General features: G+C 46.0%; 2 protein-coding genes across 3 annotated transcripts; one reads left to right on the forward strand and one right to left on the reverse strand.

The window, feature by feature from the left end:
- Positions 1–10,805: 10,805 nt before the first annotated feature.
- LOC306781831 (prostaglandin reductase 3-like) lies at positions 10,806–15,469 on the reverse strand. The gene is made up of 2 exons (XM_079274874.1): positions 14,915–15,469; positions 10,806–13,275 (listed from the first exon to the last, which is right to left on the reverse strand). The coding sequence occupies exons 1-2, from the start codon at positions 15,172–15,174 to the stop codon at positions 12,348–12,350; spliced, it is 1,188 nt and encodes a 395-aa protein (XP_079131000.1). The 5' UTR covers positions 15,175–15,469; the 3' UTR covers positions 10,806–12,347.
- A 1,902-nt stretch (positions 15,470–17,371) lies between these two features.
- LOC306782378 (teashirt homolog 1-like) lies at positions 17,372–50,507 on the forward strand. Of its 2 annotated transcripts, none has more exons than XM_079275710.1 (2): positions 17,372–17,480; positions 45,662–50,507. In XM_079275710.1, the coding sequence occupies exons 1-2, from the start codon at positions 17,441–17,443 to the stop codon at positions 49,192–49,194; spliced, it is 3,573 nt and encodes a 1,190-aa protein (XP_079131836.1). In that variant the 5' UTR covers positions 17,372–17,440; the 3' UTR covers positions 49,195–50,507. The 2 variants fall into 2 exon arrangements, with proteins under 2 accessions (XP_079131836.1, XP_079131837.1); XM_079275711.1 differs by lacking the exon at positions 17,372–17,480 and adding an exon at positions 45,182–45,239.
- Positions 50,508–72,089: the final 21,582 nt, after the last annotated feature.

Consider the following 72,089-nt stretch of genomic DNA (forward strand, 5'->3'; position numbering starts at 1 on the left):
GTTCCCCACAGTACGTTAAAGAACTTTATTACTTTGTGAGGCTTTTGACACGGCAGCAAAATAGTTTCACTGCTTTTTCCTCAACTTCCTCAAAATAATGATCTAATTATCTACTAGTCAGTAAATGTGTAATCATTCAAACTGCTTCACGTACATCACATCAGAGTTGTCATACCGGCCCACTTAACCTGTCAATTCCCCTGTGTGTGTGTGTGTGTGTGTGTGAGAGAGAGTGAGAGTGAGAGTCTTCATGTGAGATGTCATTGTTTAATGTGAGAATGTATGTTGGGTGTTGATGTCGGAGCTGTAGGGATCTCTGATGGGTTGTGAGTGTGTGTGTGTGTGTGTTCCCTGGCGGTGATGAGACCCTGTCTCTGACACAATGCTGCTCTGTTAAGGTCAAGCCCTACAGAATGTCAGGGATGATGACACGCACTGAAAGGTTTCATCTAATCCCTCCATTTCCTCTCTTCCCCTCAGTCCCTTCCAATCGCCCCCCCCCCCCCCCCCCCCACACCACCTCCCCTGTCTCTGGCCCGCTCACTCACCAGACAAGACAGACATATACCGGCCTTCACCTAGAGTCTGCATCAAGACTCTTTGTGGGTGTGTTTGTCACTGTGTGCGTGCGCGTGTGTGTCTGTGTGTAAATAGCATCAAGCCACGCCATCCCACTAGTAAGGCCAATTCAGAAGCGCCTGAGGCCGCCGTCTCTGAATCTGCATGGTCGGCCTGGTCTTTGCAACCCGCTGTCAAACATCCTCGCTTCACTCCACAGTGGCTGAACATTTACTGATACTTCATTTATACTCCGTACAGTTTTAATGCAGTGGGACCTTCAGTGGATGCAGCGGTAGAATAACCATGTCAGTCATGAGGGTGCCCAGCATGCATGAGTTCTAATGATGTGGAGGAGATCTATATTACAGAGATTACTACAGCTTTAAAAAGAAACGTTTTAAAATGATTCAAGAAAACATGTTTAAGTCCGGATGCCAGCTTTCATATTCATATTAGTTGACATTGTCAATTTATGTCGTCTTTGGTGTATTAAGACATTCAGCTGAAGTTTTCATCAAGTGACTCTCTCAGTTCTACATCACAATTACATAAAGGACTTGAGTGCAGCTCTTGTGCAAAGTGCAGGAATAAGAGCTCTGCAGGAAGGCACGAGGAATCTATGTTTTTCATGTTCATTTTCAATTACTCCGATATCTGATCCCTTCACATCCGTTTGAATTACGAGTTTTAATTCCTCTCTTTTTCCCTCACCTTTACAAAGACTCTCACCTCTCGACAATCTTTGGTTGAAAGCAAATCTAATTCTGCTAGTTCTAAATAGCGTCAAATTAATTCAATTAAGCTGCCACGAAAAAGAATGTTATTTACACCTTATGAGATTACCTGGACTTAATTTCCTGGGGTTTTAAATAATTGACAAACAGCATGTGCGTACTTAACTAAGCCTCATATTATGCGCACAGTTGAACATGTCATCAGTTAATCTTAATGCTTTTTACTCCTACATTTCCCCTCATTTTTCCCTCTCCCCCCTCGCTCGGCTGCTCCACAGTTAACACTTATTAAATTAGCAGTCAACCGGTGATCAAACAACAACCCTTTTCCATCGAGCCGACTGACTGACTGCGGAGGTCTCCTCGGCATCTGGTGAGATGCGTAGTTTGGTGCAGACGAGCACAGACGCCCTGCTAATTATGATATTACAATTCCAGTAAACGGTTTTCTGAAAGCGCCGCGCTTTGGATTTGTTTTAAAGCAAAGAAACAATGGACGCAAGATGCTCGGCTTCTACCTCCTCAAGCTGTCATTTATCCTCTCACCTCTGCGGATCGGGTGTGAAACAGGAGAGGAATGGCGGCAATGGAGTGAGCAGAGGGAAGCGGGGTGAATGAAGGATTCTATAAAGAAGAAGCAGTACTTGACGGTAACTGGTTGAGATTAGTGCCTTAGGGGTACAGCAGTGGCTGTGATTTTGATACTGCGCCCCCAGCTAAACGCTGAAGGCCGCCTCGCCTAGAGGAGTCTGCCTTCACCCACAGGCAGTCAAAGATTGTTTTCTTACCAGCATCTCCCCCCCCCCCCCCCACTCCTCCTTCTCCTCCACCCCACAGACACCTGTCATCTCCAATGTCAAAACTCCACACAGAAAGGAAAAGACAACGCAAGGAATAAACAAAAGAAACATGCCTTTTTAAAGGAACACTCTGCATACAGATCTGTGAGGGTGAGGCCGGGGCTCCACCTGCAGCAGCCTGAGCTCATGACAAACCGAGCTTTGCTGGCTATTTGGATGAAGTGTGAAGAATACAACAACTATATTATTCCTGTAAAGTTACAGGCGAGGGTTATCAATTCAGTAAGGCCCAACAATAACATGTTTCTTTTTCCTCACGAGTCTTGATTGCCAACACTTATAAATCGGAATTTGCTACACGTAATGTTTTTGATGAAACACAATGATTATTTGCAACAAATTAAATAATTTACATAAAGAAAATGGTAAAGCAAATGAATTAAATTCTAAGCAAAGCTGTCATTTCAAATCTTAAGCCATGACAACATTCCTACATCAGCACCCTCACAACACAACACAATACAAATAATGCTGAGGTCAGCTTTAAGGATCAAGTTTGTTGCCCTCCCCACTGGACCCGGTAAGTGTGCGGCGCCTTATTTTCTCCATATTTCTCCATATTCCTGCATCTTTAAAAAATGACCAAATCCAAAATGAGGCAGTGACAATAGATCATTATTTGGTTTTTGGGATGAATTAAGAAAAAGGTCACCAGACATCATCAGTTTAGAGAGAACATTGGGGATGCTCCAATTAGCCGGATAATCAAACTGAATTGCCATTTCATTAAAAAGAAGAAGTCAGAGAAGTGGTAATGAGTCTGGAACCAGGCTATGATGAATACTTTTTGTGGGGATTTTAGTTTTTACTTTTTTTTTTAAGATGATATAAAAGATCTCATTTGAACTCAGAAAAAGATTTTTTTTATCAAATCGAGTGTGAAGGACCTTTGAGGAAGCCCAGCTGCTGGAGAAGTAAGAAGCGGTGCAGCGATCCGCTAAGCAGACGCATGAGATGACGTGACACTGGCAGCCCTGCCAGGCGGTGTTGTTGCAGCCAATGGGGGGCAGAGGACACAACGGAGAGTAATGGCTGCTACATGCAATCAGCCTCACAGCGATAAAAACACTCTGCCACATTTCACCTGCTCTGCTTTTCCTCTGGATTAATTCCTTCTGTTTGTTTGTTTGTTTGTTTGTCGACCTTGCCGTGTCAGCTGACCTTCCTCCATCCGAGACCCTGAGGAGAGGGGAAGGAGGAGAAAAAAAAACAATGAGGAGGACGCTGACATTTCTGCACAGAGAAAGAACAAACAGCACACACACACACACACACACTCCCCACAGACAAATTTACTCAACAATACGTGTGTGTCCTGAACGTCCGAGGCTGTCCGGTTTGCGGCCACCATTGCCAAGGAAGTGTCACGGTCTCGTGACAACTTCAGCGACTGCGGTGCGATGGGTGACCCTCGGCCGGCGGAGGGGGGGCGCTGAATCCTCCACCCACCCCGGATCCTGACAGATGTCATATACCTCCTCCATGGGCACCTTCTGTTTCCTGTTCACCTTTCTCCATCCTGCAGCGTTAGGGCTCCTGTCTGCACCTCGTCAAAGCGCACACACACACACACACACACACACACACACACACACACACACACACACACACACACACACACACACACACACACAGAGCGAGAGAAATTAACTGAGGACATTAACTTGACCAATTTATAGATTTTTAACCACCAATATTGTTATTGGCCGCGCTGATGATCAGTCGATTATACCAACATGAATGCAAAGATTTTCCACCCAAATGAAATCCTTCGTAGAGCATTTACACCGTCACGTCCCACAACAGCCAGCAGTTTCATATACAAAAGCCCAGCATTAGCCTGATGCTCTCTCATTCTCTCTCATTGTCTGTTTGTGCTGACTATTTGTGCCTTTTGTTTAAATACGGCCTGATTTCACTTAAAAGGCAAACGTGCATCCTCTGCTCCCCGGCATTCACACGGTTTCCTGTTATTCACCAAAGGCTCTTCTCTGAGAACAGTTGGTATTTTAGTCTAGGCACACCCCACTCAAAACCTGTTTGCGCAGATTTTCCCAATCATCCTTCAGACCTCGGTTTGACAGAAACACTTCAACAAAATGAGATTCTGCCTCGTTACGTTGTCTTATACTGTTACATCAAAAGTGTCACCAGCCCACTCCGTGAAAAACAAGTCGAACAAACCAAAAAAGCCTTATGATATTAGATTTCCATAAACCTTCTGCTGGCTGCCTCCTCGTAGGGATCGTGTATCATCCACTCAAAAAAAAAAAAATGCTCCTCTAGATGGAAATGCGCGGACTAAATCTGATCATGGCGCTAGATAATGTTCACTTCTCACTCCTGAAACACAGACTTGGGTAGGAAACGGAGGGGATCCTGTGACTAACCCATCAATCACGCTGACGTTGTGCTCGAGTGATGGATATTCTAATTTCCCCTTTATATACAGGTGCACAGGATGGATGGATGACGATTAATGGACGGGCGAGGCTGGTTCCACAAAACAAAGAAAGGCGCAGCGCGGCCTGCGGCGTCACTTTAGAGGGCAGGGAGCTGCGTCTGAAGAGGATCCGTCACGTGTGGGACCTGATTTCCCTGTAAACACGTGAACACAAAGTATGCATCCAGAGGTGACAAAGGTGTTGCTAACACAACAATTGTCTTCCCTCTGCGGGGACCTACAAGCGAGCTCCGCAGTCACTTTTATGACAGCCCTCGACACCCTCTCCTCACCTCATTTTCACACAACCTGTTTTCTCGCATTCTGTCATTGCTATCACCTCCATAATTATTCCTTAACTTTTACGCCGCCTCAGACTGCGTATACCGTGATTTATTTTAAAGGGAAAAACAAACACCCTCCTCCCCCTCCGACGCGGCACGCTCATCTATCAAACTCTTCAAAGTCGGACTTGTGCCCAACATCCTTTTGAAATCTTCTGACATATCGGCGCTGCAGGCTCCAAATCTCTGAAGATAATCTCTTACCCTTTCTTTTCAAGCAAAACTGTCTCTGGATGTTTGGCTTTCAAGCCAAACGCCTCTTTCATATCGGCCCCTCTGTGTAATTAACCGCTTGTGCCACGCTGGAGGTTAAATGGTTTCCCCTTACTAATTGGCCAAAGTCATCACTGACATGGAGGCGAACAAACTTGAGAAAGTAGGAAAAGGTCTTGACTAAATTGAGAAATAAATGCTTATTTTTCTCAATGCTTGAACAATCTTTTTTCGTGTTTTCAACAAAATGTCTTGTTGAAAGGTATCATGCAGCTAAGAGGCCAGAGTCGCAGGACAAAATATTTAGCAGCCATTTCCTCATATCAGCTGATTTACAGGGGCTATTTTGCACCGACTACACTTGTTCTTTTTGTTGGACATCCGTTGCAAACTGTTTCCCCTGTGATCTCCAGTTCCTCCCTTCACAGCTGACATTGAACGTGGGCATTCATAAAGCATCCGGCGCTCGAGACGATCCACGAGACTCAACAATCCAGCCTGAGATCTCTCTTCCACCTCCGTCCCTCTCCCTCTCCCTCTCTCTCTCTCCGTCTCACTTTATCGCTCGCTCTCCATCCCTCCCTCCCTGTCCAAAGCTGTCCTCCCAGCCATCTGTCATGCGATGTTTATAGGCCCTTTTGCTTTTGTGTCCTGATGACCACTGTCACAGAGAGCTACCCATTACCGATGCGGCCTGATGAACGATGTTACCCAGACGCATTGCTGACACCCCGGTGTCCTTGGCCGCAGAGACGCTGCCTCGCTCGCCAGCTCAGGCCAGTAAAGAATAAGGACAGGGGGGACCTGGGGGAGCTGGACTGAGGACCTGTCCGTCATCCTGCCGACAGGATGCTCATACCTTCCCCCCCCCCCCCCCCCCCCCCCTCCTCCTCCTCCCGCCACCTCTTTATCCAGCCAATGGAAATATGGGGCTGGTCAGCATGGCAATGGCGATGATGTTGTCATTAATCCTGAGGTAGTGAATAGTGCCCTTGCCTTTCACCTGAATATATATCTACATCTGAACAGACACAGTGAGGGACCCTCGCTCCCCCTCCAGAGGCTACAGAAGGTGCCCTAAAGGGTTAATGTAGGTAGAAGGAGATGATGAATGCTGTTGAGTGAGATTTTATCTGTCAAATAGAAATGGCGGTGCTTGTTTTGATCTTTTATTCAATGCGTTTGCAGGCGGTGCAGCGAGCTAGAATAAACTTTTATTATACTGTGTTGATAGTGGCCAATGTAAACTGTTCAATATGGTTTCTTTTTTTTAGGATGCTGTCAAATCATGCTTTTAAATCGGTGTGCACATTTGGGTTGCCCTTGAACTTGGCCACATATAGCTGCAGATTATCATCTGTCAAATATTGCCGGTTGCAATGGTTTGATCAACATGGTTTCTATTGCACGGTGTCTGTGCTCTGCGGGTCGGAAGGTGTCCCGATGTCTCGGTTAAGATCAGGGCTAGGTTACGTACAACCATTGTTTGAATAGCATCTAAACGACTATTTTCTCTTTTTTTAACACATACTGATGCAAATGCTGTTGAAACAACTGCAACATGCAATCCCAGACTCCAGACCCCACTGAGGAACACCAAAACCCCACTCGTGAGATTATTGACGAAGAGTAAAAGAAAAGGAATGTTCGAAGAAATGACTTCTTGTATGTTAACTGTCAAATTTCTTTTTTTCCCCCCGACCTTTCTCTAAACTTTGCCCTTTATTGTAAAAAGCCTCTGAAGATGATCTCAATGACATGTGCAGCCTGTGACGACAGACACCATGCTTCCTTCTAAAGGGCCGCATGTCAAAAGGGTCGGGAACCTCTGAACTAGAAGTCAGTCTTCACCCACATTCAGCCCGTTTTTTAACGTGCGTCTCTGTGCTTCAGCGCTGACTGAGTGCTCCTGGTTCGGACTGAGATGAGGTGCATGATGGGGAACAACACAGGTGATTCTAGCAGAGGAAACAACAGAGAAGACAATCTCCTCACCATCGTGTAACATAATGGGAACAATCTGCTGGACTAAATAAAAATCCCATTTAATCAGTGAGGCCTTCTCTCCCCCTTGTGTCTCCCTCCCTCCCCCCCTCTGTCTCCGTCTCTCTGCCAACGTCTTAACTGGCCGGTGAAGCCGCTGATGAATTCTTAAGCAGATCACACTGATAATTGTATTTCATAACTGTCAGTTGTGCGAAGGCTGCCAGTGTGCCCAGGAGCTATTTGTGTCTCAGTATGTCCTCCACACACCTTCCTCCCCCACTCTGTCCACCGCCCCCCCCCTATCACCGGGGATGTGCTTTCTGTCTCCGGCCCCAAATTACTCAATCAGGAGGACACATTTACGGATGACACCTTTATTACAATTAATCAGGGGAACTTGATTAAGAAAGTTATTCCTCCCCTTCATTGAGACTTACACAAGTGGCTCAGCTGCATATTGTAATTTATGTCCCACTGAGCTCTCGCGCCGCTGATCGACAGAAGAGCCGACAGATAGCCAGTCTTACTGAGACACGTGTGTGTGTGTGCGCACAACCCCCACGCACATCGACACATGCACAGCCACAAACAAACACATTCCCCTATCATTCTGTCATGCACAACTCTGGTTTCGCAAAGAGTTTAATAAATGACTTTAATTGGCTGTAGAGATGTGTTCGCAAAAGGAGGTTTGAATATTCCATTTCCCTTTCTTCTTGTCTCTGTCTTTAACACACACACACACACACACACAAGCTCCTGAATGAAGCCATCTCTTTACCTTTACTCACAGTTCCTGGGTCTGCTGTGGCTAATTAGTCGAGTGGGGTTTTAGGTTTGGTAATTAGGCGGAGGTAGGAGTGACGGGGGCTCGGGGAGTTGGGGAGTTGAGGGGGTCTGACTGACTTGCAGGGAAAGAAACTGGACTGTCTGGATCCTGGCAGCACCAAGCAGCCAGCCAGTGTCCCTTAGGCGCCCGGAGGTAGACTACCGTCCCGCAATACGAGGGTGATGTCTTTGTTATGTGCCACATGTTCCGGCGATGGGAACACTGTGGAAAGAGAGGGTTTTAGCGAAAAGAGACAGAGAGACCTTTGAGAGTTTCACATCCCTTGAATGTCAACGTGCAACAATAAGATCCAGCTCCGTGCTCTGGACTGAATAGTGAAATGGATCGGAAGCTACGGAAAGTTGTGATTTCAAGAGCCGTGATTGTGTTGTTTTTGTGCTTTTAAAAAAAACAGCAATATATAGTCTGAAAGAAAAGATTTTCATTTTAAAGCAAGACTTTGTAACCCGTTGCTGAGCAGCGTCCGCAAGTCACAATTACGGCATAATTGTAAATGCTAAAACATAGTGTAACCGTGGCAGAAATATAGAAGAGTCATGAAGTCAGACTCACGAAGCAAAGTCACTTAGACAACAACACACATTCTAACATTCGCCAGCTGCTGGTCAAACCATGTGTCGACAAGGATATGATCTCATTCTTTTCATTTGTGTGAGGATGAATTCATGTCTCCTTTCAAAAAGTTAGTCTCACTTTCAGCAATATGAGCAAATGTCACACAACTGTCACTAACCATACAGTTGCATTGACTATATATATATATATATATATATATATATATATATATATATATATATATATATATATATATATATATCAGCCATTCACAAAGCAATGAAAACTGTAATCACAAAAAAAGGAGAAAAGGCTCATCCGCAATTTTTCCCTCTTCCTAATCCTTTACATTAACATCAGTTCAAAAAGGGTTGATTTAGTGTACCCTCCATTCTGAGGAGAAATACCACAGTAACCCTTGACTAAAATGAGAGACACTTAGAATAATTCCTCAAATGAAAAAAAATGTTCATAAAGTTTCACCATCACACTGAAGTCTGCGACTGCTTCTCCAGAAGACCTCCTCCGTCTTTAACGTCTTGTTTACGCGCCGCAGTCGCTTCGACACGTTGCCAGTTAGCAGCCTCCGACTTCAACACAATCCAATTAAATAAAGAGTGTTTGTCTCTCCAGGTTCCTGTGTTCTCTAATTGGGGCTGTGACTGCTCACTAATCAGCGGAGGTACAGGTAGGCCCTGGAGGACGCCGAGACGAGGCCTCTCCCGTTAATTGAAGAGATGCTAAACCTGGCCTCCTCTTCGCCGCACAACAAGGATGCACACAGCGCTTCGAGCGCGCCAAACTATCATCTAAACATCCTCGTGCATCATCACCGCCCCTCGCCTTTTCACACGCGAGCTCTTGCTTTAGCTTTTGCATAACGCCTGACCCAAACGGCGGTGTGACAGAGGTGAGTGCGATGATTTAACGATTAGCGCTTGTGCTGCCGGTGAGACAAACTCTGCGTTGGTTTCATTTCTTCTTTAATTGTGATATTCGTTAAATTCACAGCAAGTCACTCCAACTCAAAGTCATCTGCAGGCATGACTTTTGAATATCGTGCGTCGGGCTAAAGGTCATGGTTATGTGCTAAAATGTACCAAACCTCTTATCGCAGTGAGTCCACTTTTTGTTATTGTAGCTTTTGATGAGACTGAGCTAAGACAAGGAGCCCTAGCTGAAGAACAGACGTGACCTGTGGGAGGATTCAGTACCCAGTGTTGTCATTTTAATGATCTACAAAAATGACTATAATATTAACAAAACCATTCTTACAAACACACATTTAGTGAAAGCAAACATGAGACATGTGAAAGGAAAATGGATTTAAATATATAGAAGAATTAATGTCCTGGGGTACTTTTATAAATGGATCATTTTAATGTTTAAGTTATAATCTAAAAAGTGATTGTTACTCTTCATCGTGGGTAATTAATACAGCTCACGGCTTTTTCTATTTGGATAACAACCCTAATATAAAACCCCGTGTGTATGTGAAACATCTTTTGACTTAAACATCAGTCATCACTGTGACTACATCTGAACGTGGCCGCTGTCTTTCACGGACTTCCTACGCTGTGGCTGCACGCCGGCCTTGGCGCGTTCCTGATTTCCTGCGCCGTCTGTTGAAGGGAGCAGCTTTGCATGCTGGGGTCACACCTGTAGCGCATTTCACACTGGGTTATATTTCGAGTGGCCACCTGGATGAGGAAATAACGTGTTCACAGTGCATGCACGCTGCCAGGTAGGAACAGGCGTTTGTTTTAGGCTACGTTCAGCGCATTCATACAACGCAGCTCTTTTCTGATCCTGTCTTTTTAAGAAATCTTGGAAACTGTTCACCGATTGAGGCTTTTACTGTTGAAGTTACCCCCCCCCCCCCATTAATTATTTTGTTACATGGTGAAAATCTTTGGGTTTTATGTAAAGATCCATCATGTGACTAAACTTCCAAACATATGTTGTGCTGCTTTGTTTCTTCTATCCAAAACTAAATTAAAAACAAAAAATAAATGGAAATGAAAAAAAATAAATGTCAAAGGGCATTCCACAATGCATTCACTAGAAGTGATTTTTCTTTACTTGCGGTGTGGAAACCTAATGGCATTTTCAAGTGCAACTCCTGGTTAGTTGAACTTTTTTGTTTTTTTTAATTATGTGCAGCTTCGGGACATGTGAATGAAAAGATTGATTGTGTGAATGCTGTTTCTGTCAGCCACAAACAGGCGACGAAATAGCAAGCACACCTGGAGCAGCACTCACTCTTGACAAGCACACACCAACGTAAGCCCCTATTAGAAAAACAATGAAGTCTATCATAAAACATTTATGGTAGATAAAGTGCCTGAGAGTGCTAAAAGCAAGCCCATTATGGCAGCTGGTCTAAATTAATTTTGGAGGTGGACTTGTACCAGACGGTGAACACACAATTTAAGAAACACTGTAAAAAATATTTTCTGGGATAGCGTGCCGTGTCAGATTTTTTTTAATCCGAATATTTGTCAATTTGATCATTAATACATTGTCATTAGTACATTTTCTGATTTGTTTGAGACTAATTTAAGTCTTGACACAAACTGCTGAAAGCTCCCCTAAATAAGAATAACACCTTCTTGTAGTTTCCAAAATAGCAGAAAATAAAAGTTGCTCATTATGTTTATTTGTGAAAGCATTAGATTAATTGGGGGTTATAGCAATCTTCGTACAAAAATAAAGAAATTAATCTATTCAAAAATGAAAGCCCTATATTTTCCCGTTTTCACTCATTTGATCATCATGTATGATTTGAGTTAAATCTAGGGCTGCAACTAAGGATTATTTTAATAATTGATTCATCGGGTGATTATTATTTCGATTAATCGGATTAAAAAAAACAAAATAATTTATTTCCAGCCCTTTATTCAAAAACAGAACTGATCTTCAGAAAGTGCACAAACAGGTTGCTTCTTGAACATCCCTGAGCTGTTAAAGTAATCATTAAAAAACAAAAAAAACAAATGGACCAACACAAAAAACATACATGTGCACAAAAATATGTATATTTTTGTTTAAAGGGCCCTGAGCTGTCGGAACAATAAATCATTTATAAAAAATAAAGAAAAATACAAATCAGAAAACTTAACAGGATTTGTTTGAACGTCAGAACTTGTTCTCTACACTACACGCACAAACTGAATCATCTCCGTGGTGCTCCCGTGCCATATCATGTCGCTTTTGCATATCTTGCAATGAACACACTTTTTCAATTTATTAAGTGTGAAATGCTCCCACACCTTGGCCGACTTAGGTCGTACTGATTCCTCTGCCTCCGCCATGTTTCAGAACAACGTTACGGTCCGATGGTCTTTCCTCTGTTGTAAATTGTTTGATCGCATATTTACTTTTATTGTGAAGAGCATGAAAACGGAAGTGATTTTACTGTGAAGAGACAGGAAGTAGCATGATGCATGCAATGTGCTATGATACGACAACAATGATAACGACAAGTGAAAACCTAACGTATATGTCGGGTGCAAGAGCGCGGTCTGTTCACTGTAACAGTTGTTAAACTGCAGTTTTCAGGAAGTGTTCCATTCAAAACCAGACGTGTCTTGGTCGTCATTAGAAGCTCCTCACACAACAACTGCTGTGCTCCGCTCTTTTTTTTTTCCCAAACGTCTCCGCGACTTATTGACGTAATAATGGCGTAATAATCGCGCGACACAAAGAATCGACAATGAAATTTGATAATCAATAATGAAAACTATTTTAATAATCGATTATTATCGATTTTATCGATTCGTTGTTGCAGCCCCAGTTCAATCAGAGCTTATTGCTAACAGGGGGCGGGAACACTTCCACCACCACCTTGCCCAGGTTTTTCCCAGCATACATGTAGTCGACAGCCCGGAAGACTGACTCCAGGCCTACGAACCTCCCCTCCTGTGCCAAATCCCCATGATCCACCTCACACACTAGCTTCCCCTGGGCAAACATCTGCATCATGCTACCCAGAGCCTCCCTGTAGTCACTGACAAAGTGAAGCAGCATGAAGCCCCGAATGCTGGCCGACTTCTGCAGCAGCTTCACCGGCAGTGTTGACCCTCTGAAATCCGGGATCCCCGATGCCGTCTGGTACCCCGAAATGAAGCCGATGACGATCAGCCGGCCCTTATTGGCCAAACTGTTCACGGCGACTTCTAAGACGCTGCCTCCGACGGACTCGTACACCACGTCTACGCCTTGTGGGTACTCCTTCTTCAGCGTCTTGGCCAGGTCCTCCGTGGTGTAGTTGATCGGCCTGTCGCAGCCGATGGATTTCAGGAAGCCGGCTTTCTCGTCGGACGAACACGTCCCGATCACGTGACAACCGGCCTGTTTAGCGAACTGCACGGCAAACTGTCCCGTTCCTCCTGCTGCCGCCGTGACCAGGACCGTCTCCCCTTTGGCCAGGTCGCCCAGGCGCTTCAGGGCGATGTAGGCCGTGGCGCCGCTGACCAGCAGGGTGAGGAACTCCGGCCTCACCGCGGGGATGGGCACGCTTTCCTTGGCCGGCACCACCGTGTACTCGGCGAACGCGCCGCTGCCAAAGTAGGCCACGGCGTCGCCCACGGTGTAGCGGGAGCTGGCGCTGAGGCCGAGGCCGACGACCTCGCCGATGCCCTCGAAGCCGATGTCAAAGGGGGGCTTCACCGAGGGGTCGTAGCGGCCTGCCGAGTAATTAATATCGGAGGCGTTGACTCCTGCAAAACTGCAATACAAACAAAGAAAAACAACAATAATCGTGGATTCAAGAGAATGAAAGTTAGGCGGTCATTAGTGCGCTATTTTCCTAAATTCTGTCCGAAGGTCAAGACTTCAGCTTCCTTCTCTCGACATTTCTGCACAGGGCACGAACACTCTGCTTTGTTTTGGCAATGACTCACTTTTCTCTGGAAGAGAGCGGCCCGGCACCGACAGGGAAAGGCTTGTATCACAAAACACATTGCATGATGTCATGATTCATTGTCTTCAGAGACACCCAAAACAAACTGCACTTTAAAAAAAATCTTAGATAGTCTTGCCTCAACACGGAGACGGCCGTTTTTCATCTTACTTTGGAAACGTGTTGGAAACATATGTGTGAAAGGAATGTATAAATAAATCATTTACTGCCTTTTAGAGCGGCGCATGCTGTGCCTCATTACTGTGCATGTCACACGTGTACTTTGAGCTCGCAGATAATGCTTCTGTGGTTTATAGATGGGCCACAGTGACACAAGACTCCTCGATTTGACTACTTTTTATCTTTAGAATCCGTTTCCTTTCAGGGAAATGGTTTTCATCAAAAAGGTACAACTCGTTCAACGTACGCAGATCTCATTTAAAATACACGAGTTTAAACAAATTCAAATAAAATGAGATTTGCGGGAATAAAGTGTGTTCACACATAAACCTCTGAAAAACCTTTAAATGTAGTAATGCTGATAAAATTATATAAAGCACAAAAAATGATGTTATTGACACACACTAAATGAATTGTTCAGGCTCCATGGCCTCTATTCTGGATTTATAGCAAAACTGACAACGAAGCTTCTGGAAATTATTTGTTTTCATATGAAAAATAATTAAAAGACTGTTATTGTGGACTCCAGTCCGAACAATGTCATAAAAAGCTCCCCATGCAATCTGATGAGTCCTCGTGTCTTTCCTGTGCAGCCCGTGCATCTGTGTGCATTTCTCTGAGTACATTTAAAGTTGTATTCCTCGGGAATCTAGGGACTTGAGGATCCACTGTATGTTGCAAAGACGCCGTTCAATGATGCAGTCGGTAAAGTTTCATTTCTTACTTGTGATTTAATCCGCCTCTTTCGCTGCAGCCAAGATCGTTTCAATGATCAATTTCTCACTCTGAAATTCGTCATTCAACACTTTCGTATGTAACATTTCTTAAGCCTGCACTGATGCTGCGCAATGCGGGGTAAGTGTCTCCATTTGCACAAGTCCACAAACAGAAATATTTATTTTCCGTTCGTTAAATCATCTCCACCGTTCCCATGACGGCGGCGCCTCAGTATTACAGACAACGGTCAAAGGCCTTAGTTCACACACAACCGATCTCTGTCTTGCAAGGCAGTAAGACACTAATTATGTATTTATTTCATTGGCAGTAAAATACCACAATAAAGCCTGAGGGGCATTTGTATGAGACTAACACAACATCTAACAGGTTAGGCATACAAACAGTCTGTAATGTAGTGGCAAATCAAAATTAGGGGAAGATATTACATCCGGCTGGAATTAGAAAAAAAAACTAAAAAACAAATGCTGCTATTTTCAGAAAAAGAGAAGTAATGTCGGGCTCTGCTGCTAATCGGAGAAATGATGCTGCAATACCCGCGCCATGTAACACTGCATCTCCTGCTCCATCATCTCCATCTCCTCTTGATGCCAGTCGGAAATTAGGACTGAGCTTGTTCACGACCAGCTTTTTCATGCTGCTCGGTATGGAGGATCCCTTGAAATCCATGAAGTGTGCCGAGTAGGACATGTCTATGACGAAGCGCCGCGCGACCGGCCGAACTCCAGAAAGTGCGTTGGTGCCTCCGCTTCCGCCACCGAGCACCGATATTGCCCTCCGGACGTTTCTCACGAGCAGCAGGCTGGACATGCCTTCACAATGGTACAAAGTTCACGGACGAACTTGACGTCGGCTACGTTCGTGGCAGCGATAAAGCCCGGCTACCATTAGCCCCCACCCCCCTCGCTGCACGTGCACAGCGCACAGCGTGCAGGCCGGGCTGAGCCGTGCTAAAAGACGCGCTTTCAGACAAAAAGAGAAGCCGCTGCGCTTTGTGGCATCGCTCTCTGGTTCTTCAGCCAAACTAAACAACAACAACACGCAGTATTTAGGACATACAACGTTGTGCTGGCGCAGCCTTGTTAGGTAGCGCCGCAGACTTGTTGTCGGGAGTCCCTCCCCTTCCCGGACAGGGCGCTCACTTCCTAGTAAGGTGAAACAAATCAATCCTCTCCTCCGAACGTGTCCCCCTTAACCGCTTTTTTCCTCCCACCAAACCGACACCGACCCCGCCGAATCTCCCCAAAACGGCACGAATAGGCTTTACTAAACATAATCACACGAGGTGCTGCGCAGCTGCGCTTTTTTTTAATATTCGAGGGGGGGGGGGGGGCTGCTGCTGGAACATGTGTGTGCCCTCATGTGCACCTGTAACCAAAGCCAGTAGCAGCGACCTGGGAGAGGGTGTTGTTTGCATCCCCTTGTCTGTACGTTTCACGCAGACGCGTTGCCACCTATTGTCATCTGTCATTTTGGGGTAAAAAATAATCCATTCAAAGCATGTTACTATTACGCTGCCACAACATATGGGAGCATTGAACCTTCGTCCTGCCCCCCCCCCCCCCAGTGGGAGACGAACTCGTGTCATTGCCATAACATATGACACTTAAGTCGTAGCAGCCTCATATACGAGTGGATAACTTGTGGTTTGCGATGCGTGTTCCTATAAGTTTGGTTTTAGTCCCCCCCCCCCCTGCCTGATAAGTTCCGGAAGGATCCGTTCTTTTGTCGGAGGTTTCTTTCTTTTTTTTTAAAGCAAAGGGAGAAGGAGAGAGAGAGAGAGAGAGAGAGAGAGAGAGAGAGAGAGAGAGAGAGAGAGGGGGGAAAACAAGACAATTAAAAAGATTGACAGGTAGGCTCCTCTGTCAGGGGTGACGCTTGTGGAGAGGGGAGGAGTAAAAATGTAGCAGGAAAAGCCACTCGATGCGTCTGTCTATCAGTTGAGACTGTCTGAAACAGCTTCTGGATCCACCGCGTTTCCATTTTTTTCTTATTTCTTTTCGGGAGACCTCGGATCACTGACTGGAGTTCCCCCCACCACCACCACCACCACCACCCTACCACTCTCCTTTTTTTTTGCTCTTTTAAGAGACAAGTATTTGAGTCCATGTCGATCTGATCTGCTGTTGGCGAAGCTTGGATGCGCCTGCGTCTTGTTTGTTTCCCCTCTCGCTCTCTCTCGCGCTCTCTCTCAAGTGATATCCTTCTCCACCGCATCAGCCACCCCTCCAAAAAAAATAATAATTCTGTCCAAGATGCGATGAGATGAGCGGTGGAAATTATTTCCACGACTCCTGAAACGTAAGTAATACATACACGCGGGTCGTCTCATTTAGAATTGTTATTTCAATGGGAGAGAAAGAGGGGAGGAGGAAAAAGTCTCCGCCGGACTGGTGAGGCTGGATCCGGGCTGAGGTGGCGTGGTGGTGACGGACTGACATTAACCCATCTAATGCCTGTTTGTCTATTCCCCCCCTCCCTCCCTCCCTCTCTCCCCCTTTTCTCTCTTTCAGGTCTCTGGCGAGAGAAGAGAAGGAAACACAAGGATACATTACTTGTCAGAGCTGTGCGCTGCGCTCACACGGGACGTATTTGTTTTGTTACCGCCAGAGTTTATTTATTTTTTAGTTTTGGTGTGCGTAAAAGGCGCAGCAAACTATCGTCCCCCTCCAAACAGCACTGGAGATTAGCGAGATTTTTTTTTCCAGGGGGAGTGAACTGAAAACTTGGGTTTCAAGGTGCTTTCTCGCTGCCGATTTTTTTTTTTTTGTAAACCCGTGCCACGAGAGACATGACGGAAGATGATCTTTGATGGACATGAAGGTGTCAGGAGCTGGCCGAATCCCTTCGTAATTTTTCTGCTCATTACTCGAAGCCGAACAAGCTGTTGAGTCCAAAAGAGAGCAGGCACTTTGAAAAGAAGACATTTTTTTCCAGCTCCGAGATCAAAACCCTATTCCCCCCCCCCCCCACCCCCCACGAAAAAAAAGAGAGAACGGGATGATTTTTCAAAACTGACAGACTCGATTTGTTTGTAATCCCTGCATGAGAAGCACTGTGGAGAGCGACGGTCACTATGCCGAGGAGAAAGCAGCAAGAGCCGCGGCGATCAGCAGGTATAACCCGCCCCTTCATAACGACCATTTCCCACCACGGTAGCCAACTCGCTTTTATTCACAAGTGCCAAATGTCTCCTTCCACACCGCATTGTTTGGTTGCGCTGCATGCTGAGATGTATTTCACTGTTTTGAATTATATTTGTTGTGTTATTAACACAGCGCGCGACTCAACGCATGACCCACAGTTGTGTTTAAAATGTGTCTTAATCTGGCGGAAAAAAAGGGGACGCACAAATCTGCGCAATGCCACTTTGGTTTTTTTCTTCTTCTCTTATTCATCGTCCTTTGCCAGGAAAGTTCTCTTAAGAATGGTGAGATAAACTAAATGGCATGTTATGGAGATAAAAGGGATCTTTTGAGGTTCAAGAGTGAGTAATGATGAATAATTGACTGGGAAAGAAGGGGAGACAACTGGTGAGAGCCGCTTTTTTTCTCCCCTCTTTCTTTCTGTTTTATTAGAGGATTGCCATCCTTGATTTGATGCGTGATTGATCGCCTGTCACGTGGCAGTCTTTGATCTATTCATCCCTGATAAACATCAATAAATCCTTCCACCAAGACAAGCATGCCTCTGGTAGGTTTAGCCATTCGTACACACAACCCCCAGCCAGAAACTAAAAGAAGCATTCAAAAAGTTGCACATTATGGTGGAAAATCACCTCGTTTTATTTTGTTAAGGACGGTACTAAAAGCAGATGAAAAAGGACGGTGTGTATGTTGAACAGATCACAGGAAAAATCGACCCAAACACTCTTTTTAAAAAAAATTATAAAAATAATCAGGTTTGAGCATGCCCTTTCCTTAATGGATATAAATGTTGAGGGTTTTTTTTGCACGTTCCCATCCCAAATTCACCCCACACTCGCTGTAAGAATCAGCTCAGTGATGAAATCAATATCCACTGCTGGAGGGGAGTATATAATGTTTGCAATGTGACCAGCTGATAAAACCGGGTCTTGGCAGAGGACCGACAAGGTTGACTTCTAGTGGTTTGGATTTGGACTCCCCCTTTTCTCCCCTCGTCTCCCTGCAGCCTTTAAACAAATGTAAATGAGTGACAGGGGTTTCTACCTCTGTGCTAATGAGGCCGAGCCTTTGAAGTTAGGCATTAACAACTGCAGTGAACAAAAGACAGTTACAGAATTTTAAAGAGATTTTGAAATATGAGGTGCAAAGCGGGTCGAACAGGAGGGCCAGCCGACGAAGACTTTGAACTCGGCAGGTTTTTTATCATCTTAAGCAGGGAGCTGGTGGTGAGGATGAGGAGGAGGAGGCTGAGAAGGGAGCGTATAGGACGGAGAACATTCAACCGGTGCTCGCTGTCGACTTCTTTCTTTCTCGCTTGCCTTTCCAGTGAAGCACTTTTCACACAATGTCGGGCCTGCACCGCGAAAAAGAGGATGTAGATATCGAGCCTTGCTTTACTTTTCTGAGTGTGTGTGTGTGTGTGTGTGTGTGTGTGATTTTCGTTTGTCGTTTTGGCGAGATAGCCCACTGTAAATGGTCGGCCATGGTGGCAGCAAAGCGACTCCTGTTAGGTTTCTGCATGTAGATGGAGGCATGAAAACATGACATCGCTGTGACCCCTCCCTTTACTCACCACACACACACACACACACACACACACCATTGATCCATTAGACTGTCCACTGAGTGTCATGCGCATCATGGGTTGTAATGGTCAATCACAGCTTGGCAGACGGGATGTTTTCCATTCTCCCATGAACATGACAGTTGGTCAGAGATAACGCCCCCCACCCCACGCTCCCAGTAGCAACAAATAACGAACACACACACACACACACACACACACGCGCTAGGCTAGCCTGATGCTCCACTGGGAGCTGGTACTGACCTGTGGCTTCAGAGAGGAAAATTGCTCATGGTGGGACTGAGCATGGAAATCAAAGCTCAGACAATTAAAACAACAGCAAACTTGTCTTGACAGGTTTCTCTCTCTCTCTCTCTCACCTACCTATCTTGGAGAACATTGTTTATTATGTAATGTCTATTTTAGTGTTTCAAGGCCAAATCTGGCATTAAATATTCCACAGCATCAGAAATGGTGAAAGGCATAATTGTGGGGGTTTTTTGTCAAGTTTTACCATCAGTTGTATTTTATTTTCCTATAATGCAGGCAGCTTATAATTAAATGTCTTGCAAGGTCTTGAAGCAACAACTAGATTATTGTTTTCCTTATTCTCCCCTAAATGTACAATTTAGAGGTATATTTTTAGGGCAAGTGATTCAGATTTTGACACATAATTTAATTTCAAACACAATTCCCTCCAGTACTATTGTGAAGCTTGTGTGTATGTGGTGTTAAGAGCCACAGAAAATGGCCAAGACACAAGGATTTTTTTTTTTTTTTACAAAACATGTAGCTGTCATTACACTTTATAAAAATACACAATAGTTTTTATTCAAGAATCTATGTTCAGAAATCCAAGTGGTGAAGCTGAGATGGAAAGAAACCAGAGAGTGAGTTTAAAGTACACGTACATTTCTCTCTTTCCTCTGTGCATTTTTATTGTGCACAGATGCATGTTCCTGTGTGTGTTATTACACTTGTAGCCTCACCTCATCATTAAACGACTCGATTTAAGAGGGGGGGGGGGGGGGCAGGAAGGCAGCGACAATAAAAAAGACAGAACAGAGTGACGTCGTCTTTCATCCGAGGCAGGCTCAGATAGCCTTACAGGAGGAAGACGAGGAGGAAGAGCAGATAAGATAGTCGCTCTTATTTCTGTGGAGCACGATGGTTAATTATAAGAAAAGACGTGTGTGTGTGTGTGTGTGCGGGTGGGGGGGGGGGGGGGGGGGTTAGGTTGCTTCCCGTTGGCTTCATTAGAGAGGGCCCTAATTATCTGTGCAGCTGATGGATTTGTGACAGGCCCAAACGATTAATGCTGACAAATTCAGTAAGGTGTCAAGTCCGCAGCTGCCTTGATGTAATCAAGTTGATATTATACAGTCCCTATAGCCCCTAGTGCAGCACCAACTCAATTTGCCTGTGCAGGTGACAAATGGACTTTGCTACCTGACTAATCACGTCAGGAGACAATGCCAGTTAATGACCTCAGTAAGCCCCCGCCAACCCCTGCCCCCGCCCTCGCCCCCACCACTCTTCTCACCTTGTAATAAGGCCGGCCAGACCAGCGGCAGCGCACCGCAACCTTTCCCTCTGTTCTCTCGTTCCTTCAATTACAGAGGTTTTCTCTTTGCGTCGAGCTAGCAGTGCATCCTCTTTAACTTTTTCTCTTTTTTTGCGGCTGGAATGTGAGGCTGGAAATGTTTCGTCTGTTGCGAGAGATTTATTTATTTTCGTATTAATGACGCGGCTCGGTCCTGTTCTAACCACTTGATGTGTCAGCACTCCGAAGTAATCCCAGGGAGCGTTTAAAAAAAAAAATGTGGACGTTCAAGTTGAAGTTTTTACACTTTTACATGTGTTGCCGCCCTGCTAGTAAATCACCGCCACATCATAACACCGTCTCGTCGTACTTTGGCCGAACGTCCTCCCAACTCGGTAGGACTGAAGGCCTGCAGTTGATATCCGAGCTGGAGAATCACTGCCCGGGGATTAATGATTTTGCATGCCCGGAGTGGCTAAGATTACACAGCGACCTTTGTGCTCTTACTTGACGATGCTGTTATGTGATATTCTCCCCTCAAAATAATCAGTATGCTGAGATGTATGTGCGCGCCCCCCACTACCACCACCACCCTTCTGTCTACAGCAGCGTCCTGAGCGGTGCAGCAGTGTATACCCAGTGTATACCCCCCCCCTCTCCTTCCTGAGAATTACAACAGTCTTGTTTTGATCTTGTTTTGATCAACAAAAAAAGGAGTTGATTTTCAGTGAAGGAACTCGTGTCTTGTGGCCTGAAAGTTGGAGCGGGCTTATAACTTCCGATGGCTTAAAGGCTCCACGGCTTCTGAGAAATGAGAAGTTTATGTTAGAAGTCAGTGTGTGTGTGTGTGTGTGTGTGTGTGTGAGTTGGAGAGAGGGTGGGGGGGTAGAGACAGAGGCGAAAAGAGCGTGTGTGTGTGTGTGTGTGTGTGTGTGTAGTTTAGCACTGACCAGTGTTAGCTTTCCTGGAATGAATAACTTGAACGAGTGTAACGTAACCGCGGCACGTTAGTCATCCTCCTTAGCAAGGCCCGCCTTCAGATCCCCTCCTCGGAGCGCCAAAAACAACCTCCAGCAGCAGCTCCACATATCTCTCACTTCTGACCGTCATATCTGTTCCGCTCTCCCGGTCTAAACGAGGGGTAGCAGACAGAGCAGGGACACGTATTGATCCGCAGCGGCCACTTTTATCCCCCTCCTTCAGTTGTGCGCTGTGTTTCCTGGGCATTTCCCTCTAGCGTGTGTGTGTTTGGCGGTCGGACTCGGCTAGAGGTTACGCTAATTGGAGCGGTGGTGTCGTTAGCAGGTGGCATCGATCGACCTCGTCGATAGCCACTTTTGCTCCTGCGCCACCCTCTGAAACTATTAGTTAAATTGACATCAGGGATTTGAGGCAGTCAAAGGTCAAACATGCTCAGCTCGCTCCTCTAATGCCTCGAGTCACCACAAGTGCCCCTGTGTTTGTGTGCGTGTGCTGTTAGTTTCTCAGTTACTTGCATTCGCTACGTTTATTATCCTGGCAAATCCTCACGTTCACATTTGATAAAACAGCTTCAAGATCCACATGAGATGTTTTTTCTTAGTATTGATAATCGGTCAATACGTAAAATGGAAGGTATTAGCAAGGTTTAAACACGCGTTAAGCTTTAAGCTTTTTCTGTTCACGTAGATAAGGATATATTTCACACCATAACGATATTACTCTGCTTGTGTCTTTCTCTTTCTTTCTTTGTGATTCTTTCCGGGACATTCTCAACTAAAGCTGCCCTCAGGGCACGCTGCTACCATCACTAGCAGTGTTTTGCCCTCGCTGCTCTTTACACACACACACACACACACACACCGTCAACCTCTAAACACAGACAGTCAGACTGACAGACAGACAGATACACACACACACACATGCACACCTAATGCTTAAGTGCAGCCAGCATGTCTCTGTGGGAGGTCATAATGGAGGTGGCTTAGTATGATGGGAAATCATATCATTAAAGCAGCCAGATGTGCTTTGTTGCCTGCCTTGCAGCACATAAAAACAGCAGCAAGTCATGGGATCCAAAAAAAGAAGAAAAAAAAAAAAATCCAAGTCTGAGAAAATCAAGTCTGAAACAGAGAGAAAGCAGCCCTCTGGGACTGGGCTGACAAGCAGTCTTACTCCTGACTGCCACAGAAAAACAATTTCCCCAAATACATCATTTTCTTTCTCATTTTTCAATGTTCCAGCAGCATAACAAACTGTTATCTTTTTCGTTTTTTTACTTTGGTGTAATTCAGATTGGACTCAAAGCTTTGATGAACGGCGGTTATCAGCTCTTTGTTGAGTGTGCTTAATTACTATGTAATATGTGTGTTGTGCTGAGTAATTACATTTTGTTCAGGCTCCAGAGTGGAGAGCTCATTAATGAGAAATTGTTCATATGTTGTTTTATTTATTTTTTCTTCTTCTATTTTTTTGTTGCTCCGGCTCATAATTTGAGACATGAGGAAGATAAGAGGGGAAGCGTTCAAGAGAAGTAGTCGTGCAACATTTAGGCTGCAAAAATTGACATCTCAAATTTTCTTAAGTAAAGTATTACATTTGTCGAGGGTAAATTTGCTCTCTTGATCAGTGCCGTGCCTCCTCGAGAGGCTATGGGAAAGTCTGCGAGAGCCAAATTTAACATGTTACTTCTATCAATAAAAGATGAGCAATTACAGAATATTTTGTCTAATAAGTATTTGAATTCCTCGGCGCAGGGAAAAAAAACCATGTAGCTTACCCACTCATTACATCAGTTAGCAGGGGGAGTGAGAGGCAGCTCTTTGATGCCAACAAACAAACAAGACAAATGAGATGGGCCCACTACAGAAGAGCAAAAAGCCCTATCCAGGGACACCCAACCCCTGCTCACTCCTCCCTCTCCTCCTCTTTACTTCTTTACCTCCCTCGCTCTCCGTCTCTTTCACGTACCTCTCATCTCTCTCCTCTCTCATTTCTTGCTCATTTCCCCTCTCCAGCATGTTTCTCATCTCACTTCTTCTTCTTCTCTCTCCTCTGGATAAATAACTGTTCTTTGCCACTCAAAAGACAAAGACAAAAGAGAGAGAAGTGTTGGTGGTAGAGGAGGGAGGGAGGGAGGGAGGGAGGGAGGGGGATGAAAGAAGAAGAAGCTTTTTATTTTTAAGTCTGTGCTCCTTTCTTTCCCCAGCCGGTTGTACCTCATCGGACAAAGTTAGGTGGTGATCGTCGGGGAAATGAAAATCTGAAAGGGAAACAAATGAGGGAACGGGTGAAAGACTTTAAGTGTGCATTCTCTTTTTTTTTGAGCCAAATACTTAATCATTTCAACATGGTTTGAATGCGCAGAGCAATGTAATGAAATAGGTCTGTTTTGGCTTTGGCCATGAAGGAAGACAGGAAGAGGAGATGCTCGATGATGGCAGCGGGCGCCAATGTTTAGTCCAACAGCAGCATCGAAGAAGATGGTGTTAGTAGGTGGGGGTCTATGTGGGTGGACGGATGGCAACGTAGTGGGATGATTTTGGGGTGGGGGCAGCTTTTAGGACGGGTATTAGAGCTGACAGATGAACGGGACGATGGACAAATTCTCCTGCAACAGCTGTGACTGCCGGCATTATGCTGACAGGTGTCAATTAAGAATTACTGCCCGGCCGGCCGAATGCCCCTCCCAACTCACACACACGTCCCTGCATCCATACCCCCCCAACCCCCAACCCTCCCACCCGCTTGTCCAGCTGTCGGCGTACCAGCGAAATAACACTTTACCCTTGCCAGTGTTGGCAGAGGCCCTGCAGCCGGTTCTCTTCCCCCTTTCGAAGCGGCAGCGTAGCGGCTCGCTCATCGATAGCTCGGCGTGTTAGCGATCACGGTGACGTGTCCGTAGCTGGACGGGTGGGGGTTGTCCAACTTTGTCCATTTGTAGCGTCACAAACTGTGATCTACTGTTTGAATCTGTCTCTCCGGAGAGATGCGATGACGCACACGCATTGGTAAAAATGCTGATTTAACTTCAGTGTGCGACGCTTCCATTGGATTGTTTCTGCCTTTTAAGTAACCCTCAGTTCTGAAGATTTAGATCAGCCAGCAATGTGGTGTTTTGCTCCACTTTACAGGTTAAAAAAAGCCCCTTCGTCACATCCCTAGTCCGGGTGCATTGGTGCACAGTGTGTGGTGTTGTGTTCACTTTTTGCAAAACAGCGGCTGCAGAGTGATTCTGACTCCCTGGATCCTCTGTTACTCATGCTGTTGGCTAATAGAGGGCCACTTTTAGTCCACATCGTAAAGTGGGGAGTCAAGGTCAATGAGTGAGAAAATGAACAGTTGCCATTGCCCATCTCCAAGGCTCCCTTCCAGTAAACCCGCTGGCTGACAAACACATTTTGGGGTCGGCAGGCTTCTGGCTTTGCAGCGAGGAGAAAAAAAAAGAAAGAAGGAAATTCATGCGTGTGTGTTCTCCATTTGACATATTTTCTCAATTTTTCGGGGTTTAAATCAGTGCAGTGGCATGCAGTTTAATTTCCCCTTTTAATTATTAGAATGTAATAGAAAGCATCATGTGTATGAGACCATGATTCAGTTGGCCAAAGTGTGTGAGTAATAAAGCGGGAGACATACTGTAAAGATTAGTGCTACATACCTTTTATTTGTACTTATACACCATATCATTTACCCTTACATGCACATGAGTTTCTATGAATTTTAAAGTTATTACATGCTCATGCGCTACGCTGTTGACACTGTAGTTATTACTCGGTTTCCGTAATAAATGCCGCTTTCTGTGGCGGTGCAGGATAAACACGAGCGGCTTCAATCGGCAGAGAGGAGGACGCAAAAACAGCAACGCGGAGAAAGCAACATGAGAGCGAGCGCAGAAGGCTCCGCAGGAATACACAGATGGATTTGCATGTTCACTTGGGAGTTACAGTTTTGGATTTCCTCCCTAGAAATCGTTTGCCACAGAAAATAACCGCGGAAGATAATATCACTGTTATTTGGCTCCTCCTGCTTTATTTGCATTCCTCTTGTTTTAAATAAGGCAACCCCTCCGAGTGCAATTCGTTTTCATTCCGCATCACCTTTCTTTTTTTCTGTTCTTTTACTTCTCAACCTCTTCTCCCTCTTTCTCTATTCAAGTCTTTCTTCTTCGTCTTCTGTCTCGCACTGGCACTCGACCGCTCCGAGCGATTATCAAACCCGAGAATATTTTCCATCCACATGCAAATCACCCACCGTGCTCTCTTATCACCCCCTACTCCCTCCCCCCCCCCCCCCCCCAGCCAGCCAGCCCAAACGGTTGTGTGTAATCAAAGTAAACGGCAGCTAAAGCTAAAAGGGAAACGCTCTTTGTGGAGATGGATGGAGGGATTAAATATTAACCGGATGCGGCTGACTTAAGGCAAGTGTTTTACATAGCTGCTCCCGCCGCGGCTGCCGCGCATTGATCCCCTCGCCCCGGCGCCTTTACTTGTTCAGCTGCCTGCCGTTAATTTCTCACCATCGTTTCACCGGCCGGGCCTTTAGAACGGAGGGAGGGAGAGGGGAGGCCAATGAATGGTTCACCCATCCGCCACTGCCCCTCCCCGAGCCTTTAACGGGGGCAGGTGAGATGGATGATAGCAATTTGAAATTTTGTTTGTGCGTGTGATCATGGAGATTGTTTTTGGTATTACCATGGTGTAACAATTCCAGTGATTAATTGAGGCGAATGCTCGACTAGGATCGGAGGAATTTGGGTAAATGGGTGGTTGCCGGTTCTCCACCTTCCTCCTCCTCGACTTGTGAATGTTGTGTTTATCGGTTGACCTTGGAGTCCAACACTGCTGCCTTCTTACACACGCACACACACACACACACACACATACAACAACACACTCCCAGGAGCCTGCTTCCGCACACACAGTGCCCCTCTTGTCATATCACTTCCTTCGTACCTCGTTCTTCCTCTCCTCCAGCTGTGATTAAAAGAGAAAAAATCAAACCTGCTCACACCGAAAAGGAGACTAAACAAAAACAAAATGGCTACAGTGGCGACACTGTTCATGTCGATGGACGTTAGCGGTGGGAATGCTCGTCCAGCGGCGGCGGCGCTGCGTGTCCTCAATGTGTTTGTTGTCTACATGTGTATAGCGATATCCTGTGGGTCACAGAGGCAGCTTGTTAACAGGGGTGGGGGGCTCATACCAATGGTGGCTCCCCCCGCCCCCCCCCCCCCCCCCCCTTCTAACCACACTCGCATTCACACAGTTGTTGCACTGGTGCATGCTGACAGCGTTTGTGAAGGCCTCCTGGCATTTATAAATGCAGTGTTCGGTCCTGCAGCAGGGCTCTAGCCTGCAGTCAGACATGGCCACCGCTCATCACTCACTCCTAATGATGCCTTGTTTTCCCGCCCCCCCCCCTCCCCTCATGCCCCTCCCCCCTTATACTGGCCAGAGTGCACATCTGAAGGGGTCGAAGGCAGGTCGTGACCCCCAGGTGGTCGCAGTGCAGGCTATTGCTGCCTTTCTTTACGTGCTTTGGTTTGATCTCTTCCTCTCTCTCTGGCTCAGTTTCTCTCTTCCTCGGCCGACATTACATTCGATTTCAAACACACTCAATTCTGTTACAGCGGGTATCAATGTTTTGGTGCTGGGATTTATAATGATTTATAATGATTTATAATGTTGCATGGTGTTAATTTGGCAATTTTCACGCCTCCAAAAATTCCAAATATTTTCTATTTGAACCAGAATTACATGATACTAAAATGCTCTAAGCCAATAATAATCGACACGATATTAATAATACCACTAAAATATTGACGCCTTGTTGTTCAATCCAAGCAGAATGCATCACTATTATAAACAGTTAAAGGAGTTTACCTTAGACAACAGTGTAGTCCGTCCGTCATAATAGACCCGTGGGTCATCTTTTAATAAATGATAAATATTGGGGAGCACATGCATTAATACGTCTGACCGTACTCTTTCTTTTCCTTCTTTTGTCTCTTGGATCCTCACCAACTTCTCCTACCGTTTCATGCTCTGCTCCCTGTGTCTTTCTGTGTCTCTCGCACTTTTGCTCTCCTTTAGTCAAAGTAGCCCTGGTCCCCATAGCAACACATCATGAACTCTTACTCATTAGTGTGTGTGTGTGCAGCTCTGCTGAATGGTCTGGATCCTGTTCCTCATTCCTGTGATTTCATACCAACACATCCATCACCTCATCGTGATTCTACCGGGCCGCACTGAGTAAACCGCCGGCGGTGATATTTGGACATTTGCTTGATTCCAAATCAATGTGTTTGTCTTGTAGTGGTGTGTGAAGTGTGTGTGTGTGTGTGTGTGTGTGTGTGTGTGTGTGTGTGAGATCACATAAAGATTGAGAGGCGACACTGGGAAACGTCCCTCCGTCACGCCTGACTCACGCTCGGCTGTTTTTTTTGGCTGTTAAATCTCCAGAGCGCTGATAACAGGTCAGCCGTAGAGAGAGAAACGAGAGGGAGGAGGGGGTGTGGAGAGGGAGAGAGAGAGAGAGGGAGAGGGAGAGGGTAGAGTGAGGAAGTGAAAGAGCCAGGATACGATTAGAGAGGGGAGAGAGTAAGAAAGTGTGTATGCTGACGAAGAAAAAAGGGAAAGAGAGAGATTTGACTTCTCTGTGCTGGCTCACCCATTGCGTGGGCGGCGCATGGAGTGGAGGGGTCAATGGGATGCCGTGATAGGCTAATCTGCCAGGAAGGGAGGGTTAGGGCAGGCCTCGCGGGAGCAGCTCATTGGCTAGATTCATTTGCCCTGTGAAATAAAATATCATCGCGTCTTTGTTTGCGGGTTTTTTTTCCCACCGTCTGAAGATTGATCGTGCGGGTATTTGCTCTGAAATCTCTTTTCGAGTGTGAATATGTATCTGCCTGCATCTGTACAGTATGTGCCCGTGCGTGTGCGTGGAGCATACTTTTCTGAGTTCATCCCAGTTCCTGTGGGAGAGTGTGTATACGCACAATGTTTCCAGAGTTGTGTGTGCCTGTCCTCCAGTCAGACACATGGATGACAGATGACCCAGTGGGAGACACCAGCCATCCTGCCCAACCGGAATCTCCCCCCCCCCCCCCCCCTCGCCCCCTCCACCTGCCCCCTCCCCCTGCCTACTTAAAAAGTGCATACTTTGTTTACTTCCTCGGCTTTCAGCCATAAATCCTGGATCCACCTCCAAGGTGGCGTTGCCCCCTTTTTCCTCGGGTTACGGCTTTGTACACCATCATAATAGCTGTGTCACTGTGAGTGTGTGCATGTGTGTGTGTGTGTGTGTGTGTGTGTGTACGACAGAACAAACCAGCCGCAACCTGGCTGCATGCCTGTCTATCGCTGTAAGGGTGGGGCGGGTGGAGGAGGTGGGCGCTTACTGAACCAGAGGAAACCTAAATCCTCATATAAAAAGGCCATGCACTCAGCCTGGGCCGAGGGAAGGAGGGAGGGAGGAAGAAGGGAAGAGAGAGGGAGACAGAAACAGAGGGGGGGAGAGAGAGAAGGGAAAAAAGTTGATTTCCTTTTTCAGCAGAGCCATACATCACAGGGCCTCCCAGCTGCAGTGTCACAAGCTGACAGAATGACATGTGTCATTTATCAAAGGGGCCAGGCGGGGGCCTTGGGAAACGTGCACCACAAAGCCTGAGAGAGTTCATTCCAACGCTCAACCCTCCCTCCTTCCCTCGCTCCCTCCCTCCCTCATCTCTACTCCCTCAGCCCGCCCCCGCCGCTCACTCTCCTCCTCGTTTTCTCTCCTCCCGGCCCCCCCCCCCACCACCCTCCCACCCCTCTGACCACCTCCACCCTCCCTGCTCGCTTTGCTTGGTGCCAAAAAAAGGGCTCTGTAATGTTTTCTGTCTTCCCTGTACTCACACACAGCCGCCGTGTGTGTGCGTGTGTGCGTTTGCGTGTATAGTGTGTTTATGTATGCGGTGTTGCTCCACTGAATGCATGCACTTGCTGTACATGAAAGCCAGTTTGTGTTTTAAAGAAAAATCTGAAAGAATAAATCACATTAAGAAAGCATTTAAATGACTTCAAGCTAACAGTTCAACAACCTACACAGAATTTTTTGATCGTCATTCATGAATTCATCAGTGAATCACGGCATTAATAACACTTCAGGACGAATGTTTTGGTGCTTTTACCGTGCCACTTGGATTAATGGATTGACATTTGTGTGTGTGTGTGTGTGTGTGTATGTTGTGCTCCTCATGGGTAATAGGTTGTCTTGCTGTTGCTGATCTGGTTAAACTGGTTTAAATTATTATTGTAACCATATTTATAAGTAATGAACAATAAGGGGAGAGTGCTAAACACTATAGTGTATAGCACTCTCCCCTTATTGTTCTTTACTTAGTTTGCTTTGATCTAGTTTGCTTTGCTTTTATACCTTTGATCTCCTAGTGGCCTGGAAACATGTATATGCACACACACACACACACACACACACACACACACACACACACACACACACACACACACACACACATTATACCTGCTACTGAAGAGTTGTTTGACAGAGAGATTACTGCTTTCTCGGCTGGCCGGGCCCCAGTCGGAGGTCTGCGGGGTCACGGCACTGAACACTCGCGGCCCGGTTAAGAAACGCATTACGTTGCAGAACAGCTTGTACGGAGGAACGCCTGTTGTAGCCCATGTGTCAGTTACAATGGTAAACTGTCAGTCCTGTCATGGCATGCCTATCCGCAACTTTTTTGTTTGAATGTCTTACCTCGCACTCCATTTCCAGCTTCCTCTCATCCATCATCGGCTCACCTTTCATCCGAACACCCTCGTCCACCCCCACCGTTGGCCCCTGCTGGGGCGAGCTCCATCCCAGCCACTTGCAGAATCAATAAACCCTCTCACCTGGGTGCCCTTCCCCTCCTCCACCATGGCCAGATTAGACTTTAAGAACACTGTAATCTGCCTCTTGGCCTGTGTTTGGTGGCAGTAAAGAAGGCCTTGTTTGTCCGCCTCGTGGCGACGTCTTAGTTAGCAGCGCTTTGCTTTTGAGCGAATGCGACGAAATTAGAAGAGATCGAGTCAAATCGGCATGAATTTATTGTGAAATATATCTGAAAGAAATCATGTAATTCCAGGCCAGTGTGGTAGCCAGCACTGCACATCTTATCACGGTGAACAAATACAAGTTTTATATCTTTTAAAATGAAGTTAATGGCAACGACATTTCTAACACCAAAACAGTATGTTGCCAGCGCGGCTGTAAAACGTTGGGTGAATATCACTGTTTAATAATTAAAAATCCAACTCGGGGCAGCACAAGGTGGCGGGCAGACAGAGATGGAGAGAGTGAGTGAGGGGAAAAGGAGGAAAAAAAGAGGTAGTGGGGGAGACCTCCTGACAGTATAATGTTTCCTTGCTTTGTCTGCGGGGGTTAAAAGACGTGGCACATCATTAAGAAGAATATTCAGTGGCCGTGTCACTGAGGGGTGACCCATCTAACAGGTTCACGGATAGTTCACTCTTGAACCCCCCCCCCCCCCCAGCCCACTAAATACCTCCCCGCCCCCCTCCTCCGTGAACACAGCCATCGGTTTGAGTTCAGGGCGGAGAGTTTCAGTCACAGTGGCCATTTTGATATCTTTGTTTTCCTTTTTTTTTTTTTTTTTTTTTGCTCCTGTTGAGTAAATGCTCTTGAGCAGTAAAAGCTCTTCATTGATTGTAACGGGCAGCCAAGTTTAGCCAAAGCACAATGAAACAAGCACTTTCACACAGTCCTGCCGGAGCTCCGGAGCACAATTTCTGGCACTCGGCCACAACTCGGCTCATGCTGACGCTAAACGTACGTTGAACAGTGTTTATAGGGTTTATATGAGAGGAGTAGAGCTCCGAGATGCAGAGAAGCCGGGCTCTATTTCTTCCCACCTCTCCCATTCAGCTCCTCTTTGTGTGTGCACCTCCCTCCTCTGTCCTCCATGGGCATTTTGGTGTGTCTACGTGCGAGTGTGTGTGTGTGTGTGTGTCAGGGAGATGGGGGACCGGGAAGACGGCCCCTTTTCATTTGTCTTCATAAGCCTCATTTATTTTTGCGGCCAGATGTGAGCTGACAGACATCACTCAGTGCCCCACAACCCCCCCAACTACCCCTTCCTTTCTCCATTGGCACCCTTGAGCCCCTCTCTCCCCCATACGCCGCCCTACTAGGAGGTCAGGCGAGCACCCTTCTACCACTCCCCTACCCCCCCCCCCCCATTACCCCCACAGTCAGCATTACAGAAGATGGATGTGTCTTTAAAGCAGAGATTGATTGTGGATATCAGAGTTATGGCGCCATTCATCACGGCCGATATTATTCAGACGAGCGGGATTGAACAAGGAGGTGGGACTCCTGAGCCCATGTGGGTGGGTTCTGGAAGGGGGGGGGGGGGTCAGCGTGGAGGAACTTTAATAGATTGTAGATGAGAGTGTGTGTGTGTGTGTTTATGCTCATGTACTCGCTTGTACCTTCATAAGTCTGCTTCACTTGGGGATTCTGGCATGTGCTTGCGTCTGACTGTTTCTCGTCTTTATTCTTGTCAGTGTGTGTGTGTGTGTGTGTGTGTGTGTGTGTGTGTGTGTGTGTGTGTGCGTGTGCGTGTAGCTGTCTGCATTGATCTCCGGTGATGTGATCCTCCTTCGTAGCCTGTTCTCATCGGACTCTGATTTACGTCTTCATTAGGATCCTTGCGCTACCTCCCCCTTCTTTTTGTCTATCGCCAGGTCACCCTCAGAGACACACACAAACACGCACGCACACACACACACACACATGCACACGCAGGCACCACACTCTCTGTAGAGGAAAAAAAGCTGCAACTAAAGGACTTTTCATCCCAAACACGTTGTATAGTTTGTTTCTGTTCTGTTTGTCACCTTTATGAATAATCTCTTATTATGCATCAAGGGCTCAGCACCTCATTGTGCCCTGAGAGCTGAAGTGCTGTGGCGGTTTTGGAGGTGCTTCCCTGCCCCCAGGCAGCCCCACTCGGCTGAAAAGAGCTCTCATTGTGTGTGTCGTCTTTTATGGCGCTGTCTGAAAGAGAGGGATGCACTCCGGTCGGCATTCAAATGCACGTGGTAAAGCAGCCAGCAGAGCAGGACAAACACCACAGGTTGTAAAACGCTTTGAAAAGGCGAGTGTGTGTGTGTGTGTGTGTGTGCGAGGGCGTGCGCGCACAAGGGTGTGTGAATGTGCACGCGAAGTGAGTGTTTGAGTGTGTGCAGGCTCTTGACTGAAAGGTTTTCACTCTCTTTACCTCCCGATACAGTTCGCCACTTACTTTACTTCTGCTTTTTTTTTTTTATCCCATCTGTCGACCTGTCTTCTGTAGTTGCCTGAAATGACTTTCTTCTTCCTCCACTAAGAAAAGAACCTCAAAGTTTTTGTTTCTCGTGGTTTTAAAATCCTCCCCCCACCACCACCACTATCAGGAGTCAAGTCATGCAGAAATGTAAAAAAAAAACAAGAAGGTAATCACACTTTGTGCTGGTGCTTTTGTCGTCAGTCCGTGATGGAAATGGGTCTAAATATGAGATTAGAACCTGCCGGTGACTGATGCTATTAGGCAGATATGCCGGAGACTTTACTATCTCCCATGAAGGATTAGTGCAAATTATACTGGGAGACAGGCTTGATTTCTCCTCTGCCTTGCTGGATGTGGGCATTTGAGGCACTCTAAGTTGACAGCGTCTGTCTCTGCTTAGTTCTCCGAGACAGGTTGTGTGACAGTTGATGCCAGGCGAGGGCTTAAAAAGTGTGCACGTGAGAGTGTCTGTTTGTGTGTTGGACAACGTTAGGTCTATGTGTGCGAGTGTGTGTGCGAGTGCGAGTGTGTGTGTGTGAGTGTAGGAGAGTTTTAAACTGACAGGCGAGTGTGTTTGAATGTGATTGCACGTCAATGACGTTTTTTTTTTTTTTTTTTTTTTTTCAGAAAACAGGTTCTCTTTGAGTAGGGTGACAATTGGGAACTGCTAATTTTAAGCTCGGTGGCTTCCTCTTTAATTCTACACACTCTTATCTGGCGTTATTTGAAATAATTAAACTGTCTAAGACTGTCCAGGTGAAGCTTTTCTTATTTTTTTACAGCTATGAATAACTGGGAAAGCTGGTCAGACGTCTGACCAGGCGCTGGATGTTTAAATCCGTTCGGAGGAAACAAACCCGAGATAACGGGACACACGAGGTTCACTTCTTATCCAAACCCTCACTTTTGCTCCAGATAGTGTCCTTTGTGACAGCAAGCTGATGGCATCCATCACGCAGTGCTGAATCTGAAATGGTTTGAACTCCGATGTTGATAAAAGTGGTCGGTAGGTGGTCGAGCGGTTTGTTCACCTCTCAGGAATGTTTGAGGGAACATGCAAATGCTCCCTGTTTTAGGCCCGCTGTCTCCTCTCGGCCTCCTGATTTAGGAGGGTGACATGTCCTTTAATGTTGGGTAATAAACTGGAGGGGTGGATTTACAGGCTCAAGCCTTGTCCCCCCCCCCCCGCTGTGTCTGTCCTCTGGCTCCTATGGCAACAACACAAACTCCAGCCCTGCTGCGTTAAAAAGGTGTTTTTTTTCCTATAAGCTACAGTCGTAGCTTTAGCAGAGCCGTTGGTTTCCACCTCAGCCCATTGCCATATGTCACACAGACGTTCGACGGAGAGAAAGTTCAGTGGAATTTAGTTGCGATCAAAAATCACCAAGGCCAACCTCAGCAAGTTCTAGTCGTATTGGGTTAAACATGTCGTGATTTACAGGTTGTGATGTGTGTCCATACATTTAGCTTTGCTTGATATTTTTACACATACATGCGATAGGGATGCACCGATCCAACTTTCTCTTTCCGACACCTGGGCTTTAGGTATCAGCATATTCTCACTGATACCCAATCCAGCTGTTTATGTCAGTATTGGGCCGATATCAGTATAGGTATCGGTGCATCCATAAACTGCAACCAAAACAATGCAAAAATACAGCAAAGCAACAATTCACCCTCACTTAGAACCAAAGCCGGTGAAGTTTACTGCACATTTAAAACCACTCGTACCCCATATTCTGATTCAGCTTGTCTTTACTTCTCCACATCCTCAGATTTCTGCTTTGTCTTCCTCCTCCTCCTCCTCCTCCTCCTCTCTGCACTTGCCTCCTCCTTAGTTTGTGAGGGGCAGTGTGATGCACAGCGGTGCTTCGCTATGTCAGCAGGATTGAAACAGGTCAAAGTGTAGAATGACTCAAGATAGGTGTAGCGTCAGACCGATACGTACTGTATGTTTGATGTTGGAGCTCAGCCCACCGCTGCTGTGATGTAGCTCAGATTTCTGCCTGACTAAAGCAGGTCAATATGCCTGTGTTTCGTGATGTTTTTATTTCAGGTGGCTGACCAGAAAACGCACCTCGGGGTGGTGTGGGAGGATTTACTCACAAACTTAAGTGTGTAAATCCTGCGATGAAGCCTGCATCGCCTTTCTAGCAGAGCTGCTAAATCGAAAGGAATATCATTAGTTTGGCTTTCTAGAGTTTGCGTGATGATTGAAATGCTGTTTCAGAGGCGTTCCTAACCTGCCAAGGGTACATTTTGGGGGGATAAACATAATAATAGCATCTTTTTAGCATGATAGAAGACGTCTTTAAAAAAAACAAAAACATATCTGTCTCCTCTACACAGGATGCTCCAAATCAGTCTCATCCTCTCTTCGATCAGTCCGAGGCCTAGTTTGCTGCTGCCAGCCCGGGACTCAATGTTCGTTCCTCTATTTATTTCCACAGCCCATGCGTTTTTCCCCATATAAAGACAGGCCATGTCCAACCGTGTCACCGAGTGATGGATTGCATAGTCCTCTTCTCTCACGAAGAGAAAGGAGGGGGGGGGGGGAAGAAAGAAGGAAGGAAAGAAGGAGGGTGGAAGCGGAGTGGTGCGGTGCAGCAGTGAAGGACATGGCAGCTTAGTGCCGGCCAAAAAGACTGTGCTGAACACCTGCTCCTGTCTCCAACGCCCCTTCAACCTCCTCATTACCTGTCAATCTATCACAAGGCAGCCAGATCAAATGTCTGCAGCAGCCAGGACTCGCACAGGGAGGGAGGGAGGGAGGGAGGGAGGAATGGAGGGAGGTGGGGGTGAGCGAGGAAAGAAAGAAGGGAAAGAGAGGGACAGCTTGCATGTCTGGGAGAGCAGAAAATGAAGGGGAAGTAAATGGAGCAGCTGCGTGTGCATATTGAAGATCTGTTGATAATTTGGAGTAAACTTTGTCCGGAGTGCACTTATTTGAAAACTTCTGGAGGTAGTTTATCATGTTTGCTAGATTAAGAATACATGGAACGCAGACTGCGTGCGTGTCAGTCGGGCACGACATGCAAATGTGTTCTACCATCGTCAGCGGAGGGCTAGAAGATTAACGACACGTTATTAGGAATCAATTTAAGTTATGACTTCTTTTTACTTCAATACAAGAAGTCATATTCAGGGGAACTTTCAGGTGCAGCCTGTTTAACATCATCATATATTACGCTGACCAAAAATCAATACTATGTTGTCAAGACATCAATTCATTTTTTTCAGTGTGCCATTCAGCGTTTAGACCCACCCTCCAGCACCGCTTGGCCTTTGATTGGTGCTGCTGTGTAAAAGAGGTGAATCTGTGACTCTGTAGGGAGGCGGAGCCTGCGGTTTCAGATTACAGCGACAACGTGTGTGTGCGCGCAGCTGAGTGTTGCAAACGCAACAAAGTGTACACGCACATTTGTGTTTACGCAGACGTGTCCATGCAGATATATGCAGGTTCATTTTGTGAGTGGAAGAATTGTGCATACATGTGTTGGGTCTGCATCTCTAATATTGTGTGTGCGCTTTAAAAGGCAGATGAATTTATAATCATCAAGGTGCATTAGTGCACACATGATCAGTCTCTCTCTCTCTCTCGCTCTCTCGCTCTCTCGCTCTCTCTCTCTCTCTCTCTCTCTGTCTCTCTGTCTCTTTCTTCTCAGTCTTCCTCAAGCTCTCTCGCCCCTCTCTCTCCTTTAGTGTGTGAGCTGTGGTGATTTACGGTAATTATCCATCGTTGGGTCATCTATCAGGCTGGCCGTTGCTAGGCGATGGAAGCAGCTGCTGCTGGCTGTTGTCTCGTCAGGGACAGTGTGTGTGTGTGTGTGTGTTTGTACATACTTGTGCATGTTTGTGTGTGTTCCCTGGGATTAGGGTGAGGGTGCTTGCATGGGTGTATGTGCCAGCGTGTGTGTTTTACAGGCAATGTGTGTGTTCAGGTAAAGCGACCCGTCCTGATGTGGGGATTTAAAAGCGCAGGTGTTGTAGGAGACAGAAGGAAGAGAAGGAGTCGACGGATGGAGGGAAGGATTATAGGAGGGAGGGAGACTGGGGTGAGGGTGGGGTCAGAGGTTGAAAAGGGCCAGGTGGAATTTGAGAGTGTGTGTGTTTGTTCAGGGGGGGGGACTTAAAAGGCACAGGTGTGTGTGATAGACAGGGGAGCTGTATGATAAATGAATCCAGGCAGATGGAAGTTGGAAGAAGTTGGGCCTCTGGGAGTAGTTTTAGTGGCTGTGAAAATTGCAAGATTGACTGTGTGTGTGTGTGTGTGTGTGTGTGTGTGTGTGTGTGTGTGTGTGTGTGTGTGTGTGTGTGTGTGTGTGTGTGTGTGTGTGTGTGTGTGTGTGTGGAGGGGAAGGGGGGGTGGGGGCATATTTTCTATTGGCAGGTCAGCGTCACACAGATGGGTGCTGGTTCAGATCCCTGCTGAGGGGCCCATTTCTCCTCATTTTGTCGTTGTAATCCACCGTAACCCATTGTGTTGCAGCCGTTTCAGGTTTCATGATCTACGCACACCATTCATGTCGGAGCGGACCTTAACGCACGCACACACACACACACGCACACACATATTGAAAGGTCAACTGCAAACATTATAGTCTTAACACTGCATTTAGTGAACATGTGAGGGGGCGTTTTCAAAGAAATTGCAGGGTATTATCAGCATAGGTAGCTCGGAGCTTAGACAGGGAGATTGCTGAAATGTTGACTGTAGATATAATATAATAAAGAGTTCCAACTGAGAGGACTCATAATAGTAATTACAGTACATAAGCAATCATGATAAGTGTTATGTTGATATTGGAAGCAGTGCAAAAGTAAAGTAAAAGTAAACAAATATGATAGCCTGAATAGCTAAACTTACAAGCAATAAATCGAATAATTCACCAAAACTGATAATAATAAGAATTATAGGAATACCAAAGAGCTAATTAGCACACTCATTTAAAATACATTTAAAAATACACACCTCGGCTGTTTAGACTGGGAGCAGCCTAAACAGGGCTGCTGATGAAACGGTCCCGTTCACATCTTTGCATCCGAGTAGTTTCACTGGAGTTTTACTTGCTTGGCAGATCTATAAAAGGCAGCAGGATGTACGCCACACGTCCATATGAGCGACGCTAACTGTAAATACAACCTCCACTCTCGACTCTCCGTACCGGCCTAATTAGAGCCAGTTAGCATTTGTCATTGCGTTTAGGGGTGAAGATTAGGAACACCTCTCAATTAATCTGCAATCAGCCTGTTTGTTAATTAGCTAACCTGTTCTAAGTGGCCTTCAGGGCTCTTGTGTAATTAGCTAAGCTGCTGGGAAGCAGGTCTGTGTGTTGACATTGACCTAAAGCGTACACGCACACACAATACACGTGCACACACAAGCACATATACACTGTATAGGACGCACAGCTCTGCAGATGTCTCCGGTCATGGTCAAGAGGGACGAGAACCCCTGGCTCCCACTACATTACATAAAGAAACAAACGCACCCCCGTATGTTCAGGAAAAACAAATCCTTACACACACAGGCAAACACACACTCTTCCTAACGCACTTCATTAGTTGTCGCAGGCGTGCCGCGCTCATCCAAATATACATATTTGCACGTTGTCACGCTCGCAGCGATACACTCGCGAACCTGCATCCCTCAAAAGCATTCTTAGAAAAGACAGGAGGGAAAAGAAAACACATACTGTACTCCCCATGCACACACACACACACACACACACACACTCTTTTGAACATTTCATCCTTTTCAAGTGCAACAACATCCCCACCAAAATGAACAGCTTCTCCATAGCTGTGTCGAAGCACTTTTTTTTTTCTTGCTCACTTCAAAGCCATTTGTTTACTCTGCTGCCTCCTGACATTGTCTGTGGTAATTAAAGGAGCGCACTGAAATTTATGGTTTAATTATACAGGCCTTGTTATGCAGAGAAGACCAGGATGGGCTGATATGCTCAATAAAAATAAATAAATTCCATACGGGTTTATTGAACCCGCGTTTGCATGGAGGGTGCAATCATTCCAGCCACTCACAGGTGTGTGTGTGTGTGTGTTTGTGCGCTCATGTGTATGCACACACGCGTGTGCATGTTTATTTATGTATTGCCTCGCAGGACAGCAGCAGCACAGTGTGAGTGGGTGAGAATGAAATTTAAAAAGAAAAAAAAAAAGCCAGATGAATTGCAATCGATCGGCGCTGGTTCACTGTATTGATCCGTCAGCATGTTAAAGCCTGCTGTACTCCATGAAGAACACTCAGTCAGTCAGTGTGGGCTCAACCCCCCCCCCCTCCCCCCATCCACCCCCCCACCCACCCCGTCGCCAACTAACACTTGGCTGGATATACTGTAAATGTCTCCCCGTGTTGTTGCTGCACGCATGTGTAGAAAGAGACGATTGTGCTTGCAGCCCCATCTCTGGTCTGATTGTGTGACTTGTGTTTTGTGCATGCACGGTAATGGAGAGTGATCTTGGCTGTGGCCCACAAGCTGCTTCTCTGAACTGATCTTTGAGTTGGGTATAAATAGCGCTCGCTCTATAAATAAAACAGCAGCACCTTTCACACTCACTCTCTCTCACTCACCCACACTCACACACACACACTCAAACCTGCCCACATGCCTCTTGGATCTTACACCTGCCCGTACACAAACGTATGCACAAATACTTGCACCTAGGCCTCCCCATCAATCCATATATCGTCCTCTGGAGGTCAGATAGAAGGATGTCTGTGGGCCATATTGATATGTTTACATGAGAGCATGACCTGTATCAGCTTAGCACTGGCTACCTGCCTGACCTCTGACCCCACCGCACTTTACAGAACAGTAATGCCCACACCTCAATCTGTAGTGTGCACATTTTAGCTGATACCTTCATTCAAAGCGCCTTGTAACGTGAGAAGCTGATCGATATCTTCCCCGAAACGGTCGTCAAACGGCAGTAGCTGATGAAGGCATTGTACCTGAACCACAACAGAACAGTCCCTCAGAGTCCAGGAAGACCCTGTCCCACCTCAGTAGTTGTTGAGGTTTAGACCTCAGACTGGCAGGCAAACTGACATCGCCATCCCGCTTGCAAAGCAAAAACGCGCTAACAAACTGCTCTCTAAAAGAGCAGCGCTGCGACTTTACATCATGCAGCCGGGCAACTGTAACTCAAAATGACTCGGAGTGTTTGCACGGAGCCACCAGTGCAAACGATCACCGGAAAGGCTTGTGGTGGACTCAATGAACATCAATAATACAGAATTTCCCCACTAATCCTGTTTGCACAGCAATTCTTCACATTCACTCCACCATTATGTAGCTACGTGTCTCAAGAACAACATGTCCCATCCGCCGCCGTCTTGCTGAGCTCAACTCAGGCTAGAAGTGTTTTGAAATGCGGGGGGGGGGCCGTAAAAAAATAAAGTTATTTAGGGCCGTGTAGGTGCTGCCTAGGCCATATGCTCCCATTATTCCGCTCGGGAGGGGCCCATGTGGGCATGTGCGCAAGGCTGGAGAGAGGAGGAGGAGGGTGGGAGGAGAACAGAAGGAGGGGTGATGGAGGCGGGGTGAAGGGAGAAAGGTAGCTGAGGAATTATTTTAAGGAGAGCCCCCCCTATCAAGCGTCAGAGGGGTTTTTAAGAACGGGATACCTGGAGAAGCCTGAGATGAGATGAGAATGAATTAGCTTCCAAAGTAAATGATCGCCTTCACCCTCAATATCCGGCGTCTTTGCATAATTCATCTCGTCAAAGTTTGAGGTGTGACAGAGTATAATTCATGAACTCCTGAACTTTTCAGGTTGATCGCTTTTCTTGAGTTTGGGCTTCTCAATCATTTCCCCATCATGGAGCTGCACTTCAATAAGATGCTGTACGGCACGCCTCCTCTCGCGTTTCTTTTGTTGCTTGTTGATTTTTTTCACAAAATCAACCCGCAACTGAAATGTTTTAAATATGTGAGCATGAAATATTGTCGGGGTAATATCAAGTAAATGGTGAGAATACACTTCAGACCGTGGATCCACAAACTTCATTTTGTCAGGTCTTATGGGTACATTTTTCTAAATATATTTTCTCCTGCAGATAGCTTAATAACTATGCGTTAAGAAAACAAGGCCCAGATGCTGCTTTGTTATTGGCTTCATATCTCTTTCTCTCTCTTGTTTCTCCCTCTCTCTCTTCTTCCCCCTATCTGTATAGTCTCTTGTCAAACTGAGGCCTGTGTTCCTGATCAGGGCATTGCTCTCATGTTAGCCGCTTCACGGGAAGCACATCCCAGCATTCCCTCTGACACGCCGGCAGCAGCATTACCATAATTGGCTTTTCTACATGACGGGACAGAGGAAATAATAATGTCATTTTATTTACAGCCCTCTTGTCCCGGTCCGAGAGCTATCACCCCTCCTCATCCCTCCCTCCCTACCTCCCTCCTCATTCTCCTCTCCGCGCATACACTGACATACACCCCTCCTTCTCCCCCCCTCCTCGTCTAGCTCATCTCCCTCTCTCCCACTCTCCCTGTGCAGGGCGCGAGTCTCGTTCTGCCACGGCGTGTAGGTCAAGCGATGGCTTTTTGATCAGCTCCTGTCCAAAGCCATCAGGGTTGAGAGGCACGTAATGGAGAGCGGGGTGACAAACAGAATCTGGGGAAGGAATAAGACTGCCAGTTTCCTATTAGGGGCCGGCCTAAACGGCCTCTGCCCCCCCACCTCACCCGCCACCTACCCCCCATCTCCATTCTCTGCTGCGAACCCACTCCTACACTGCCTAAATCACATGAGTGAAGGGGCCTGTGATTGGACATTAGTGCCGCAAATGACTGCCGTGATTGCCCCCTCTTCCCAAACTCACATCAAATAAATAAAGAAATGTGTGTAAATAAATAGAAGGAGGGGTGTTGGAGAAATGGGGCAGGCGGTGGTGGTGGTGAGGGGAGACTGACTGGTTTCATTCCCATCTTTTTCCTCTCCCTCGTTTCACCGCCTCTCTGCCTTTCTTATCTGGTTTGTTTGGCTTTGACATCGGCCAAATGGTGAAGCTCCGCGAGCCTGACAGAGAGTTTTATTGATTTAACAACCAGCAGACTCTCAGGCAAAGCAAAGGGAGAAGACGTGTAGGGTGGAGAAAGACAAGGAGTGATATGTTTCTGCTTTGCTCCTTGCCAAAATACTGACGTGTGTCCGCTGGTTGTATTTCTTTTGGTTATCGTTTACAAAAATCCAGCCGTACACAAAGTCAGGCCGCGTGTGAGGGAGAACGTTTGAGAGATGATCCGCGCTCAGGTCGACAATGTTGTCCCATCGCGAGGCGAGTGTTGTGTTGAGGCAGCACACAGGGCGTTCACCACAGTCTCCTCATCACAAAAACAACACATCAACGCGTCGTCTGTTCCGCAAAGCAGGACTCTGCGCGCGCTCGGCTCTGGTCGGGGTCATTTTGTTTTTGAATGTTAAACGCACAAACCTGAACACAGATTGCGATTTGCAAAAGTTGTAATGACATGTAGTGTTCTTTGATCTTTTTATGTGTACGGTACAAATCGGAACCAAGGGTGCTTCAGTTGTGGTCGTCGTTCAGGAACTCTCTCATTGAGCGATGCAGAACAAAGCGCACACTTGAGCTCTGATCTCGAATCAAATAAAGGTCTTGTCGCCCCAAAGTATTTCTGTTAGCCTACATGAAAAACCTTCGATACCACCTCCTTTGCAGCACCATAATGTGTGAATGCCAGTCCATTTGTGCAGTATGCATTTTTAAAAAGGCTCTGTACAACACCTGAAGAGTACCCTTTTTGGTACTTAACATATTCAAGATCCCTGTTTTTGTTAGCAGTGTATTAACCATACGTGTAGGTATAAGGAGTTCAGTGATACACTCGGTCGGATGCTAATTCTTGCTTCCTCGGTGTGTGTTGTCGGTGATCTGGCGTGGCTGGTGGCGGGGCTTGATCGCTGCTGCTTCTGACAGTGAGTCTGCAGTGCTATCCTGGCCACGCTGCCGCCTGTCTCCTTGATGGCGGCACGTCCCCGAGCAAAAGTGACAGGCGCTTTGGCGCCCGTGCAGATGGCCCTGCTCACAGCCATCACCCACTCTGCAAACCAAACCGCCAGGGACGGGCACGCAAGCCCTGCCCCTTCCTGAGCCCGCCCCTTGCCTGCTGGTGTTGCTCCGCATATGCGTGTCCGGGGCGAGAGAAGAGAGCTTAATCTGTCCGCCAGTCAGAATCACACATCTTCCAGTTGCGGTGATTGAACAGATAGAGTTTATATGTAGCTCTTGATATTTCTCCTTCCTCGCGCTTCAGATTTTAGCATCCTGTCAGAATGGATGCAGCCCCTCAAAAGAGATTGGGGGGGATAATTTCAGTCTTAACGTTTGCCACGTTTCATCACTAATATTCTACATTTATGGTTTGCGAAACCGTCCACTTGCCGCCTGTGATTTTTACAGATGTCTGTGTCTGCCAGTCTTTTGTCTGTGTGTGCTTTTGATATCTCCCTCTTTGTTGTTTCCATGACAACATGGCAGGACAGGCATTGATTGACAGGGATCGTCAAAGGGTTCCCTGGCGACCTGCTCATTGTTCGAAAGCCCCTCCCTGCTGCAGTCTGTGTTTTGTCACTCACCCAGTGATATTTCTGATCTGCTGCTTCTCATTCCTGCTGTCTTTGTGTGTGTGTGTGTGTGTGTGTGTGTGTGTGTGTGTGTGTGTGTGTGTGTGTGTGTGTGTGTGTGTGTGTGTGTGTGTGTGTGTGTGTGTGTGTGTGTGTGTGTGTGTGTGTGTGTGTGTGTGTGTGGAGTGTATGTATTAAGCACTGAAGACGATCGGGGTTTAGCTATTTATTCATTTTTTGTCTGCAGCCGCTGTGACTGACTCACATAGGTAATTCCTACTGTATGTCTGCGCTGTTTTCGTGGGTTTGTGAAGAACAGATAGCCGTCTGCAGGATGTTTTGTATATTAAATGGCTGATGTATAATGATAGCCTAGTGTTCTGGAAGCGGGTTAGCGAGGGGGAAGGCACTGTAACAGAAGGCACTCTGCAGATGTGTTGTAGAGAGTACGGCACGTAATGCTAATCTGCTGTGTTAGGGATTTTCAGGAGTTTTAGAAACTGTCTCGGTCTCAGTCTGTCAGTGGGATTGAAGCGCAGCCAGGTTCTCCTGTAGTGCTCTCATTTCACTGAAATCCTGTCAGGCGTTAGGGGAGTATGTTGCTCATTTGGAGAGGGGTGTATCAGTAGCACACAGCGAACTCAGACTTACAGGCAATATTATGGTTGCTGGGCTCAGGTTTGCGCTGTAAGAGCAAACATGTATGAGCTGCAGAGTGAGTAAACCACACTCATCGGCATGGAGAGGTGAGCATGCAGGCGAACACGCATTTGGCAAACAGGCACTTACTGAAGGCACTCGCACACACACACACACACATCATCACGCAGTCACAGTCGACGGTGCAGCTGCTCACCTCCCCCACCTCCTCCACCCATCTCCTCTCAGGCAGCAGTAAATGTTGCCAGTGTATATATATCAGGTATTATGTCCACTTAGATTATGATATGACAGGTTAGCGTGCCGTTTGAAGCTGACAGCACATCTGTTTCATCAGGAGAGACTGATACTGGCATCTAGGACACACATCTCACCATGCAGGAAGGAGATAAAGGAAGAAGCTAGGGGGCCGTCTTTCCTGTCTCCCTGCCTGCCTCACCCCCCCCCCCTCTCTCGCTCTCTCTCTCTCTCTCTCCCTCCCTTTTCTCTTGCACCCACTCTCCCCGCCCACCAAACCCACCACCTCCTGCTCACTTTTTCTTTCTCCCCCACATCTACTTTTCATTTACCGTACTTGTTCTCCTCTGAACCACCTCCTGTCTCTCCTACTTACCGATGTTTGCTGTTTCTTCGCTAGCACTCACACAGATACACACACATGGTCCAGCCTTCTATCTCATTTGCCTTTATTCGTTGTATTGGTAAACCTGTTACACCTCAGCCCTGTTTAGTTCCCTTTCACTCTCCTCTTTTAACCTATTTCTGTTGAGCATTGTCCATGCCATATTGGATCACAGAACAGTAGTCGTATTTGCTTATGCCCCAGACTCCTTCCTGCAACAATCAAGTACCATTGTTTTGCCAGTTCCTGCTTATTAGTTCAAATGAAAATGACCTTCAGCGCATCAGAGTGGGTTGGGAAAAGCTGCAATATCTCCAAATGAATGTTTTGTTTCTTTCCCTCCCCGATCAGTTGCATAACCTGAACATGTGAGGAGCGGAACTTCACTCGCTGGACGAGTGAAGGGCAATAAAGCTTGGGTAAGAGAGAAAGAAAGAGAAAGGGGGAGTTGAACATGCAAGCATGCAGCTGGCTAACAAGGCCAAACAGCCAGTCATTTCCTGGGGAACATGAGGCATGTGTGGAGGAATAGGGAGTTGGGAAGGAAAAGGACAACTGTCAGAAGCTCAGTGATTTATTTTTCCCTTGGAGGCTTTTTTCACCACTGGCTTTCAGTGCCACATGTGTGTGAAATACACACAAATTCATGCATGCACACACACACTAACATTGGATGAGAGTAAAAGCCTACATTTCCCATCATTGAGTATTCATTCCATGTTATTTTGACAGTGCTCCTGTTGGTGTCCTGTAAATCTTTAATTTCACTGAGCTGACCTCTTTTCTTCCTCTTCTTTTCTCCCCTTTTTTGTCCTCTCTCTCTTGCTCTCTTTCTCTCCAGCGTACATGCCCGAAGATGAGCTCAAGGTGGGCGATCACGATGAGGAAGAGCACATGCAGGATGACGGCCTCTCATTAGACGGCCAGGACACTGAGTTTCTGTGCAACGAGGAAGAGGAAGATGTGGACGGAGGCCAGCCACCTAGTTACAGAGACTCTCCACTCAGCAATGGCACTAACCCTGACGCTGGATACGGGTCTCCCCTCAGTGATGCCAGCGACCGGCTGACGGACTTCAAGAGCACCTCTTCCAGAGACGGTCAGGAGAGGGAAGGCTCAGCTTTGCCCTTACGCCCCAACAACGGCCTTTCTCTCCAGGATAGCCTGGCACAGATGAAAGCCGTCTATGCAAACCTCATCTCAGATGCCTCTTGGTCCAGCATCACGATGGACATCATGAAATCTAAGCCTGCTGCAGCTGGCAGTGTCAACAGTGTCCATACCACTCCAGAGCCCGCCTCTACTCCGTCTGTCTCCATAACTACGACCAAGAGCAGTGGGGTCAACATGGCTAGCAGTCACCATAACGGCAGAAGCTCCAGCACCACTGTCAACCACACAGGCAGCGCAAGTGGCAGCACGAATGGCACAGCAGGTAGCTTTGTTAGCAGCCATAGTGCAACCAGCTGTAGTGGGAGCAGCAGTGGTGGGGCTAGTAATGGTGGTGGTGTAGCCTATGACTGGCACCAGGCAGCACTTGCCAAAACTTTTCAGCAGAACCCCTACCACCTCTTACCAGAGCCCAGCCTCTTCAGCACAGTGCAGCTCTACCGGCAGAACAACAAGCTGTATGGGTCTGTTTTCACTGGTGCAAGCAAGTTCCGCTGCAAAGACTGTAGCGGTGCCTATGACACACTAGTGGGTTTAACAGTCCACATGAACGCGACGGGACACTATCGAGATGACAACAAGGACAAAGAGGAGGATCAGGGAAAGCGCTGGTCCAAACCGCGCAAGCGCTCCCTGATGGAGATGGAGGGGAAAGAGGACGCCCAGAAGGTGCTGAAGTGCATGTACTGTGGCCACTCATTCGAGTCTCTGCAAGATCTCAGCGTTCATATGATCAAGACCAAGCATTACCAGAAAGTGCCTCTCAAAGAACCCATGCCAGCCTTGGCCACTAAACTAATGTCCACTTCTGCTAAAAAACGAGCAATGCATGATGCTATCGTCTCCCCATACTCCCCAGACTCTGTCCATGCTGGTAGTGGTGGTGGTAATGTATCTCTTGGGGAGGTTGGCAAAGATACAAAATCTGCAGCTAACCCCTATGTTACGCCAAACAACCGCTATGGCTACCAGAATGGTGCCAGCTACACATGGCAGTTTGAAGCTCGTAAAGCCCAGATCCTCAAATGCATGGAGTGTGGGAGCTCTCATGATACATTGCAGCAGCTGACTGCCCACATGATGGTTACTGGTCACTTTTTGAAGGTTACAAATTCTGCATCCAAGAAAGGCAAACAGCTGGTTTTTGATCCAGTGGTGGAAGAAAAGATTCAGTCTATCCCACTGCCACCGACCACCACCAGACTCCCCGTTCCCAGTGGTGTTAAGTCCCAGCCAGTGTCACCTGCCCTCTCCTCTGGCTCAGAGGGGAAGAGGGAAGGAGGTGAAGATGAAAAGGTCGAAGGCGGTGAGCCAGTGGAGAGAAAAATCAAGGAGGAGAGAGATGACCCAGGTGAGAAATCTGAGACTAACGCCACGTCATATAAATACCTTAGAGAAGAAGATCTGGAGGAGGCACCAAAGGGGGGTTTAGATATTCTCAAATCCCTTGAGAACACAGTATCCAGTGCCATCAGCAAGGCCCAGACAGGCACACCCAAATGGGGTGGCTACTCGAGCATTCATGCGGCCTACCAGCTGCAGGGTGCCATGAAGAGCTCTGCTACCATTCTGCCCCCAATGGTCCAGAGTGTCCAGATGCAGCCGATGTTTAACAGTGGGCTACGAGGCCTGGTGACTGACCCCAGCTCAGTCATCCACTCGCCTCGGAGCCCTTCCTCCCCTGCCCCCCTCAGGAGCAATGTCACTGCCATGGAGGAGCTTGTGGAGAAAGTGACAGGGAAAGCTGCCACTGTAAAGAAAGAAAGGGAGGAGAAGATGGTGAGTCTGGAACGATACCGGCCCCCATCGCTAGTAAAATCCCCCTCTCCTGCACTAAGAGAGCAGCGAGAACAATTAGTATCTCCAAATGACCTTTCTGTAGGTAAACCATCTGGTATAAGAAGTAGCAGCCCGAGAAGTGCAGATTCAGAGTTCATCTGCAAGAAGGAGCCCAAAGAGAGCCTAGTAGATGGCCATCACAACCATTCAAAGAATGGCTCTGAGGCGTGCCAATCCCCAGTAACGAATGGCAACAGTCTTGGCATCATCACCGATCACTCACCAGAAAGTCCTTTCATCAACCCTCTCAGTGCACTCCAGTCAATCATGAACACACACCTGGGTAAGGCCTCCAAACCAGTAAGCCCAGCCGCAGACCCACTATCTATGCTTTACAAGATCAGCAACAGCATGATGGACAAGCCAGCTTTCAACTCAACTCCTCAGGGCAAGCCAGCTGAGCCCATCAACCACTATCCGTTGTATGAAAACAGTGACCAGCCCATAGACCTTAGTAAAAGTAAGGCCACCATCAACAGCAACAATAACAATAACAACAACAGCAGCAGTATGCTCCTGACCAACAACAATGTAAATGGTAACAAACCCCTCATTTCCCTCCCTGACTCTGTCTCCTCTCCCCTGAGAGAGAATGCTCTGATGGACATTTCTGATATGGTGAAGAACCTCACTGGGAGACTGACGCCCAAATCTTCAACTCCCTCCTCAATCTCAGAGAAGTCGGATGCCGACGGCAGTGCATTTGAGGACGCCCTGGACGACCTCTCTCCAGTGCAGAAGAAGAAAGGGAGGCAATCCAACTGGAATCCCCAGCACCTCCTCATCCTCCAGGCACAGTTCGTCTCCAGCCTGAGGGAGACCTCAGAGGGCCGCTACGCCATGACTGACCTGGGCCCCCAGGAAAGGGTCCACATCTGTAAGTTCACAGGCCTCTCCATGACCACCATATCCCACTGGCTGGCTAATGTCAAGTACCAGCTGAGACGGACTGGGGGCACCAAGTTTCTCAAGAACATGGACTCGTGCCAGCCCGTGTTCCTCTGTGGTGACTGTGCCTCCCAGTTCAGGACTCCTTCCTCCTACATCGGCCACCTGGAGACTCACCTGGGCTTCAGCTTGAATGACCTGTCCAAACTGTCAACTGAGCACCTTCGGGAGCAGCAGGCTGCCTCAAAGGTGATCACAGACAAAATGACATTCGGCAGCCCCCTGTCAGCCTTGACCACGGCAGAGGACGACGTAAGCTCTGTGTACCAGTGCAGACTTTGCAATAGGACATTCGTCAGCAAACACGCAGTCAAACTGCACCTCAGCAAGACCCACGGCAAGTCTCCAGAGGACCACCTGGTGTACGTCAACGCTTTGGAGAAACTGGAGAAGCTAGACAAGATGGAGAAGCTTTAAGCGGGGTCTCGGGCTGAGAGTAGAGACTGACAGCTGTGGAACTGACTAGAATTTCATTGCACTAAAATGACATTGTTCACAGTTACTGCACTGGGCCGAACTGAGCCGCCAGAAAAAAATCGGTCTAATTATATTTTTGTTTTTGTTGTGATAACTGCCTGACTGGACCATGTCTTTTCATGTCGATTTGTTTTTGTTTTGCCAAGCTTTTTTTTTTACACTTATTTTGTAATATATTTATATGCTATTTGTCTGATCTGTGCATGTATTTTAGTGAATCGAGGTTAAACACAAGATTTTAATCTTTTCATGGCAAAAATACAACTACTGCTTCAATGGTAAAAGTGGCGAGTGGGAAAATAATTGGTGGGAGAGAAAACTGTAAAATACTTGATATGAAGAAGGTGAAAATTAAATGTATACACCAAAAGAATGATAGGATACCCCGAAAGACTGAAGTAGCACCTTAGACAGTTGAATTCTGAATTTGTAAAGAGAACATGTTTTGAAATATCTTGCATTTGTCAAAATCCGTCAGATTTTAAAAGATCAAGGACCAACATTTCCACCCTTCTCCTTTTTTTGGGTTCCTGTCACTGCAATGTGTGTGATGATGAATGGCCTGCTCATAAATTTGTAAGTGTATTAGAAAAAAAGATCACGTGAACATTTGGAAAAACTGAAATGCTGCTTCTGGTTACGAGTCAATCAGTGAAAATGAATGGCCGTCAGTATGCAAGTTTGCTCAAAAAACCTTTCCTCGTTGTGAAGTATCACCTTATAGCAATTTTCCAGTTGTATGGTTTGTTACAACATTCTCTTTCTAAATTGTGTGGCTTTATTCAACTGTAAAGAGAACAGTCCGTTACATGTAAATGATTACCAGTGAAATGTCAGTACTCCATAAGACATATCTTACCATTTGAAACGGCTCGACATTCTTTGTATCTTAAGGTGTGTGCATTCTCTAACTTTTATATTGTCATTTTATATACAAAAAAATGATAAAAAATAAAAACAGATGGTGTATATAGATATATGCTGTAGAGCTACAAAATGTCCTTTTTTTAAAGAAAATACAAATTTAGCTTCTTTGGCTTGGTTTACAGAAATGATTTTAATTATACTTGCATCCAATTTGATGCATGAAATGGTGTGGAAAATAAATAAGCGATGCACAATGACTATACATTTCAATGTTTTATCGACAATATTGTAAAAAAAAAAAGAAAAAAAAAACTTTTTAGCAACGATTAGTTTGTTTCATTTCTTTCTCAATTGTAAAATAAACCCCAAAGCAGTTGTTAACAGTCGTCCATTTGTGGTTGTGTGTTCATTTGTCACGGTGGTGCACCAAACTCAACATGTATAAAATTCCACTCTATAACGTTTGCTTTGGCGGCCGATTAAAGCGATCGTACCCATATTAAATCCGAACCCAGTGTAACAGGATTTCTTGTTTTTTTTTGGGAGGGGGGTATATTGAAGCATTGCAGCAGGAGATCCAAAAGACCCTCGTCTCACTGTTTGTGTTCTACAGCAGGCCAACCTACGTGTACAACATTTTAAGAGAAAAAGGAAAAGTCACTGGTGTCATACTTGTAACTGATGACTGAGCCACATCATTACTGCTGATGATTAATATAGTGAAGATGACGGGGATGATACGTCTGTAAGGGTGGCTATTGTACTGCGAGGAACTCATGCTCGGCTTGTGACTGGCCTTCGGAGGGCCCTCTGAAAGAATCAGTGTTCTATTAATGACGGCAGTGTACTTTCGCCTGTCTTGGAACAAAATCAGATGGGTGTCTGTGCTGCCTGATAAAGCCTCCTGACCGGCCTCACTGAAGCAACCAATAATTAACACAACTGTTCATTTGATACATGAGCATGAAGCTGTCCCTTTTCTCTATCAGACACAAATTGTCAATTGGTGAGCGTGCATCGCTTGCATCGTTCATCAGGGCCACAACCCAACGCACATGTGTGCAGTACACGCCACGTTTGAGCAGATTTATTCAGATAAAACAACATTGAAGGATAAAGTGTCATCTTTTTGTTAGCGTTTATCGGCTGAACTGAGTGTGTGATTGTCAGTCAGTGAAAAAAATGTATTTAGTGCAGAAAACCTCTCCGCTCCATTTACTTTGATCTCATCTAAAAATGAATGTCTGCGTAGTTGCTTGCAGAAGATGTCTGCACCGTATTTGACTTATCAATCAGCTCCTACGTCGTCTCAGGTCACGTCCTCCGCTCTCCTCTGTTGTCTCTGCTTTGTGTGTTGTTGTGTTCTCTTACGCCGTGTTCAATGTACACCACGGCCTGAACATTTCGCTTCAGCTGAAAGTGATCCCTTGTCCACAATGATCTCCAGATGACCGCCAGCACGTTGTGGGGTTTTCTTCCTCAGGCAGCCCTGCAGGTAAAGCATCGGCAATCTGATCTCTGATCTCGCCCTCATGTCTCAAGACCCGGATAGAGTACTTACACTGCCAGCCTTTGTATGGATGACGCCGTGCTGCAGTGTTATGACTTCCATTCCTCTCACTCGCAACATGTCTCGTGTCGGCTGAGTCAGTCACACGCACGCTCACTCTCCCCAGCTATATTAGCGCGAGTGTCTTTGTGCAATTACGCACCTCCTCGATCTGGCTGCACCTCGCTGTGTTGATACATGGATTCAGTGACAAAGGAAACACAGGCAGAGGGTAGATTAGCCCCGGCTGAAGATGCAGCTTCCTCGGGAAGGGGCTGCTAGAGTTGGGTTATAAAACAAACAAGGCAGATAAACAAGCAACATTTGGAGGAGATAGTGTTCCCTGCACACCAGAAATAAAACAACACCTTGTAGGTTTAATACCCCACAGCTAAACCTGTAATTTCGCTGTGCCGTCAGATAGCTGCTGAGCCGATAGAGACTCTAGCCTGCTTTGTTAGAGATCAGCGCACTGTTTCCTGTGCGTATTCTATGTAAATTACATGCGATAATCGCCACGCACGGCACAATGCTGGTTTCCCGTGGTGCAAACGGAAACCGAGGGTAGATAAACGCGGGCTGGGCGGATTTGCATAGCCTTTGTGTTTTGGGGCGCTGCTGAACGTGCGCCCTGAGGATTGGTAGGGATTTCCTCAAGGTTTTGTATAAGTAAATGCCTGCTTCCTCTCAGGGCTGAGACCATTATGTACAGCAGACAGGGGTGGGTGTAGACAGAGGGCACAAACGGAATAACAAAATGACCTGGGCTGGTGGGTTAACCTGCATAACTCGCGCCTGCCTCTGCCGAGATAGAACAGGGATGTCTTGGTGTTTGCAGTGTATACTCTTTACACTTTTCAGTTCATCGCACCAAGTATGCTGTGTATGTTTGTGTCATCTGTTGATAGAGAGGTGTCCCGCTATGGTTAGGAGATCACAGAGAAGTGAGGTTAAATAGAGAGGGCGTGTTGGTCCCAGTGCTTCTGATGTTTCCTCAGAAGTTCATCTCCAAAGCTCCAAGCTGTGTCATTACCTCCAATGTATGTATGCTCAGCGGAAACACACACACACACACATGCACACCTGTGGTTTCCTGACAAGTGTTTTGTTGGGCTTATGTTCGTGGTCCTTGTTCCTGGTTTGTATAGCGGCATGAAGATCATTGTCAACCCGCGGAACAAAGACAAAAAGCTCCTGCTGAGGATCCCGGGCGCGTGTCTGCCGTCTGTACCTCCAACTTCGTGCTGAACTCCGACGTTTTAATACCCTCCCAAAATACTTCAAACCAAACAAACAATGTCTGACAGGGAATCAACAAACAAAGCAACGACGATTGAGAGCCTTTGAACTGGATCACAAACTAAAGTCGGAGGAATCTGTTTGGATCCTGATAAAACGCCCCATTGTGGGAATTGCATTCAGGAAGAAGTGATCAGTATTCACGTTGTGCACAAGATACCTGCCTCACTCTATTTTTATGTTGATTTAAGTCAGTCTGTAGACTTGAGTCAATTATGTTGCTCAGCTTCATACTGGGACAATTCTCCTTTCCATCAGGGTTCTGTATAGCACCACAAGGTTCTGTTAGTGTCGCACACACTGAATATATAATACAATTCTTTATTTTATGCTTTTAAAATGTCTTGAATTTTCTGGTAGCAGCAGACCCGTGTTTGGTAAGGCTACTGGCAAGATCCGGGTATTTATATTTCCAGTTGCTGTCATTTCTTGTACTTTTTGAGCATTTCAAAACTTCGTAATTTAATCTAAATGATACGTTAATCTAAATGATACGTTGTACAAGTTTGCGTTTACGGGCCGCCGGGGTCACTTCAAGCACAATCAAATTAAGGAACACATATGATGTGGTTTTAGGCATAATTGTACCTCAAAATGGTGAAACAAAAACGTTGCATCTATCATAATTAATGACCGAGTTAACGCCGGTGAGCATGACACACCCACGATGTCCGTCACCTGTACAGTATGGGGTACGTTGGGTCTGGCTAACATGCTAAATGCTAACATGCTCATGGTGGATGACTTCGTCTTCATTGAGGAGCTTCTGAGGACTTCAGTGAGGTGTGTGAGGACTTCCTGCTGTTTGAGACTCTTCTTCACTGATGCTCAAAACCTTTTGAATGTGAGGAGCGCCGTGGGACCAGAGAGGCCAAGTGGACTGGTTATACCGGGACAGAGACGTTGAACTTGGAGCAGATTGAGGAGGACTTTCAGGATCCCGTTCAGACAGGTGAGTAACTCACAACCACACACTGCTGAACTCTCAAGATGAGAAGAACAACAACCTCTCCGCTGTTACATGTGTTAGTGGCTGCAGTGGAGTTTATATCTGTTCATACATGTCCACGGTGTCTGCTTTGCTGATGTTTGATTCTACTGTTGGTTCCAGAAGAAGTTTCAGGTGCCGTTTTGCCCATAACTCGTTATATTTAATCTCTTTTCTGCTTAATTCCTGTGCGGCTACACTGACGAATGTTTGAATGTATATTTATGTAGTTGATCATCAGTTGTAAGCACAGACTGCAGAATGCCCGTGTGTTGGTTTGGACATTAGGGGTCATGTTTCACTTAAGTGTTTTTACTTTTGCTTGAGTTAAATTATTTGAAAGTAACTACATTAACTCAAGTAAAATATTCTAGTAGGATACTCTTTCACACCTCGAATTTATTACATTTTGGGTACAGGTCTTGCATAATGTTCTACTGGAAAATGAAAGCTCAACCGCGAAATATGTTTTGAATTCACATGAAGCTTCTACGGTCTATTAAACACATTTAAGAATGAATGACATCTTTTAACCAAAATAAACCCAAATTGTACTTTTTAAATGTTTTACGCTCGTATTGTCCTGTCGAGGTGAACTGCATTAGCTATGAATGTAATCTGATGAGGTCCATTACAGTCAGCCTTTTATTTACAAAAACAGCTTTCTGATTTATTGACATCTATTTACTCGTTTGTCTTCTTTCAACTCGGATAGATTGAATATTTTAGAATTTTTAAAATATGCTACGTCCTTGAGGCACTACAGTGCGATAGTCATGCCACTGTCACTGAGAGTGCAGCAGTCCAGCTGGTGTCAGTAGCAGTGTATTTTATACTTCTTTGATGGACACGCGGCAGTCTTTCATCAAGGTGGGTTTATTTTGTGGTGGGAGGGTCGATGTGACAGAGTCGTCTTTGGAGAATGACGGCGTTTGACAGCAGCAGGCTAACGGATGCGAGGAGATCATCTCGGTCTGCCAAGCCTTTAGTTATGATGTGGTGGTGGATGAGAACTGCAGGTGCGTCGCCAGGCCTTTCATCCATCACAGGAGCGGACGAAACACAAAGAATACAGGGGATGAAATGTGTCCTCCATCTTGGTGGATGAGGGATGTGGTTTTGCAAAACAAGATGCAATACCGATCCATCCTATTTACACTGCAATGTATTTGTTTTTCTCTTTTTTTGGAAGGGTTTCTTTCTTCCTTTTTCATATCTTTGACTTGTATTTAGACGTATACTAAATCATGCTACGCCATTTCATACAATGTTCCAGATTCCAACATGAGGACCACTTCAAATATATCTTCAACATGTTTTCCTTTGTGCACCCCCCCCCCCTCTCTCTCTGTACAACAGAGCTAATCTATCCATATATGCCTGATCACCTGGGGACATGTCTATAGCTACAATGATAATCCCCATGTGAAAGATGAATGACTTATATCTTATTATCCTGTGTGTGTATATGTATGATTCAGACATTGACCTCCCAGTGGTTTTATGAATAAGAGAACTACCGTTCGCCGTCATTTCCAATTTCAAATCAAAGGGGTCACCATAGAAAATGTATCAAAACCAATTTGTGTTTCAAAAAGACCCTTGAGAAATAGTGGCTGGTGTTGTGTTTGATATGCACAAAGACACTTATCCCTTATCTCTCTTTTCAGAGGGAAAGAGAAGGAGATAGATCGAGGGTGAAGTGCTCCAGGAATCAGTGCTGCCTCCATGAGATATGATGCTGCTTGATTTTGATCATTGACATTTGCTTTTTCATGCATCCCGAAAAAACAAGGCCTCCCTTCCATTAAGGAATTATTCAAATGACCTTCAACAGTGCATGTTTTCCTACAGTTTTGTTGTGGGAATATGAGAACACAAACTGACATCTCAATTACTTATGCAAGGCTCAGAGTAGGCCCAGTGGATGCAATCACCGTGTGTGCAATCCTCAGTCACTCCGAATCACAGAGGCTCCCGGACAGACACACATAATTCAGACAAGTCAGACAGGATTTGCATACAAAGACTAAAAAACAAAAAACAAAAAAACAGAGGGCATAAATAAAAAATGCACCATCTTGAGCGGGGGGGAGAGAAGGTAGAGATTTGAGGGGAGGGAGGAGGGGTTGACCGGTAAATTGTTTTAAAAAGGTCTTACATGTCATGTCGGGTAAGGGTTAGACCGATATACAGAGCTGATACTGGCCGTTGGCATTTGGTTCAGTGCTGTGTACCTCCGAATGGAAAAGAAATGTAGGCGCATTGATAATGTATTATCTTTAAGATGATGAGAATTACTAATAATGAAAAATTCCCTAATTTTCCCATTTTAACAAATAATATTTTTGAGGGAAAACATTGTATGGAATTTTTGTTGAAGCACTAAAATCTACATATTTACTATTTAAGATAATGAGTACCGGTACTTAATAAAACGACTGACCTTATATTGATTCCACCCTTCTGTCTAAAGGGCCTCAGTTATCAACCACCGCACTCTCACACTGGAACAGACACCGTTGTCCATCTTTATCCCCTTAAAACCTGAGGTTTTTTTTTCCCCTTCCGCCCTTCTGGAGGTGACACACTGTCTCATCGTCGCGTGATGGGTGGGTGGGGGGGTAGAGGAGTGGGCGACGGGGTAGAAGGGTTGGGGTGGTTGAGGGCAGGCGAAGAGGTGGGGTGGGGTGGGGTGCATCGGCGGCTAACCCGGCATCACGTCATTAGCGTTGTACGGCGGAGACGCAGGGGCACCCTGACACATGTCACGGACAGCCAGCCGAGAGCCCACGTATGAAGCTGACACGCTGCGCATAATTTATCCTGTGACACGATCTGCATGCCGAGTTGTTGATCTGTTGTGTTTGGTTTGGACATGGGCGCTCTGGCAGGGAAGACAGAGGGGGGTTATTATGCAGGTGGGGGAGAGGCAAGAAGAGGAGAGCGAGGGCGCAGAGGTGGCTGTGTGTATGCGTGTGTGTGTGTGTGTGTGTGTGTGTTTGAGGAGAGGTGGAAGCAGGCATATTGGTGTAGCACACACTGAAGGGGCGACACATTTGTCATGTCCACTGAGAAGCAACATATACATAAACAAGTGCATTCAAATGCACTAATACAGACAACCCAGACTCTAAAGCACACACACACACGCACACACACACACGCACACACACACACACACACACACACACACACGCACACACACACACCCACACACACACACACACACACACATTCACGCTTTGGTGATATGCATGTTGAGTCACAGTGAAATCACAACCATAATCTTGTCCCTTAAGACATCTGTTCATGAGTGAAAACGATAATATTGTTGACATGACCCTCCGTCATTCCGTCGGATGTGATCGCTCTCCAAGCCTCAGCAGCGGTGGGGCGTTAAACCGCACCGCTGACACCACTTCTCATCAGCGTCACGTGATTTGTGCTTCAGTGAATGAAGCGTTAATTGGATATGTTGTTGTGTTTGTGTGTGACGTGGTGCTTTTCTGTTGTTGTAAATCAGCAGATAGCTGTGGTTATAGAGGCTTTAGCAGGTATGACTAGATTACGGCTGTGTTTAACTGGATTTGGTAAATGGGTGTTGATGTTTCACAAATTTGTAAATTTGTATGAACAATAATATTGTTATCTCAATTAGCTCATGGTTAGCTTTTAGTGTTATTTGTGATTTCCTGTGTGTGTGTCTTTGGGAAGTGCTCATCATGCATCAACTGCTCCTGCCCCCCCCCCCCCCCCCCTTTGCCTGGCTCGTTTACATGAATTATGCATATGACCAGTCTTGTTAGAGGAGCCCCTCCCTCATCCTGCTCCTAATCCCTGCCGTTGCCGCAGTAACCAAAATTAGACATGACTGCGAGGTACAGTATGGACCCTCTGGGCCTTTTTCTGGACAGGCCTCAGCCCGGGCAGGCATGGATGAGGATCCGGAGGTCCTATAAGCCTGTAGGTCACCTGTCCACTGATATTACTGTACTGATGCTGGTGCTTGATGGGAAATATTCATCTCATTTCAGCTCAGTCTGTTGCCATGAACATTAAAGCCAGTCAGACGTTGTACGGATTCGCACAGACTGGTTGCTGTTTGATGTGCAGTTTGAGAGGCGGCCTGATTGTTCACCTGAGCGGCGTTACATTGAGGACACTGCCATCTTGTTTGAACAAACTTCATTGGAATTGTCCCTTGACATAGCCGACTGGGGGTTTCCTGCTTATGTTTATGTTTAGGTCATGTTATGAAGGTTCTTGTACCACTACGAGGTTATTGTGTCCGGTCCTGCATCTTGTCCTGTCAGGTATCCAGATATATCTCGCGAGAATCTAATTATGTGAACAAAACATTCTTGCATCATGTGTAGAAACAGAATCAACGTTTTTTTGTGTCGGTTAAAGGAAAAAGCCATCGACTGGTTAGGCTTCAGTTGGTAAACAACTTTGAACAGCGTTAAGGATGGCAAATAGAAAATGTAGCCAAGGTTAGACCACGAAATAAGCTGAGTTAAGGGTTAAGGCTTTAAAGTTCACTCACTAACACCTTGTCATAACTAGGGTGATGAACCCGAGTCAGTTGCAGATTGTTTTTTAAACTTATAACAATAATAATTAACAGGTATACATTTTCAAGCCAGACCTGTTTTTCTCTGTCTATGTGTTAAACTTTCTGCATTGTCAACCTACAGAAAATGGTCACACCCATGTCTCAAACCACTGAACTATGACCCTCCAAACCCGATGAACATTCATCAGGAGCAAGGAGTAGAGAGAGAATCCCCAACCAATGCATGCACTGCTTTTAGTACGTTTTCGGACCTGCGAAATAATGTTTGTGGGCCCTCTCCAGCCGTTTACCCGTAGAATTATAACAACCTCTTATCATATTGGTGATATCGCAAATGAAAATCTATCTTCTATTGACATCATATTCAGAAAAAAAAGAAAGAAAAGACATGCAGCCTGCAAAATATATCAAAGGCTGTGTATGTGGCCCAGACTGTAGTAAACAAAGTACATTTCTTTGTTTAAATTCTTGAAACTGAATAACTTTTATCATACATAACCAATGGCGATTGAAAGGCAGCGACATTCATGTCAATTGAAATCAGATTGTGTGGAATTGGGACTATTAGCTGTAGGCTTTTCAAGCTACAAACTTTGGCTGTGTGTGTAAATTAAAGTTTGCTTGTGCTGAATACAAAGATGTGGCAAGACAGCACAATATCCATTTAGTGTCAGAGCCTTATTACAGCGGACTAGACATTACCTCACACAGGACAGGATACAGATGATCTAACCTCCACGGCCCTGATGCCGGTTCCTCCCTGACCACAACCAGTCAATATATTTCTGTTTTTCTTTAAGATCAAATGTGTGGCCAGAAATAATCGCATGTGGTGTGGGGGAGTTTTTCCAACGGTCTGGAAAAAACCTGCAGGGAAAGCTTTTTTTATGGAGAGTTTTAGTGTCCTGTAAAGCTCTAAATGCTGTTTCTAAGACTTATATAAAATGATTATTTCCCAGAGGGTTTGGACCTCAGTGGCATGTATTGTACATCCATTCCCCTCCCGTAAAGAACTCCAATGTGCGGTATCCCTGCATTACCCCCAGCCAGCTCAATCACTGCTCCCTGATGACCCGCCATTAGCATTATTGGTTTTTGTAGTCAGAGGTTGCTGACAGGGTTTCTTGGACTGCAATGAAGACAGAGGACTATCAAGAGAGGCCTTTTTGTTGCTGAGATAAATAACTGACATATGGGTTCACGCGATATGACTCGGTACAACTGAGGCAGTAGATTTCTATTTTTAGTTTGAGAAACAAAGTGAAACGTATGATTACAATAGGCATTTGTTTATTCTCCAGATGTAAGCTCACTTTGCTGAGGACCCTTAGGTGGCTCTAAGTCCTCTCTTTGAGAAGTACCCTGACCGCTGCGGTGTCCGTTTTTAAGAAACAAGAGTGAAATTCAGTGGAAAATGAAGCAGACGGCCATTGCAGGCAGCTCGCACGTAATCGTCCCGTTGTTATTTCGAGCCTGTTCATTTCACAGCACCAGTTGGAGTTGTCCATCTGTTTATCAAAGGTTAACTGCCTCCGCACTTATGCAGCGTACGTTTCCCGCAATCCTCCGAGTTTACAACATGCAGTGGATTGCCTCTGTCGCGTCTGAAAAGTTTGCCGTCTCCGCTGATGAAAGAGTAAATGTCAGGTTTTGTCACAACATGCCTGGTATAAATAACTGCAGAGGAACATGTGAACTCAACCTGAACTTGAGAGGAAATAACAGAGGAGGCATGAGCAGTGTGGAATTGACAAATGTCAAGACGCGCATGAAAGTTCACATTTATTATAGATTATTTTCTGTTGTTAATATGAAAAAAGGATCAACAGATCAGACAATCAGGGAGAATGGTTGCCGTTGATGGTCTATTTCGTTGTGCTTTCCCCCGTGGAGGAGTGTGCAGATGAGTGAAGCTTTGGTGGATGTGCAGAGTACAGGCAGTCCAGTTAATGGCCATGCATCGCCGTAGTGGTAGGAAGGTAGGAAGCTGCAGTTCCTGGGTGTTGATTTAATGGACGGCCTGTCACTTCCTTGTCACTTCGCCGAGATAATTTTACTTCACCCATTTGCGCGTGTGTGTGTGTGTGCTGTATGTGCATTTTCAACAGCCATTACAGGCGGTTTTCAAATGAGTCCTGCTGGTTCACTAGCATGCCAAGGCCACCATCTCTGGGCGTTTCTTTGCTCCTGCAGTCGTTGGTTTGGGGAAATCATTTCCAACGTGAACGCTGTTTTAGTTTCTTATGCCACATACAGTGATAACACCATGACGAAGGAGGCTTTTCGCATTGTTTCCGGACTGCAAGCACTGCAGAGTTTTGTGTTGACAGAGAATCATGTAATCCGTCTGTTTGAAACACACTGTGAATAATGGCTCGAGGCTAGAGTTTTACAGAAGTCCTTCCCCATACCAAATTCCTGACCAGAGAAAGAAATGTCTGCTCCCACATGGCACTTGTTGATAACGTCAGGTTTGCTTGGTGTGAAGCGCATCTGAACCAATGCATAAATGCAGTCGGAGGGTCTATGCGACGGATCCGGCCCCGTGGACCTGACGAACTTGCAGAAATGGTGGTCCATACTGTGAGCACCTTTTAAATGTGACTGATGGTTAAACATCAGTTAGCTGCGCTTTTGACCGATACTTTAAAAAATAAGCTGTTTGCCAAGGTGACTTTATTGTGTCCCACAGAGTTTGTGAATTCTGCTTCCTGTTCCTGAACCGTGGATGGAGGTGACACCATGCGACGGCGCTACCAACACATTTTCTCCACGGCTAGCCCCACCCAACCTCCGACATCCGGCACCCACCCCCCCACACCTCACCACCCTGCCTCTTCTTTGTTAAGCCAAGCTCGGAGTGCCATAGACACAGATGAAGGCGTGGAGAAAACACATGCCAAAAAGCCCCCCTGCCACTCTCACTCTTGCACAGCGACAATGATAGGCTGTCATCACACAGCGATCAGCACTGTCACCCACAACATTGCCGTGCACACACACACACACACACACACTCACACACACACGTATACATGTGCAGGCATGCACGCAGACACACGCGTACACACAAACGCACGTACGCACAGGCGTACACACACACATACACAGGACCCACGGCTGTGAAAATCCGCACCAGCCTCGACAACACTGACAACCAAGTCACTGCTGTCACTTCAGTTATTTTTACACTGGGGCCTGACAACACATCAAAAATCCCTCTCGCTATGGGAACAACATGAGACCACTGCATCAAGCCCATTAGACCACATGTGTCACATCAAATATCTAATTATCTGCTATTCAATATTCCCAATTAAGTTAGAGATGTTCACTATGCACATCCACACAATAACTCACCACAGTGCTGTGTATGCTAACTGAGATGATGAGCCTGGCCTGGCTGTGAAAAAAGAAAAGAAGAGGAGGAAGAAAAAAAAAAAGAGTATTTTTTTTAAATTTTTTGTCCATACTGGAGGAGGAAGAGTTAACTTTCTTGGCCCTGGCTGCTGTCAGCAAGCAGAAGGCAGCTATGTGATGAGTCTGATTGGCGGCCGATGGCGGTGAGATCAGTGGCAGGGCTGTGCGATGGATGCCATCTTGGCCGGCTTGTGATGTGCAGTTTGTCGCCCGGGCTACACTAGGAAGGAAAGCCTTGAAAATACTGCTGGCTGTCACTCAAAGAGATATGTGGTTGAGTTCCAAAAAAATAATACCTTTTTGTTTGCTATCTCTCCTCGTCTCTGCCACTAGGACGTGATACACAGTGTTATAGTAGTACATTCAAAGGTAAACTACCATTTGTGATAATCGGTGCAGTCCTCGTTTAATTTAGGACTACAATACCACCTAAAAGTAAGCCTCAAAAAAACGTGTTTTAGATACATTTGTGGCGAGGCTAGCCCTATAAACGCAAAAAGTCTGCAACTGAGTGAGTGGGTTTGCTTTGTGCGACCGGGTTAGCCCGCTGAGCGAGTCTGTTGCTGAGCAGCGGCTCTCACTCGCTCTTCGGCTCAGTAGATGTGCTCATGAAAGGACTCCTGCTTTGGCGCAAGGGGTGCGAGAGTCTAAAGGAGAGGCTGAACCAGAGGTGAACCTGGCTCTCATGCACATCAAGCACAATACAGAAGCGCCAGTTTGGATTCACTCCCTCTCGCACATTGAGTTAACTCGCTCCTCTTCAAGATTCGTCACTACGTGGAGCACTGAAACGACAAAACGGGTCATCCATGTGGTTGTTCCAAAAGCAACGCATAGTAGCATTTCATGGATTTTAGACAAAAGAAATGTGTTCTAAAAACGCCTGGTTACGGTTAAGAAAAGATTGCCTTGATAGTTTGAAGAAACCAGTGTTAACTGAAGGAAAGAAACTGAATGAATGCACGCTTTATAAGGCCAACCATCCACTCTGACGTCCTCCTTGAGAGGTTTTGTCTCAGTATATCATCTTTAGCCTTTGCTGCTGAAGGAAGACTGTCTGTATTCATACAACTGCAAGAGGAAAATGTAAATATCCAAGTGATTCGAAGCTTTTGAACAAACAACTCATGCTATAATTGTCTAAGTTGTTCTAAAACACTGACGCTTGAATTATATAATTTCTGAAAATCCTCAATATCCTTCATGAAATGTGCAGCTTACTATCTTGACAGCAGGGAACATTGTTTTAAATTACAAACAAAATATACTTCGTGCCATAAGTGGGTGCAGATTTGGCTGTCTGGGATGCAAATGACCATGCAAACCACCAGTCAACCGGCTCCCCACACTTCAGGGAAAACCTCCCAACCTCCCAACCACCCCACCCCCGACTCCCTCACCCCATTTTTCCCCATTAGCCCCTTGTTTGCCATGACAGAGTGGGATTACTGTAAAATGTTACACTTCTGAGCAGCTCCCTTTTTGAAATTTAGTGACAAAACCGGCAAATTAAGCCTTTGCCCCATGCAGGCTTGCCCTCCCCCGCCCTCCCTCCACCCCCCCCCCCCCCCCCTCTTGTATGTTTGTAGCCTGAAGCGAGGATCGCCGTCTCATCGCAGACAGTCGTAGGAGGACGGCAGGGTCAGCTTTGCCTGCAGGCACCGGGCCCCCTCGGAGCAGCAGCAGCCGCTCATTTCATCCCTCAACCGACATCTACGAGAACAGAAGCCCGGGCTGTAGCTGCTGACCAGGAAGTAACACAATAACATCAGCAAAGCAAAGCAGACCAACGAGCACAGGATCAACGGCTGGCAAGATCACTAAGGTCACTCCGCCGTTAACCTTAGATGGTACGTGGAGTAGACATTTGTAAGATATTTGGGAACACATTTGGAAGAGGTGCTCATCTAAGCATTAAGTTACGCTGCATGTGGCCTTGATCCAACTTCTGCACACTGCTGCCATGACCCCCAACACAGCACAACACATCTCCCAGTGTCTCTTATTGTCCCATTTTAAAAACAGTTACCAAAAAGTTAAGTACGAATTAAGAAATGATGGCCATTTAGTTTTGTTTCATTTATTCAGCCAGACATTGTGTATGCTGTTTTTTTAATTAGCGTAGCTAAGTAGCTAGGTAGCTATGTAGTAAGAGCTCAATCCGGATTCTGAATCTCGCCTACACAGCTGTGATTTAAAAGACTAATTTCAAGGAATTCTTGTTCAATGCAGTTAATTCAATTGCAATCCAATTAACACTCAATACTAGGGTTTAGATTGCTTGAAATAAAATTAGTTTTATGTAGCTGTAAGCACGTTAATGTTAGCATGCAGATGTTTAGCTCAAAGCACTGAAGCTGTAGACATAAAAAACATCACCTTTGACACATTTGACCAATAATGATGGTGTTACTTCCAAGTGAGTCCTCTATTGCCATGAAGCATTGTGCACTATGTGCTATTCTAGTTTTTATCATTTTCATCATTAGTGAAGGGTGTTAGGTCTTACTACAATTCTGAGACTAAAGTTTGTTTTTGTTATTGTATAACTGAATGAGAATGTATGCGAAACAAAAGATTAAAGCTTTTAATTTGATTTTTTTGTCTCTTGAATAAGTCGAGAATATATCCTCGTACAAGACGACAGACTAAAACTTGAAATATGTTGTTTTTGTCTTGAAACTTTTGCACTTAAAGTAAGTTTAGGGCTTAAATACCGTTGATGTTGTACACATTTTCATAATGGGATTATGATGGGATTACAAATGTTAAGGCTTTTAGACGGCATCTTAAGCAAATGGAAAGCACTTTGTTACTTCTCTAAATTGATGCAAATTATTACATGTAGAATCCAGACAATTTTACTTTTTAATCAAATCATTTGGTAGTAGAAACAAAAAAAAGCTGTAATTTATATTTTACCCCTTGCGAAACCGAACTTCCATCTGTTGGCAACACGATGTTCAGTCCAAGTGCTTTCCGTTGCTTTCTTGTGGCTGGCTATAGAAACTAGACGAAGGGCATATCTATATGACTTTGGTCCTTAATGAGGCCTGTTCTGGCTTTTTAAAAACTGAGACAAGGTCCTTATCAGACGCTCTCTCCCTGGGGATTGTCACCCTTTGCGGAGTACGTTTCCAACGTAAGAGAGATTTCCCTGACACAAAGGCATCTCTCGTCTATCTGCAAAGCTTCTTGAAGTGTTTATCCACCAGAACTGACAGAGAGCTGACTTTAATTAGCACCGTCTCCCTTCTTTTTACCCCCCCTCCCTCCCTCCAACCCTCTCCTCCTACACCCACATCCCTCTCCCCCCCCCCCCCCCCGCTCGTCAGATTGCATAACTTCGAACTGAACCGTATATTAGGTTTTATTCACTGATGTTTTTGAAGGACCAGTTCATAGACGGAGGGAGAGCGAGCCGGCTGCTCTCCTCATTTATGGCACATAATTAAAACTAAATGACAATTCCACTCTCCTATTTAATTAACCACTTTAGATAAAGCAAACACACATACAATATGGTACAGAAAGGCATATACGCATCACACACACACACACGCACGCACACTAATCACAACCAGAAGGCACACACACACACACACACACACACACACACACACACACACACACACAGACACACAAACAATCGCACAGAAGCAGGTCACACCGCCAAAGTCTTATTAAACCCCATACTATTTCAATCTGGGGCTTTACCGACTCCGGAAAGAGAAAGCCGCCCCTCCCTTGATGCTTTTTTGTGTGTGTGGGGGGGGTGATGTCAGTCAACTTGACACCCCGTAAATACTCTCTCAAGCTCCTGTTTCAGCTATTCCCCCCTCTGTCCAATCATTTGTGAGTTTTCTCAGTGTTAATGATGAAGGGTTTAATTCATCATAACAGTATTCGCACAACCTCTAATTAGCAGCAACACTCGTACAACAATGCCAGCGTTATCTCCTCATGCAAATGAGCTCTCAGTCTGTTGCGTTTGCTAATTTTATGAAACGGCAGGGCGATAACTACGCAGCCTGTGCTAATCTTCGCTGCGTTTAACCCTGGTTTTCTTTTTAATCCGCCATCCATAACAAACAAACAACAAACAATAATCCTATTATCGGCATGATGAGTCTTCCTTTTTACATTTTTTTTATTTTACTGTAATTTAATCTCAGTTATGGGCAGAGAAAACACGTGCACTTCCTCTGTACATTTAGATTGTTGCTCCAGATGAGCGTATTGAGCTCATCAATACAAGTCCCCTGATAGAGGCCCCATGATAACATCCATATCATATGATGCCATTGGAAATGAATGGTTGATCATATGCCACGTTGTGCCTTATACCACTGTGAAGCCTGCAGTATAATGGATAAAATTCAATTAGCACCAGACTGAGGTGTATTAAGGCTTATTACAGCGCACGCATTCATCGCTATTTCATCTACTATCCTGAAATGATGCTCATGATGTTCATGTGTGTGATCGAAGCCAGGCATTGCATTTATTATGCAGCTGTGGTGTGTGTGTGTGTGTGTATGGTGGTCGGTGGCGGGGGTCTGGCTTGTTATGGCCCCGGGTTCACCAACCTTGTCCATATTGACAGCTCCTGCAATTAGGGGCCAACACTGTGAGGGATCCCTGTGGTTAGATTAGTGAGAGATGAATGCTCTTTGCCTGAGTGTGAATGTGTGAGTGGGTGCGTGCGTGTGTGCGTGCGTGTGTGCGTGTGTGTAAAGGCTCTGTGCTGTTGATGATTACCCCACTCTACCTGTTGTCACTGTGGGAGAAGATATCAAATACTGTCTCATTTGCCTCAGCAACACAACAATAACACGATCAACTCCATGGTAGTTTTTACTCTTACTTGGCCATTCAAATACACTTAGATTCTCAGTGTGACATCTTTAGTTAGACATCAAAACATCTCTGAGTCATACTTGATAGATATTTCATGACCATGACTACATGAATTGTGTTGTGTTGTGTGTGTGTGTGTGTGTGTGTGTCTGCTGTGACGGGTCATTTTCAGTGACCTCAGAGAGGACCACCAGCCCTCATTTTACAAAGCCATTAAATGGCCACACACTTTCTCCATGTACATACAGTATCACTGGGCTATAGATTGGTGTTTAGAAATGGCCATAATGTTTAAGATTGATACATTTTATATCGCCCCCCTTTTCTTTATTTATTTGATTTATTTGACGGTGTTGGAGTCGAACCCGGTTTTATGACATGCTCTCTAACCACTCAGCTACCAAGGAAATTTGTGTTTGTGTACATGGGCCACAAATGTTAGCATCACAGCTGATGTGGCCCTGCACGTCATTACTCCTTATTTGTATTTGTTTTTACCTTGTTAGTACAGTTTTAGCTTCAGGTTCGCAGTTAGAAGACAAAATACTTTTAAAGATGATGACGTTTATAACCACAACGACCGAGCGTCTTTCGCAAATTCTCTGCAGCTCTAATTTACGGCTGTGCCTCGCTTCTTCTACATAGCAACACCGGCCGAGGTTCACGGGCGTGGTAGTATGTTCGAGTGCGCGCAGCTTTGGACACCACTAGATTTGTGTAATAACATGGTGACGGCAAACCAAGAAGGTGTCAATTACATGCTCGCCTTCATTAGTCACAGTCTTCATCGCTACCTGTTGAGGTGAGGCCTTGAGATGTCGAAGCGCTGGTGAGTTTGCATAACTGGGTCAGACTAGACGATTACAGGGCTGTAAGGTGCCGGTGTCGAGGGTGAGATGTTACGGAGGGTACGGAGCGGGGGGCGTCTAATGGATTGAGCTTGTGTTGATATGGCTTCTGCCGACATCCTCCGTCCTCTCTCCGAGCCCACCAGCCATTCCCTTAAAGATGTAATGACATCTCATAATTAGCATCATGTCCCAACTTGTCTGCTGCTTTTAGCTGTCACACTGTATTTGTCTGAGCCCAGCCAATTACAGCAGCGATGCACAGTGGGGGGGGGGGGGGCAAATAGAGGCTCACATGATCGGCCACATCCCGCTGGCTGTTGCTCGCAATAGAGGCGTAATGCCCTCTTGACAACATAAGACTTGACAATATGATTGTACATGCTCAGATATTCAATGGAATCTGGAGTTAAACACGCTGGCTTTGTGTTAAAGAAGAAGAAGGTTTCCAACGGTTAGCATCACCTAGGAATGATTTCATAGATGTGATGTATTTACTGTAGTTTGTCCGGCAATTGGCGCAAAGGCCCGTCGGCCCAGAAAGTGGCACAGGAATATTCATCGGCTGTGCCACCGACGGTTAGCTTGGTCACTACCGGGGCGATGAGCTCACGCATCTCTTCAAAAATACATGTCCCAACTGTCGGACCACTCCCACTGAGCAGTTCCCGCTCACGCAGAGGAGGTTTGAATCAAAGCGGATTGGACAACAAAGCTGATAAAGTAACAATAGCCTCCTCCTCTGTCCCCTCGGAGGCCAGCACACACACAAACAACATGCAAATTAGCAGAACCAAGTGTTAAACATTCACAGGCAACATTCTGCTGGTGTGACCGGGCCTTAAAATATGTCAGTGGACTTTTTTTTTGGCAGTTTCAGCTGCAGAAATAGCACGGTCAGAATCTGTCTTCTGTTTTATTAACAACTACAGTTTAACAACAGCTCACACATTTGATTACTGTGATGTATTTCATGCTGTCACGTTGATACAGAGAGACAACCGGCTTCTTTCAAGACGCTAAATAAACCCGCATCCGGCGTGTCAGGCGCCGAAGCCGCTCCTATTCGTCAGACTTGTTTTAATCCATCTCCATATGATTCCAACCCTATCCACCATGCATCCAACTCTCAGCAGCCTTATATATAATGTATCTGAACAGAAAAGAAATGGAGGTGACAGAGTCAGTAGTTACTATGATCAAATATCATAGCTGGAGGCTAACTGGGCATCAGGGCCCACTGACAGACACACTCCACGGGGAATGCAGGGATAGAGGGAGAGGGAGAGAGAGAGAGAGTGTGTCTGTAGTATAAGGTAAAGGATGGCTGTGTGTCGGTATAAATCACCATTGCGGAGGCTAATCTCTCAGGGTCTCTGGCAGGATAAATACTTTGCTTATAGATCCAACACGCCTCAGTCTCCGCCACTCATTGGGCACGCTCAGTAGGCACAAGGCCTCCCTGGGCACGGTGCTGGCTTTCCCCCTTAAATCATCCCTCATTCTCATCTTTTTTCACTCCCTCCTTTTCAACGCTGAGAGGCCGGCTGGGTGACTGGAAGAGGGATGAGAGAGATATCATTCTCATTTCTCTTTATTTCCTCACGCTTCCCCTCACTGCAAGAGAGAAAAAATAAATGAACTCCCTCACTCTCTGTAAGTCTTTTAATCTCATATCTCATCTTAAAGTCTTATTTTTCTTGAAATTAGAAGGTGTTTTGGACAGCAGACATGAGACAATTCCCTTTGTTACTCGTGCAGTTTCGCCTGTCTGATTTTTGTTACACACACGCCACGATATCTTGAAACAAGGCAGAATATGCAGATTTCTCCACCAGAATCTAACAGTAAAACGAAAGACGTTCTCGTCTGTATCTTGCCCGGTGACAGAATCTTTTCACTTGTTTCACAAAAAGTAAAGACTTCACTGGGCAGACTTGTTGAAAGAGATACATCTTGCAGCATACCAATCATTCAGCGCTCCCTTAAACTCTTCCAGTGAACAAGTGGCGATACAAAATAGAATTAGCCTCACTCCATTGTTTCTGCAGTGACAGCGAGCATTTTTCCTCATTTCCACTGCAGTTCACTCTGTTGTTCAAACCCTTACATTTGCAACTAGCCCGCTCTCCATTTTGTATTTGCATGTCCCCTGCTTCACCCCTATCATCTCTGCGACGGCAAGGTAAAGACATCCTCCCCCCTCCCTCGCTGGCCTTCGTCTCGCCCCCCTCTTCCTCTCCTCCCTTTCTCCCTGCTCTCGGTAATCTGGCCCTGTCTGTAACAGTGGAGGTGCTGCCTGATTGAAACAAACGGCCGCTGATTGCTGATCAGCCAGCTGTAAAGCCTGGCAAGGATATGAGCTAATGAAAAAATGGACCTGATTTGAGAGGCACCGAGCGTCGCTCACCCCGCTAGCCCTGCTGTCCCCTGCTGTTACCCTCTATCCCTCCCATCCCTTCCTCGTCTTCCTCCTATCACCCTCTCCACGTCAACCTGTCGGCCTATCATTGTCAGCTATCCTTACTGGGGGAGAGAGAGAAACAGGGGGACATATAAAGGATCGGTTGGGGCTGGTTGTTTTAATAGGGGTGAAGAGGAATTAGCAGACATGCAAAAGGTGTTGGGGTTGCTATTAAGAGTCTGTCTGCATGTGCATATATGTCTGTGTGGTCTGTTTAGGAGCAAATATCCCCAAAAGGATACAAAGAAGAAAGAATATTGCAGAATGGGGGACATTTTGGCTTGTTTTCGTGTCCACAAAGGGATGTTTGTGGGTGTTATCGGATACAGTGTCTGCATTAGTGAGAGGAGAAACACATAATTCACCACTTGGCTGTATCGTACTAACGAGACAAAGATAAATATGAAAATAGCGGGAACTAATCCTTCTACAGTATCTGATATGTGTTATATTATTGCTTTACCATCCAATGAGTCACTTTTTGTAATAAAAGTACAAAGGGAGCTATAATAGCAGACAAAAGGGAAATTGGTGAGCATAATGGACCACTTAGGCCACAATGAACATCTTGTGTTTATTTTCTGCACATTTTGAAAATTTTCCCTCTCCATTTTGATGCATACAAAGGCACAAAGTAGCACACTATGACCCCCCCCCCCCCCCCCCCCCCATCTTGTAGGGTCAGCGCTAAAGTGCGCAATAATTGCCAGTGGCAACTCATTAGAATTGGTGATTTGGTGAAAGTAAAGTGTAAAAATAAGAGAAAACACACAGATAAACGGGTGCACACACACACCCAGATGGATATACACACACGCAGCAGCAAGCCCACGCACACATCTACAATGCCAAGGCGATAAATTAAAATCTTCATGACCCTGTACACAAAATTAGCCACGGGGCCAACAGACCTGCATTAGAGCAGTGCACAGTAACAGAGAATAACTCTAATTGGGGGTCATTATTTAAGCTGAGAGTGGGAAAAGACTGAAGACTCTCATTTTCACTCTTCCCTTTCGCCTTCTTTTCTATTTGACAGGCACAGTAAATTAAGAAAGTGGTGATATGTAATACCTTTTAACCTCCTCGAGACAGTTTTCTGATCAATTACGAGAGCAGGCGGTAATTGTTAGCCTGGATAATGATTCCACATGTGAGAGAGCAGCGCTAAGATGAAGTCCTGAGTGCAATTACCTTAAACCCCTCAAGAGTACTGGTGTCTGGAGAGGACATGATGGAAAGAGAGAGTTAGCAAGACAGGCAGAGAGGACCTGCAGAGAAAGAGAGAGAAAGAGACAAAGTAGAAGATGATGTGAGATCATCTGACAGCGATGAGTAAACCCTGCTCATACAGGCCCTGTTTGCACCGAGCATTAACATGTGTCTTGGGTGAGCCGATCACAAGCGGACAGCTCCGAGTGCGTCCGTTCACACCTGGCATTAGAATGCGTCTCCACGTGCTTCTCGAGTGACAACTTGTGCAAACGAACACGTGCATCATTTCCGTTTGCAGAAGACCAAATGTGTTGGTTTCAACCGGCGGGAGGCAGCAATGCACTTCTTTTGCCTCGTCTGTCGGAAATTAAACGAAGAAGAAGAAATGAAAACAACACAGACTGGGTCTGTTCCTTGGCGTGTTCGAGTGAAATCGAATCGCCCCAGATGTTTGACTCACTCCTAACATCACTATGGGCTTTTAGAATTTTTCAGACGACGTGGAGGAAAGGCAGCTTATGCGATTTGAGAACCAATTGGAGATGAGAAATAGGAGGGACAAAAGGGGAAAGCGGTATTTTCCAGTTACGTCCTTGTCCGTGACACATTAGCATTTAGGCCTTCACTGCAAAGGGTATGTGGTCAAATGCCTCCCAGGCCACCCCAGCAAGTGGTTTGAGTGATTGGATCACAATGCGTCTTGGTGGTCATTTACATTTGTATTTAGGGCCGTCCACTTGTGATCT

Source organism: Melanostigma gelatinosum (genome assembly GCF_949748355.1).
Source record: "Melanostigma gelatinosum genome assembly, chromosome: 9".
NCBI classification, from domain to species: Eukaryota; Metazoa; Chordata; class Actinopteri; order Perciformes; family Zoarcidae; genus Melanostigma; species Melanostigma gelatinosum.

Excerpts from the sequence above, each read along its gene's own strand:
- LOC306782378 (XM_079275710.1), top strand. The coding sequence starts at position 17,441 with ATGCCGAGGAGAAAGCAGCAAGAGCCGCGGCGATCAGCAG. Across the intron at positions 17,481-45,661 it reads AGAGCCGCGGCGATCAGCAG|CGTACATGCCCGAAGATGAG; the intron begins GTATAACCCGCC and ends CTTTCTCTCCAG.
- LOC306781831 (XM_079274874.1), bottom strand. The coding sequence starts at position 15,174 with ATGTCCAGCCTGCTGCTCGTGAGAAACGTCCGGAGGGCAATATCGGTG. Across the intron at positions 13,276-14,914 it reads GATGGAGCAGGAGATGCAGT|TTTTGCAGGAGTCAACGCCT; the intron begins GTTACATGGCGC and ends TTTGTATTGCAG.